Source organism: Pinus tabuliformis, chromosome 6 (assembly GCF_031772625.1).
Source record: "Pinus tabuliformis cultivar Carrire ecotype Pingquan chromosome 6, CPIR1, whole genome shotgun sequence".
NCBI lineage: Eukaryota > Viridiplantae > Streptophyta > Pinopsida > Pinales > Pinaceae > Pinus > Pinus tabuliformis.
The window spans coordinates 1,986,390,285-1,986,462,373 of record NC_142292.1 but is presented as its reverse complement, the minus strand read 5'-3'; the positions used below and the strand labels follow the sequence as shown (position 1 = coordinate 1,986,462,373).

The following is a 72,089-nucleotide window of genomic DNA, read 5'->3' as shown; positions in this document are numbered from 1 at the left end:
AAAGATGATGATATTAGTAATATAGGGTTTAAAAAACAAGTTCTCCCATTTAAGTTTAATTATTGACTTCTAAAAGTATGAACTCTAGTTTGTATATTTAAACAAGTCTTATATAGAGTCATATAGTAATTACACTGGTTTAATTTAAATATAATTAAATTAGAATGAAAAAAAAAAAAAAAAAAACATAAGACATATAATTTTGTATTAATAAAATCACAATTAAAATAGCAAAATAATTCCTGAAATTTTTTGTCACTGTGATGAAAGCAATTAATAATAACTTGAGCTATATACGTATTATTAATATGACCCACAAACATGTGAATTTGAAAGTCTAGATTAAATCTATAAAGTGGAAATAGATAACAATAAGCCATGGCTTAATTTTTGTTTTTTTTTTTTTGTCAATGCTTAAATGTAAGATACATTTAGCATATGGTTTTAAATTTTTCTAACTTTTTCTCTTTACAAAACAATAAATAGAAATTAAAATGATTAGTAATAACTAAAAATATTGTATACATAAAATTCCTTTTAATTCAAGTATAGCTAAATTAAACATTTACCATTGCTAACTTTTTTATTTAAAAGAAAATAAATAGAAAGTAAAATGACTAGTAATAACAATAAAAAGTTAAAAATATAAACCGATAGCCCGAGCTCTGTAGCTTAGGGTTTCGGGTAAGCTCTGCAGCATCTAATTCTTTCTAAACAACAACGAAACTCCAGAAACTCAGCATCTCTAGAAACCGCACTACTGAGCAATCAGATCCACTGCTATGGATCCCCTTCCACGGGGGATGCGTCGCCTCCCCCTAGCGGCAATAGCGCGATACAGAATAGCAATGGGACTCAAAGGGATTTTGACATGGTAGAGCCCATTAGCATTGCAAAGCATACTAACTCAATAGAGCAAGGGAAACAAAACTCACCACAGGAGACAAAGGCACTGCCTCAGACTCAACAATAAGAAAATCCAACATTGAACACAGAGGTACGCAAAGCTACCTCGGCCACCTACAAACCTATTGGATCAGAGTGACCCAAGATAGAACTACCTGGTCACCGAATCAATGCCAAAATCCAATTTATGAAGGACCACACTTTCATAGGGAAATTTATTGGCTTTTGGCCGACAGAGAAAGCCCTGCAGGGACGGGTTGTGGCCAAATGGAAACCTAAAGGACATGTCACCCTATAGCTAGGACCTAAAGGCTTCTTTACACCTGTCTTCAACTACATAGAACACCGTAATAGAGTCCTCGACAACGACCCGTATTTCTTCAACTCCGCAGGCTTGTATCGTAGAGATTGGATAGAAAGATTCAATTTGAGCAGAGAAGATTTTAGTTGGGTGCCTGTTTGGATCCGCTTATATTCCCTTCCACTACAGTACTGGGATGAAGAATCACTAAAATACATTGGAAATGGTCCAGGTGATTTCATAAAGATAGTTGAAGAAACGAAACTAAGAAGGTATACTTCCTATGCTCGCATCTCTGTCTACATACATCTAGACAAGGCACTCCCAGACTTGGTAAGTCTATCTCATGATGATTTTGAATGGATTCAACTGATAGCCTATGAACATGTTTCTTTTAGATGTAGAAAATACCATGCACATGGTCATATTTTCCGTGACTGCCCCCTAAACATAAACCGCAAAACTAATACCACCTCAGAAAAAATTGATAAGGATTTACTAAAGTCAACACCCAGAAAAAGCACCACAAAAAGTCCGCTTTAGGATCCAAAAATCCCACAGCCTATTCAACCATACCCTCCACTAGCAATAGATTTGACATCTTAGCTCAATGAGCTTTGAATGACTCTGAACACTCCACCCACATCGAAGATATACTCAAGCCATCTTTGATATTCCAATCCTTAGTCACAAAAGACCTGAAGCCATCTCAGACCCTGACAAGCCTAACATCCAAGCCCGCCAAGGAATCTGAATCAAGGTACAATGGAATGGAAATTGATATCGTTCTCCAAGAACCATTTCATTCAAATGACTTAGTAGTAGGAAGCAATGAGCCCAAACATATGGAAGAGGAACTTGAAAGTATTGACATTGGGGATCTCGATATATTCAGCCTTGAGCAAGCCTGTAGAAAGAAAGAGTTTGATAAAATCCTAGATAGACAATGAGAAAGTCTAGAGGTAATCCTTTCTAGAGCACATCAGCAGCGAACTTTAGGGATCCAACTGGGCAGTCAATGGGAGGGGAAAAAGCTCCCCGAAGATACCAAGAAATGAGGAAGAAAGACAGGTCTGCAAAGAACCATCATCATTGGGGAAATGTTGGTGGATTCAAGAAGATATTCCATGTTAACAAAGTATTAGAGGCCGCTACCCAATCTTGAACTATGAAGCTCACATCTTGGAACTAAAGAGGGTTAAACAACCCTGTAAAGTATAGAATGATCAAAAACATATTACAGTACGAGAAACCTCAAATTTTCTTCATGTAAGAGGCAAAATGTAACAATAATACCCTCAACACCATTCTCTCAAAAGCCTGGCCAGGAAGTCAGTCAGTAGCAGTGGATGCTTCGGGAACTTCAGGGGGACTAGCAATAGCATGGGATACACAAGCTATTTTGCTCACTGATTTTCATGCGAATCATAATCTCATTCAAGCAAAATTTCGTATTATTGGGACCAATATTCATGGACATCTCACGAATGTCTATTTCCCTCACGATGTTGCAAACAAATTGAAATTGTTGAACACAATTGCAAGGATCAACTCAACCAGGGCCCAACCTCTTTGGATTACAGCGGGTGACTTCAATATGATCCCTAAACTTGAAGAAAAGAATGGAGGTCGAGTCAGATTAGACATGGAAAGCAGCCACTTCAAGGATTTAATACAAAATAACTAGTTCATCGATTTTCTTTTTAACACAACTAGAACAATAAAAGATGAGGCTCGCAGCAAATTGTCTCACGGCTGGATCGCTTCTTGTTATTTGAAAATTCATTTCATGTAGGAGGAGATTTTATAGCCTTAATATTGCCTCTTTCTGGGTCAGATCACTAGCCTATATCTTTGCAATGGCAAAGACCATGCAACTCGACAAGGAGACCCTTCCCATTTGAAGCATTTTGGCGTACCCACCCAGAATTCAGTAATATTGTCATCTCTGTTTGGAAAAGTTTCATACCCCCAGAAGGATACAAAATGTATCAACTTCAACAAAGGCTCAAACATATCAAAGCACATATCAAGCAATGGAATCAAACGACCTTTGGAAATTTCTTTCAAGCCCAAAGAGTTCTAGCACAAGAAATGATGGAAATTCAACAAAAAATAATTACTGAAGGAACGACAGAAACTTTGGTCGAAAAATAACAAAACCTTCAGAATCACATGAATGAAAGAAGAAACCAAGAAGAGATCCTCTGGAGGCATAAATATAAAGTGAAATGGCTAAAAGAGAGAGAGAGAGGAGCATGAAATTCTTCCACCGCACCACCATACAGAGAAGAATGCAGAACAACATCACAAAAATTTGGAATCACCAGGGAGAAAGGATGGAACAATGCGATGATATTGAAAGAGAGTTACTCAAGCATTTCAAAAACGTTAATTAGGAACCAAAAATCAGTAAACAACCAGCAATAGAATGGATTCTCTAGCATATCCTAAAATCATCATGGAAGAACGTAATCAATTACTCCTTAGACCGGTTACTCTACAGGTAGTTGAAATAGTAATGAGTCAACTCAAAGAGGAGAAAGCTCCTGGACCAGATGGATTTACTTCCAACTTCTTTCATAAATTCCAGGGTCTCATCAAAGTGGATGTTTGGCTGATTGTGGAAGAATCTAGAGCTTTGCATTGGTTGCTTCCATATCTAAATGCCACCTTTATTGCACTCATACCTAAAGAAGAGCATTCTATAATGTGGACAAATTTAGGGCAATAGATTTCTGCAATGCTATCTACAAAATCATATCCAAAGTCATAGCCTCCCATCTGAAACCGTTGCTTCCCTTGCTAATATCATCAGAACAACCGGGATACGTAGAAGGACAAAAAATCATTAACGACATCATCCTCACTAATGAGATCATTCATTCTTCAAAGCACAACAAAAAAGCAGATATGTTTCTCAAAATTGATCTCTCAAAAGCTTTTGACAAATTAAGCTGGATATACATGCAAATAATTCTTATTGCCTTTGGTTTCTCTCCTACCTAGGTTAGATGGGTAATGAATCTAGTCTCCTCTACTTTTTTTTTCATTTTAGTAAATGGCATTCCCTCTCTTCCTTTCCACCCTCAAGAGGCATTCTCCAAGGAGACCCTCTCTCTCTCTTTCTTTTTGTGTTAATGGCTAAAGGGCTAGGACGTCTAATAAAGAATGCTCTTCATACTCGGCAGATTAGAGGCATCTCTCCCCATGAATCCCCAGCCATCACAAATCAACACTTTGTGGATGAGAACATGTTTTTTGGGCACCCTTCAGTTCAGGAAGCTTTTAAATTTAAATCCCTGCTTGATGAATATTTGGGAGCATCTGGAGCCAGTATCAACACTGCAAAATCCCAAATTTTGTTTTTTCACACTCCCCCCTCCACTCAATCCTCTATATCTCGCATCCTAGGATTCTCTAAAGCCTCCCTACCCTCAAAGTATTTAGGCACCCCATTGACTGATTCAACTATTAAACATGCTTCATGGCATTTTCTCCTCGAAAAGATGGAAGCCTACCTTTCTTCCTGGACATATAGAGCCCTTAATATGGCTAGTCATATGGTGCTGGTTAAGGCTGTTTTACAATCGATGCCTCTATATCTTTTCTCTGTTTTAGCAGCACCAAAATGGGTGCTTAAAAAAAAAAAAAATTGCGACGTAATTTTCTATGGGGATCCTCAGGCCAAAATAGAAAATGGGCATTGGTTAAATGGACGACAGTTTGCCTTCCTAAAAAATATGGAGGGGTGCGTCTCCGAAAGCCTCAACATAGCAATGCTCTTATGGGAGCAAGGATGTGGTGGAAATGGCTATCAGCTCCACACACACCATGGGTAACACTATGGACTACCAAATATGCAAATAACAGACCGCCAGACGAATTAATCAGACTTCTTCCCACTGAAAAGGGCTCCCTAATCTGGAATGCAGCAAGACAACACAACAACATGATACAGAAGCATAGTTTCTAGGAAATCAGAGATGGCAGTAATGCTCGATTCTAGGTTGACTCTTGGCATCAAAGACCACGGATAAACAATTTGTTTAAACCTCCACATACAGAGGATTGGGCATCGCAACAGGAGGAAAAAGTCAATCAGCACTGGACTCCAGCCCTCAATCAGGGATATAGGCAATGGCTAAAAGCAGCACAAATAATCCGACAAGGAATAGAGAAAATCCATAATGAGCTTGACACAGAACTCATGAATAGAAAAATCTGATTCTCAGACAAGAAGGATATTCTGAGATGGGGATATACACCACGTGGGACTTTTACTACAAAGGAGGTGTACAATCTCTTGATTGGCTATCAGGATGGAAAAGACCCAATGTGGGACAAAATCTGGTCTCTGGTTATTTGGCCCAAGATCTCAACGTTTCTCTGGCTGCTATGTCAAAAAAGGATACTCACTTGGGACAATCTAAGGAAGAAAAGCTTCCATGGGCCCTCTAGATGCCCCAATTGCAACCAACAGGAAGAGACAATCCAACATCTCATGGACACATGCCACCTTGCCAATAAACTATGGGAAAAAATTGAATTCAGATGTCAAAAAAGGGGTAGAGTAACAGAGGATATTACAAACACCATTCGAAACTGGATAATCGATCCTTACAAGAGCAGGTTGCTAAACTCTCTATGGAAAATTATTCCAGGCCTACTCGTTTGGACTTTATGGAAAGAAAGAAACAGGCGCATTTTTAAGAATCAATGCACTCCTCTAGATACCATATGGAATAATTTTTGCAACAACCTTCAGGAAACCTTGGCTCTTCAAAATTGGCATGAAGAGGACTTACCTACCCTACCTCAGGAGAAGAACATATGGGAGAATTGGCATCTTTGTATTTCCCAAACTCATGAGCACTCTAGCAACCTCTCTCAAAATTCCAAAGCTCCAAGTAAATGGCAATCTCCTTCCCAAGGAATGATACAATTAAATTTTGATGGAGCCTCCAAAGGCAACCCAGGCAAGGCAGGCTATGGAGGAATCTTCAGGGATCATGAAGGCAAACCTCTCTTGATTTTCTATGGATCAATAGGATGGGACACAAACAACTCAGTGGAATTAGAAGGATTATGGTAGGGATTGTGCTTAGCTCAGCAACATGGTTTATTTCCTATAATAATTGAAGGAGACTCACAAATCCTTATCACCATAGCCAATCAAATTCTCCGAGGAACACCTACCCACAAAGTAGCCAGCTTCTGGAGATTAGAAACTCGTTTAGAGCTCATGGAAAAATGGCTCTTAACCAATAGAGAAATCACATTCCTACATATCAGAAGGGAAGGCAATCAAGTGGCGGATCTCCTGGCAAATCTAGGGGTAGATAGTGAATGAGTTCTAAATGCTAGCTTGCTTGACATTTTAAATGAAAACTCTCATTTATAGGAATGCATCGATTTGGTGCAGAAAGATGCAGAACTCCAGGATGCAGGTAATTAATTGCGCTAGTACAGTGCAACAAATTTGGGCTGGTAAGTGGCGCGATGACATGGCAACCCACACTTCCACCCAGAAGCCCACCACCATAATTAATGGCATTTTAATGTTGTGTGAAAGCTGAAAAAATTTAATGTTTTGGGAAGGCTGAGGAAACCTCACTCTGATCCATAAGATGGCGATTTTGGACCACCTTCACCATGTTCTTCCTCCTTTGGACTAGCTGCTACAGAGCTGAGCTCGGTACGACAACGAGGAGAAGGCGCGAGATGCTCTGCTGTATTGAAATGGTTGAAGGTGCCCACTTCTCGCATAATCTGTTTTGATGCTTCAGAATTGTTTCTTTGGCCTAGAATTCTGCTTTTGATCATCGAATTCCCCATTCTCCTACTTGCACTGACCATTCTATCCCTCATCCTGTTGCTCCTAGCACTAGTTGAACCAATTCCAACCGAGAAAATATGCCTTGTTTGAGGCACAGGATGCGACGTAGAAGGGGAAGTAGTAGAGGTAGAGCTACTCGCCCACCCTCACAGTCCCTCTTTGACTCTACTCCTTCGAACTCCTCCTCCCCCTTCACAACTGCTCACTTTACGAGTCTGTATCCCGCCACTCGTAGTGGTAGGGGTGTGCTCAGATGGCCAACGCTAGGCATGCTGCAGATGCCCATCAAGCTCTTTATGCCTCTGTCTCGATGATGCAACCCTACCATTCTACCCAGTTCTAGTTTTGTTGCATGTTGGAGCGCTAATGCATTATTGCTACCATTTTTGTTGCCTTCAGAGAGGAGCCACAGAGCTCTGTCTTCACGGCTCGCATCATTCAGGAAAGGACCGACATTTTGGACTGGTTTCCCCTTTCAAGGCAGTCATTTTTAGTTACTATTTGTTAAAACATGGTAAAATCTGAGATAGGATCTGCACAGGTCAGTGCCTCCATGTACTATATTTTGTTTCATTAATAGATTTAGTCATATTTAAAAAAAAAGATTAAAATATAATACTTTTAATTAAAATTGTTTTTGTTTGGAAATATTGTATATATAAAATGCCGCTTAATTTAAATATAGCTAAATTAAACATTTAACATTGCAATTTGATAAGTGGATGATAGAGTTTTGAACATTAATTAGATAATATAAAATAAAACATATATGTTTTTTATATTTATACGTTTAAATTTAATTTAAAACAATTAAATTTAAAAATAATGATTTCAATTGTTAGATTTGGAAAAAAAATATTAAAAAATTATCATAAAGTACTTTAATCATAATATATGTAATACATCTTCACTAAATACTATCATTAACACTAAATCTACTCATAACCTGAATAAATTCATATAAATATAAAACACGTTTAATTTCAACATTAAAAATGATGAATTATCTTAAACTCATAAATAAAAATATGTTATAGCTTATAAAAAAATATTATAAAATTTAAATTTTAATATTAATAAACATAAAATCACATATTATGAAATTATCATAACTTGAACAAATTCATACAAATATGAAACATTCTTAATTTCAACATTAAAAATAATGAATTATCTTTAACTCATAAATATGTTATAGCTTATCAAAAAAATATTATAAAATTAAAATTTTAATATTAATAAACATAAAATCATTTATTATAAAATTAGTATATATTGATTTATAAATCTGTAACATTAAAATATGATGATGACGATGGTTAACGTCCATTGAGACTAAACTTTGGTTTATTGGACCTAAAGAAACGAATTATTTAGTTTGATTTAAGATTTTATTCCTATGCTCAAAAAGCTTGGGGAGAAGCCTCCCGAGCTCACTATAATTTTGGCAATGTAAAAGGCTAGGAAGGTCGGTATTGCAACAAAGATTTTGAAATTGAGATCTAATGTGGTTGTACGTGGGACACTCTAAGAGGAAGTGATTTTCATCCTCGATGTTCGTATTCTCAGAGAGATGGTGTTTTAGGAATTGCCCAATGACCTGTTTCACTATGGAGCTCATGAGAGTTCATTCTAATATTGGCTATATTAATTTTCTTCTTTGAACTAAGTTAAAACAAAGAGATACTTTTGATCTTCTATGGTGGGGTTGATGACCTCATAATATCTTAATTTTCTTTTAGATGTTAGATCTTTCTCACACCACATTTTTTCTTTGAACTTAGAAGTAACAATATTTTTAATGTTATTAATGTTTTACAATGCAACATTATCATCGATCTCCCACTAGTTAACCATGCCCTGGTTTCTTTATACCAACCTCATTTGAGCCTTAGGTGGTTTTCATTGGAATTTAAAGCTAGCTTAGGAAGTCTATAGTCTCCTATGTTATTGAGTTTGTGCTTGTACAACAGAAGCCTAGTCATAGCTAGGCTCTCGATAGGGGAAATACCCACTTCTATAAGGGGAATAGGATAAGGTGTCTTGGTTTTAATTTTGAGGTTATACGTTATAAAACACTTTTAGATTTTCTCAATCTTTCTCTAGGATTCTCTAGAGATGCTACAACCCCAAACCTCACATCCATATAAGATAACCGGAGTGACTAAAGTTTCAAAGAGGAACTTCTTTCTATACCACATTACGAGGTTTGTCGTTTTACAATTATTTTCAAAACCAAAATAAGCTTTCCATCCCCCATTAATCATTTTCTCAATGCTATAGTTCCAGTTGAGCTTGTGATGAATATCAATTCCTAGGTACTTGTAGGAAGACACTTACTCCAAGTTAAACTATCATACATAAAATTAGCATAAGTGTCCTTTTTGGATTTGATAATCATAACTTTTGTTTTGTCAATAATAATAATAAATGTGAAATCAAAAAAAAAAAACTAACGAGTTAGTAACATAGCAAACAGGTGAGCACCAAATATACTTTACTTCATCTATGACTTGTTTCTTGAGAATATCATCCCATCGTCTATAATAGAAAGAACAAACGTCATCTCTGAATTGTGTCATCTTGGAAATAAAAAATCTACATTCAAGATTAGATTGTGTAAAGTAAAGGGTTCCAATCATTTGGATTGTATTTGTGAAATATGCATAGTGATATTTGTAACTTAAAATGGATTACTATTTAATTATATATTCTAAATTCAATATTAGAATGGAATTTTAAATTATTATATTCATTTTTTTTTTAAATATGTCAATGCTATTAATTAATTGTAATTTCAATATGTACTGATGATAACCGATGGCGTACCATTCATTAAAAAAATTTCATATAAGGTAAGGTATTTATTTTTATTTTAAAAATGAATCTCATGATGAGGGACTACATTACAATAATTCTTTGTTTATGAATAAAATTAAAATTTTAATATTAATAAACATAAAATCATTTGACATGATATTGATATATATTGTATTCTATATGTAGAATAAAAATAAAATTTTAAAATTAATAAACATGAAATCATTTGATATGAAATTGGTATATATTGCATTTTATATGACTATGTAAAATGTAAAATATTCTCTTTTAAAATCTATTTACAAAATATAATTAATTTGACCTCTCAAAAAGGGATGACAAAATATAGCATTTAAAAAAGGAATATGGTATTCAAGAAATTTTTAGTAAATGCATATTTTCGAATGCTCTCTTCAATTTAGGAGCCACCGCCAATACTTCTGATAAGTATGAAGATTAACAATAATTTCAATTGTCAGAGAGAGAAGCCACTGTAAGGAGCTTGCGATAAGTATGAATATTATATTAAGATTAGCAATAATTTGAGTTGTAACAGAGAAAACAGTAAGGAGCTTGTAGGAGGAATTGCTCGGATAAAAGTTTTCGCAGAAGTTTTCAAGATACAACTACTTTGGAGAACCAACTTAAACTAAATATGAGTGTGCGTAAGGTATGTTCCTTTCTTGGGTGATGTTTTTCTAAATCTCTTTGTAATGTTGTAGTGTTCAAGGTCTTGCCAGTAGTGAGCAATGTCATAACTAATTAACATTTTTATGATATTGATTTTTTTAAGTTTTGATTAAAAAATTATGGAGGGAATAAAAAGCCTTGTTCATAGGAGTTTTCAAGATACGTCCAATTAGATAAATATAAAATAAAATATATATGTTTTTAATATTTTATATGTTTAAATTTAATTTAAAATGATTAAATTTAAAAATAATAATTTAAATTGTTAAATTTGAAAAAAAAAAAAATATTAAAAAATATCATAAATTATAATACATCTTCACTAAAATACTATCATTAATCTTTCTAAATCTACTCATAACTTGAATGGATTTATATGAATATGAAATACACTTAATTTGAACTTAAGAAAAGTCTTTTGGTAGAAATCACATAAAAGAATTTTTTTGGTGAAGAGGAAGATCATGGCAAAGGCTTAAATAGAAAGCAATGTAAAAACCATAAATTTTTTCTTATATGATTTCTACCCAAACACTTTTCTTAATTCATTATAGATCACAATAACCTATCAAAAAAATATTATTAAATTATAATATTAATAAATATAAATATAAAATTATTTCATATGAAATTGATATATATTAATCCATAAACCCATAATTTTAAACAAATAATAATGATAATAATAATTCTAATTATATCAAATTGATATATATTGATCCATAAATTCACAACGTTAAACATAATAATAATAATAATAATTATTATTATTATTATAATTGTATCATTTTGATATATATTGATTTATAAAGTTTAAAGGAATAATAATTATTATTATTATTCTAAAATCATTACAATCATTATTATAATTATAATATAAATAATATTATAATTATAATTAGGCCGATAGGCCTTCCTATGCATCAACAATTGTCAACACTTTTACCCTGCTCCGTTGGATCAGGTGAGACACTTTCAACCGTTGATTTGAAGTGTCACTGCTTTTTCCAAATATTAGTTGAGTTGCTTTACTGCGTTTTCCCATTCTTTTATGTCACTCTTAAGATATTTTTACTGCTTTTTCCCTGCTAGTGGTTGTTATTGTTGTTCTTCCCCGGCTTTTGGCAAGCACTGTTCTTCTTCCCTGGTTTTTGGCAAGCACGAATTAGTATTAAGCATCTCACATAGCCCATTTTCACTTTCATCTCATCATTTTCTTCAATACTCTGCATTGCATTCGCTTGCCTTGTTTCCTCCCAAAGTTCACAATCACCTTATTACAGATCTCGTGATTCTCCCTGACACGGATGCTCGCTCCCCTCATATCGCCTGATGGTCATCCCGAAGAAGCCAAAAAGAAGCAATAATTGTTTCCTGTGCTGCTCTTGCCTCATCATGTCATTCCTCGTCCTGGTTTGTGGCATTTCCAGTCTAGTATCATGGATAATTTACAATCCCAAGCTACCTAGAATGGTAATCGATCTCGTGATCAACGAGCCCTTCTCCCACTTGATGTTCGAGACATTGCCTCCACCCTAGGTATTCCGCCCTAGGTATCCCACCTTGCAGAAGCCGCTCTCAGATGCTTTAAGGACGAGATGTTCCATTTCTTTACCAACGAATGCATTTACTGGCAGCAGGAGAAAAAAACAGTCAACGATGGTGCTCAATCTTCGAATCAGATCTAGGACCATTCCCCAGGCAACATTTTTTGTCATGAGAATAGAGCCAAGGACAAGAGATCAACTGATGCAAAATTTTCAAAGGTATTCGAATTTAATATATTCTTCAATGAATAGACGATTTTTCCATCCAAGCACTGGGACTCAGCACAGATCGATGTAGTAGTAGAGAAAATCCTGCGTGAAATGTCCCTAATTCGGTGTATTTTCAATATGCTTTTTGGTCACCAGTTTTGTTCTGCATCTCCCAGAGTGACATGCTGAATGATAATGATAAGATCCCAGAGTACTTGGAAGGGAAGGTCAGAACGTGAGGCACGTGATCTTCAAGCATCGGAGAAATGTCAGTTAGTGTGAGTATGGGGAAAAGATTCGGCGTTCGATCGTGTGCGCCTGATGAGGGTTATTTGAAGAAAAGATACAGCAATTATATCTCCTTTTGAAAATATATTGTAGGTGTTCACATACTTTGAGTGTAAAATTCTGATATCAACCATGTGGGAAAAATGATGGAGGGGCTCCCACTGTGTGTGACAGCTATTATTCCTGCCCTCAGAGCAACACCTGCTGCTGCATGTATGACTTCGGAGGCTACTGCTATGCCTGGGGCTGCTGCCCTCTTGATTCGGCCACCTGCTGTCTTGTCATCAATTCTATCCCTTTTCATTTATACATGTACAGCGCTTGGCTATGTTAGCCATTGTTATTGTTTGTTCTGAAGCTTATAGTCTATGAACAAAACAACTTTATGATTACGGAAGCTATTATAGATCTTAACTCCAGGAGTTAAAGGTAATGTTCCATATTTTTCAATTGTTATTGTTATTTCAGGTCAGTAAGATTATTCCCAACTTGGGTGCAAAAGGTTCAGGTGTAACCCCCCATTGTTCTGTGTACTATTTGGAAATTAGTATCTATTACTCTTCATGTACAGAATTTGTTCATTTATATTTTCTCTGTCTTCTTGTTAATCTATGAACAAAACTTGCTTGCATATATTAGTTTGGGATTGTTGTCGGCAACAGGTCACACACCTGTGCCCAAACTAGTTACCAATATAACTACGTCGGTCTGATAAATAAGTTAGACAATTATCTCACGCGAAATCTCTTATACGATTTACAGGCCTGCTAAAATTGTCGGCCATGAAACAAAGATTGGGATGTTAAAATTATAGTTGCCAAATTAATGGAATTTGTGTGGAGACAAAAAGTGAGTGTCATATTTAAAATTCCAAAACGGAGCACAAACCTAGGATTGGGAAGGTTCTCTATATCAGAGCATGAGCAGTCGAAGCTAATGAATTTAAAAGCGAATGAATTTACCGAAAAGAAGGATAATGACCCTGGTTTATTTCATGGGTATTTTTTTGTCTATTCTTCAGTATGCCTCAATTTGGTGCTCGTTTGAGTGTTTTTAGAGATATTTCGTTTCTTTTCTTACTTGGGCATAACGTCTCCTAATTTGCAGTAGTTGAAATATTTAATCTGCTGTAAATATCACAGAGATTAGCTTTGTCCTTCTGTTATTAATGCTGCCCCAAGACCCCCAAAACTTTATCAAATAAAACGCCATTGCCTAATTTTTTTTCCATGTGACTTTAACAATTAATTATTTCCCATGGAATTTACCACCTGAAATGTTGTAAATTCCATTGGCTAAGCTTATCTTTCCACGATTAATGCTTTTGCCATGCGATTTTACCAATTGATTAATTTTCCATGGAATCTACCTCCAGGGTGTGTTCACTAGCGCCTGCGGAACCCAGCTAGACCACAGCGTGACTCTGGTGGGCTATGGGTCAGAGTCGGGCACAAACTACTGGATTGTTAAGAATTCTTGGGGAAAGAGCTGGGGAGAGGAGGGATTCATCAGACTACAGAGGAACCTTGAAGAAGCTTCAACAGGTATTTGTGGTATAGCAATGGAGGCATCTTACCCTGTAAAGAAGGGTGCCAACCCTCCAAACCCTGGGCCTTCTCCCCCAAGCCCAATAAAGCCTCCCACTGTGTGTGACAGCTATTATTCATTGGACAATTATATTTATTGCAAGTCCAATTCTCGCCTTGATATTGAACCCACAAGGGTGCTAGTCATGAAATTGGCATGTTAAGTCAGGGGTCGAGCAACATTCTGGTTGGGGTCAAATGAGGGTTTGATTTCTTCCATCTCCAAACTTCAAGAAAATGATTTAAAATTTTTACTGGATGAGCATAATTAAATGAAAACATTTGTTTTATATAGGTTTGAAGACAAAGAAGTTCAGAAGGATATGACTGGTACATACAAGATTGTGAACAAAGATGGGAAATCTTATATTCAAGTTCAGGTACGAGATGGAGAGACAAAGGTATTTAGCCCTTAGGAAATTAGTGCTATGATTTTGACTAACATGAAGGAGACTACATAAGCATTCCTTGTAAAGACTATAAAGGATGCTCTGGTGAATGTCCCTGGTATGCTTTCTTTTCAACCATTTTTTTTATGAGGTTGTGGGTAAGTGATGAGCCCCAAAAATGGATAATTATATGGGCTCATTCTACCTCCTAATTTGACTTAATCCACCATTCTCATTACTTTATTGCATGTTTTTTATTATATTTATGCTAATAGAGTGAATTGGGTTAGTCATTATGCCAACAAGTCTAATGTGTGCTTTGTGTAGTCTTTTTGGTCAATTTGGAGACAAAATTGAAGGTTTTAATGAGCACCTGGCAGCCAAATTCGTGGGAGAACAAGGGAGAGGATTTGTAGGAAGGTGTCCCCTTCATTTATGGACCCTTACCTTGAATTCTACACCATCAGCTCGGAGTTCAAGGGCCACCAAATCAATTAGCACGAGGGCAGCTAAGCAAGTCAAGTAGGACTGCTGTTAACTACAAGTTTTGGGCATTCGAGTCCCTAAAGTTTAGGAGGATTGTTTGGGTCCTCAATTTTTATAAATAAGAAGGCTTAGGGCCTCATTTCAATTAGCCAATAGTTAGTCATTTTTTATTCATTTTGTATTCATTTTGTAGTTCAATTTTTAGGCAGTAGATTAGCTTTGCTTTCAACACATTTTCAAGTTCTCCTTGTGGACAGTTTTTGGAATGTAACGTTTCTTTTGATCAATAAAGATGAATCTAGCTTTGCACCAGCTCTAAATCTCTCTTATGAGGTTGTAGCTCTTGGGATTGGGCCCATTTCAAGTGCCCAGTACCTCCTTCGTTTACTTTCATGTGTCTTTGTTGCATTCTTAGAATAAAATCTGCTATTTAGATTTAAATCTTGTTTTGTTATTTAGGTTGTTTTTGATGAGTAAAATAAATTTTCATGTTCAGATCTAGTTGGTAGGATAATAATAGAAAAAATCTCCAAGAAAAGGGTCAAAAACACTCTCTGTTTCGCCTCATCCTTATTGGATCAGGGGCTGGAATTGAAGAAATAGTGTTGCCCCAACAAAAACACTAGTTTGCTTGACCATGCAATCCTTAGTGTAATGTTTCATTTGCAGAAGTTAGTTATGGGTTTAGATCTCTGAAATGTCTCTTTGCATGATTGATTTACATGGTTTTCTTTCCAAATAAAGTTGGTGTTCATTCGTTTTATTGACTGTTAGATTAGATTAGATAGGACTTTGATTATTTGTAAGACGTTATTGATTCGGTTAAATGTACATTGTGCAGGGCATCTCTACCACTCTCTCATCTACCTAAGCTTCATCAGAGCCATCTGATCCATCTCCTAGATAGGTTCCTCGTCTCACATCTGTCCTCTTTCCCACGTAACCCTACCTTTTTGTGCAATCATTGTTTCAGCCTTCTTTGAGCCAATTTAGCCATCTACACCTCCTCACCACCCTATCCACCGGTCCCTGGACCACTTCAGACCCCTATCCTACCTCCATATCCATCCATGCATCTTCCCTCACTCACCCATCCTCCAAAATCCAATTTTTAAACATCCTGTAGAAATTTCTGAACATCCTGTAGAAATTCCTGAAACATCTTGTAGAACCCCTGCAGACTTCCTGTAGAAGCTCACGAATGAGGTTTCTTGATAGCCAAACTCTGTGAAACTCTCTTGAAGGGTGTTAGGAATCCTTAGACCGTCTCTAAACCTTCCCAACCTTTTCCAAGCATTTCTCCACCTTGATCCACCCCTGCACAATAAAAAGCTAGTTAAAAGCACATGCATGATAATTCTAACAACTTATTCAAAAATACAAAAAGATGTTTTCTTCAAATAGTGATAACTTGGACACATGAATTTTACCTTCATATAAGTAATGGCATCTCTTTCAGTAGTTTGCATTCTCTCCTTTGCATCAGTAGGACTAGCTGGTAGAATTAGGGTTTGCTAGGGTTTGTATTTCTTTTTGGCTTTTAGTTTCTTTCCGCAAATAGATTAGCTTTCTTCGAGTTAGCTTTCATCCATCAGTTCAAAAGCTTCTTCTAAGAGCTCATAGATGTTGGCTTAAGCTCCTAGCGGACTTGTGCCAGTTGACCAAGTGACAGTTGCGGCAAGAGCTAGTACTTGTGCATACAGCACCGTCGCTTCCAAGTTTGTTACTAACTATCGGGTTGATAAAATTAAAGAAGGGAGTTCCACGTGTTGCAACATTATTGTTGCAATATTGAGGCCTACCATATTTTTGGCGTCATTGTCGGGGAAGCATCAGAGTATTGGTGATTGCTGCTTTTCTTCTATTTTCTACCACAACCTTCTGCTAAGTAGTTTATTTCATTTCCATTATGCAATTTCGTTTCTACAAAAGTAGATTAGCATTTCCCGCTTTCATAGATTAGCATTTCAATTCCGCAATTTAATTTCTGCAAGCGTAGATTAGCATTTCAATTCCGCAATCATAAACTAGCATTTCATTCCTGCAATTTCATTTGAGCAAAATAGATTAGTCCTTTCCTACTTTCATTTCAATTCCACATTTTCATTTCAGCAAGATAGTTAGTTGCAGTTCAATCTATTGTAGTTTTGCAGGTACAAGCAGAAAAAAACAAAATCAACCAAAAATATTTCCTTTCATGCCTTCTAGGAGTAGAGTTAAGTTAGAAAAATGTTTGCACAAGGCCCCCACTACTTCACACAGCCAACCTTCTCTCTTCTTCGATGCTGTGATTAAAGAACCCTTAGGTGGACAACAAGACATATTTGAAGAGCCTCAATGGCAGAAGAAGAAGAAAACATTCCTCTGGAGCAAATGGCTACAAGCAGAAATGTTGGGAGCAGTACCTTATCCAGAGACGAATTTGGAAATCAGATGGAAGATTTCAAGAGCGAGGTAAGGCAGTTTCTTGCCATGCAACTGGATACCTTGTGGATCCAAAAGAAGCAAGAAGAAGCCAAGAGGGCTTTGGCCATTTTTTGTCCTAGGTGCACTAGAAAGAATCCTAGGAACGAATGTCCATTGTACTCCATAGAAGTGCGTTTTGTTTGTGAAAGAGACCATCCTACAAATCAGTGCCCTTCCTTGCCCATAATCAAGGCTGCCTTTCAAAGGGCTAAAGGAGCCACTCAACCACTCTATTATATGAACCAAAGCAGGCCACATGGACCTAGATCTTACCAGCAGGAACTAAAAGGGACATTCGAGACCTATTATGACCCCTATCAAGCCACTTTCATGCCTTCTCAGGGCCCCCCTGCTCATCCTTCCTAGTTCACACCTCCTCCTTGTTCCTTCACAGATCCATATTATGCCCTACCAGTTGCTCATTCATTTCACTCTTATGCTCAGCCACAGCCTCAGTGGAATGCACCTCATCAGGGGTGGAGGCCCCAATACAACACTCCTCCCACTTCTTTTCCTCCACCACCTGCTCATCAACAACCATTGCCTCCTTCTCCACCAAGGCAACCCCAAATGCCTACCCAAACACAACCCCATCCACATCCATCTCAAATATACACCCCCACTCAACTAACCATACCACCATTTCCAAACCTGTCCATTGGAGTAGCTCAACACAATTGCAATGCTAGGACACAACATGTCGAAATGACTTCTCTTGAGCTCGATGATCTTCACCATAGCTCACGAAGAGTATTGCAAAACAGAGATTATATTGACAACATTGAAGGAGCTAAGGCAAAAGAAGATTCAAAAGAAAGGATCAAAGAACCATGGGCTGCTCTTGATGAAGAGAAGAGATCAGAATCAGAGATCAAGAAAGCTCCCTCATGGTTACCATCAAATCTCTCGTGTATTCAAGAGAAACATCAGCAAAAAGAGGAAGATGAGAAAGTCATGATAGAAGGTGACATGAAGAATGACCCAGATCAGCAAAAGGACCAAGGATATCAGAGCTATATTGAGATATGGTTTCAGACGGTCACTAAGTTGCAGCAGTACTATCTTCCTCAGCTACGTTTGATCCCTTCAAAGTCAGATCATTTGGTCTCTGAAATCCGGATACATGTCAAAGCATGCATTTCGAGCCTTCACGTCATCTTGTCTCTAATCTCGATGTGCACATGGCTCCATTGGAAGTATTCTTATACTTGAAAATGATTTTGTTTTTCAAGTAGGGTAGGGTAGGAAAAAAGAAAAAAAGAGAAAAAATGAAAATAAGAAGAAAATAAAAATCTAACGTGAAAACCTCCTCGGAGGCGCCTTAGATTGGCTCATTGATTGAAAACCTCCATGAGGCGGTCAATGGGTTGGAAAGAAGAGAAAATAAAAAGGGAATAAGATCCCTGGGTGAAAACCTTCCTTGGAGGCGCCCAGGGCAGGCAATTAGGGTGAAAACCTCCATGAGGCGCCCTAGTTGTTTTCAAAAAAAAGAGAAAAATAAAAATAAAAATAAACCTAATTTCCATTAGATAATTGCAAGTTGTAAGAAGGACATTGCAAGTCAGGAGGATCACTCAAAGCAAAGACAAAGGAAGTTTTGTGCCTTCTACAGGAAGTTCTGTATTTCTACAGGAAACATCCTGTAGAACCTTTGGACGAACCAAATTCAATTTTAAAAGGGAATCTGATGGTGGGAATCTATTGGTTAGGCCTGCAAGCACCTCTGTGTCCATCCCTCACCTTTCTCCATCAATTTTTCCACCTAATTGTGCTTCTTTTATGAAAACTTTGTTTTCTACAGAAACTTCCTGTAGAAATTACAAGAAGTTAAAAATGGATTGAAAAAAAAGTAGTTTGGTGAACATAGTAGCTTCCTCAAGGGTTTAGAAGTCCTCCTGCAATTTTCAAACTCCTCCTCCATCATCTCCGTGCCTGCATCACAACCCAAGCTCAGTTTTTCTTACCATGCAAAAAATTGCAGAATGCTTTGAAGAAAAAATACATAGAACAGAATTTGTTTTTGCCCTAACTTGAAAACCATGCATCCATTTGAAAAACATTTTTCAGGGAATTGTATAGGGATGATGGCAACATGCCCGAGCAGTTTCAGCCCATTCCGATGCACGGTTTCCAAAAAATACGCCTCCATCACCGTCAACCATTTTTACATTTTCTCCATATCCGTGCATCCATTTCAAAACCTGTTTCATGGGGACATGAATATGGGTGGTAGTAACATACTCAAGCAGTTTCAGCAAATTCCAATGCACGATTTCTGAGAAATTGATCTCTAAAATCTTCATCCATTTTCCATTTTTCTCAAAATCTGTGCATCCATTGATCTCAATTTTTCTATGGGATTTGCATCATGATGATAGGAACATGCTCATCAAGTTTCAGATCAATCCAATCTATCGTTCGGGAGTAATGGCGAAAACACGTTTTGGTCCTGTGAAAATTCAGCAGCAGCAGCTTGAGTGTACAGATCTGAATGTGGAAACGAACTCCTACAGCTTAGATCCGGTTAGAGGATACCTGCACAAGCAAAATAATCACACATCAAACAACAAAGAGCTTATAGCACAAAGGATCCATCATGCAACCACCGAAACAGATGCATGCAGCAGCAAAAAACACCTCACAACAACCATTTGACTTCAGGTACGTGACTAAAACTCATTCCTCTGATTGCATGAATGTAATTCGAAAACAACATGAGCAATGAGATGGTTGGGATTAAAAAAATCGATGGGCAGCTAACCGGCCACCCTCATCCAGTTCAACAACACTCGGTGGGTGAATAAGACACGTGCGCTCAACCATCTCAGGAGGAAATCAGAAAACAAGTAGTGATGACCAGTTAAACCTCAACGTGATTGATGGATGAGATTACAGGCAGAGAAAAAATAGTTAAGCACTACAGGGGACCAACAGTCTGCATGGGGCCAACGTGCAGTTGGCCAGCTCACCCTCCATCAACGGAAATCTCCATAAAACAGGCGATCGAACTCTCACCGCTGTTGTTTCCAATTTATCATCGTCCTTGCAGCTGTAACTTCACTCCCCCACCACAAATCATGCCACAGTTAAATGATGCTCGGCTGACTCTCACCACCCACTGATTAATTTGCACTTGCAACATTCTTAGCTGAAGGATGCGTCCTCTACTCCCACAATCGGTTAACCTATCATCCTCCACTGATTTTTTCGGCCTGTTCAAAATTCTCCCACATACCAAGATCATTCAGAGGTTCTAAGACATCCTACAGAAGCTGGCCAACATTCTACATAAAGACGTTCTACAGGAAAGTACAACAAAGCCTTCCAGAGTAGAGAAGCCCAAGTTTTTCTTCATCCAGTTTGGAGATTGAAGAGAGGTAGGCTGGAAAATACCATTCCCATGCATGATATTTCCAAAGGTGGTGAATTAAAACTGTTTTGAATAAGAATGTATGAAACAAGTCTGCCTGTGAATCCAGAATAGTAGTTTTCCTGTGTGTTACATGAAATGTTTCAGTTGGTTCTGTGTCAAATTCTCTTCCACGGTCGTGTTAAGAAATTCCTCTGCTATAAACGATAAACCACTGTGAGGGTTAACCTATGCATGAAGAATGTGAATTTTATGTGATTGTATTTTATGCTGAGGACGAAGCTCTGCACTCTGTCTGTGGGAGCCTGATTCCCTTTTGACAGTCAGGTTTGGGCAGCAAAAGCATTATAACCAGGGAATTGGTGAAAAGTTGAAATAAAAACACCTGAGAAATCCTGTCCTCAGGATCAAAAGAGGAAAGAATAAAAAAGTAGTCCCTTTCTTCTCGGAGCATTGAAACAGGGCACTCTCACCAAACCAAACCAACCACCTTACATCCTTTTTGGAGCAAGGTCAGCCTTCAAATTAGGAAATATATTACCTATGCAGGGTGATTCAGTATTATATATGGTTATCGCTTCCATTTGATAATTGCACTCAGGCACAAGATGGATTTAACCACAGCACAATTCAAAGAGAAGGCACCCCCAGCCCAGCAAGCCAAATAAGGGAAAACTGATTCTACAGGAAGCCAGAAAACGGCCACTACAGGACTTTCTACAGGAAGTTTGGGGAAAGGGAAACAGAAGGAGAAATTGGTCGAGATTTTAGCTAGGGAGGGAGCAGTTGTGTTGGCCACCCTAGGAACATCCCCCAAGCAGAAGGAGAAGTGAAAGAGGGAGCCTTCCATGTATTTTAAGGTGAGAAGGAGCACACGGATCAAAGTGGGCAGACCCAAACCACAAACAAGGGAGAAAATTGTCATTAAGGACACAAAAGCTAAACAAAAGGAGGAGCCTCCTTCAAGGATGTCCATCACCTATGAATGAGGAAGCCAAAAACCTTCACTTGAAGAGAGAGAATTCAGATAATGGAGTCAAAGACAGCTCTACAGGATGCTGAGACAGTTCTACAGGAAGTTGAGAATTCTCTAGGAAAAGAAGCACATGCAGTGGGAAGGAGCAAAGAGAAAAGCATCGTTTCATGACTGAGAAGAGGACATCACTTCAAAATCTTGGCATGACAGGGAGGCCACAAAGGCCATCAAAGATGAGGAGATAGATTGGTTTCTCAGAGGATGAGCAACACTTTCGGTATGGGGGTGATGATGAGACCCAAAAATGGATAATTATATGGTCTCATTCAACCTCCTAATTTGACTTAATCCACCATCCTCATATTGCATGTTTTTGATTATATTTATGCTAATAGAGTGAATTGGGTTAGTCATTATGCCAACAAGTCTAATGTGTTGTTTGTATAGTTTTTTGGTCAATTTGGAGACAAAAATGAAGGTTTTAATGAGCACTTGGCAGCCAAATTCGTGGGAGAACAAGGGAGAGGATTTGTAGGAAGGTGTCCCCTTCATTTATGGGCCCTTACCTCGAATTCTCCACCATCAGCTCAGAGTTCAAGCGCCACCAAATCAATTAGCACAAGGGAAGCCAAGCAAGTCAAGTAGGACTATTGTTAACTACAGGTTTTGGGCAGCCGAGTCCCTAAAGTTTAGGAGGACTGTTGGGGCCCTAAATTTGTATAAATAAGAAGGCTTAGGGCCTCATTTTGGTTAGCCGGTAGTTAGTCATTTTGTATTCATTTTGTAGTCATTTTGTAGTTCGATTTTTAGGCAGTAGATTAGCTTTGCCTTAAGCACATTTTCAAGTTCTCCTTGTGGAAAATTTTTGGAATGTAATATTTATTTTGATCAATAAAGATGAATCCAGCTTTGCGCCAGCTCTAAATCTCTCTTAGGAGGATGTAGCTCTTGGGGTTGGGCCCATATCAAGTGCCCAGTACCTCCTTCGTTTACTTTGATGTGTCTTTGCTGCATTCTTAGAATAACATTTGCTATTTAGATTTAAATCTTGTTTTGTTATTTAGGTTGTTTTTGATGAGTAAAATAACTTTTCATGTTGAGATCTAGTTGGTAGGATAATAATAGAAATAATCTCCAAGAAAAGGGTCAACAACACTCTCTGTTTCACCTCATCCTTATTGGATCAGAGGTTGGAATTGAAGAAACAATGTTGCCCCAACAAAAACACTAGTTTGCTTGACCATGCAATCCTTAGTGTACTGTTTCATTTGCAGAAGTTAGTTATGGGTTTAAATCTCTGAAATGTTTCTTTGCATGATTGATGTACATGGTTTTCTTTCCAAATAAAGCTACTATTCATTCGTTTTATTGACAGTTAGATTAGATTAGCTAGGACTTTGATTATTTGTAAGACGTTGTTGATTCGGTTAAATGTACATTGTGTAGGGCATCCCTATTACTCTCTCATCCGCCTAATATTCATCAGAGCCATCTGATCCATCTCCTATCTAGGTTCCTTGTCTCACATCTGTCCTCTTGCCCACGTAACCCTACCTTTTTGTGAAATCATTGTTTCAGCCTTCTTTGAGCCAATTTAGCCATGTACACCTCCTCACCACCCTATCCACCGGTCCCTGGACCACTTCAGACCCCTATCCTACCTCCATATCTATCCATGCATCTTCCCTCACTCACCCATCCTCCAAAATCCAATTTTTAAACATCATGTAGAAATTTCTGAACATCGTGTAGAAATTCCTGAAACATCCTGTAGAACCCCTGCAGACTTCCTGTAGAAGCTCACGAATGAGGTTTCTTGATATCCAAACTCTGTGAAACTCTCTGGAAGGGTGTTAGGGACTCCTTAAACCTTCTCTGAACCTTCCCAACCTTTTCCAAGCATTTCTCCTCCTTGATCCACCCCTGCACAGTAAAAAGCCAGTTAAAAGCACATGCATGATAATTCTAACAACTTATTCAAAAATACGAAAAGATGTTTTCTTCAAATAGTGATAACTTGGACACATGAATTTTACCTTCATATAAGTAATGGCATCTCTTTCAGTAGTTTGGATTCTCTCCTTTGCATTAGTAGGACTAGTTCGTAGAATTAGGGTTTGCTAGGGTTTTTATTTCTTTTTGGCTTTTGAGTTTATTTCTGCAAATAGATTAGCTTCCTTCGAGTTAGCTTTCATCCATCAATTAAAAAGCTTCTTCTAAGAGCTCATAGATTTTGGCTTAATCTCCTAGCAGACTTGTGCCAGTTGACCAAGTGACAGCTGCGGCAAGAGCTAGTACTTGTGCATACAACATCGTTGCTTCCAAGTTTGTTACGAACTACCGGGTTGATAAAATTAAAGAAGGGAGTTCCAGGATTTGCAGCATTATTGCTGCAATACTGGGGCCCACCAGTAACCAATTGTTGACTTCATTGTGACTGTTAACTTGTGGGCTTGCGCAGCATATTTTACTAATGCACAACGCCAAGCAATGAAGGATGTTGGTGTTATCGGTTGCTTGAATGTAGCTCGTATTATGAACAAACCCACAATTGCAGCAATAGCTTATGGCTTGGACAAGAAGGGTGGAGAGAAAAATATTGTTGTTTTTGATCTTGGCGGTGGCACGTTTGATGTCAGTGTTTTGACTATTGGCAACAGAGTTTTTGAGGTTTTGGCTACAAACGGTGATACCCATCTTGGAGGTAATCTGTCTGAACTCTGTCTGGTAGTTTTACATTACAAATTTGAATATGTGCATAGTGGTTATCATTGTCTTCTTTGGTTGGCTTTCAAGCTTTGAACTTACTGTGATGTACGCTAATATGCAGGTGAGGACTTTGACCAAAGGATAATGGAATATTTCATCAAATTGATCAAGAAAGAGCACGGAAAGGATATTAGTAAGGATAGAAGGACTGAAATAAGACATTCAATGTGTTCCTTGTAATATAGATATAAACAAAACATCTAAAAAAGAGTAATTGCACAATGATCCAGTCCAAGAAAACAAAGTTTTCCACGAACCAATTCAGTCTTCTAGAAAAATTCAATAATTCCAATTTAATAATCTTATCGGCCTCTCTTTGTACCTTTTGGGATAATTGCTAGTTATATTTAGGCCGATAGGCTTTCCTATGCATCAACAATCATCAACACTTTTATCCTGCACCGTTCAATCGGGGAGACACTTTCAACCGTTGATTTGAAGTGTCACTGCGTTTTCCAAATATAAGTTGAGTTGCCTTCTTTTCACTTTCCGTGGCATGGCAAGATATTTTTACTGCTTTTTCCCATTATTTTATGTCACTCTTGAAGATATTTTACTGCTTTTTCCCATTCTTTATCACTCTTTCCCTCGGAGTTCATCGTTTCTTTGGCCTGCCACTTGTTATTGCTATGGCCTTCCAGTTGTTATTGCTATGCATGTCAATACCTCCATTTGGCCTGCGCTCTCGTCTTTGTCAAATTCATGGAACGTTGCCTCATCACCCCAATTCCTCACCCCAATCCCGTATACGCCCAAATCTTCCAGTTCAAGAACAAACGTGGAATCGAACTCGGGACTAGCTGCGACGTTGCCGGAATGGGCCTGGCCCTACTTGGCCTCGACGTGATCTTGACCCTCAAACACCCCCGTTCTGCCCACCCTCAAACGCAACGTGAGGAAAAACACAGCAGCGACCTCCCTTGTCTCGGCCGGAAAACCAGGATCCGGTGTTGGAAGAGTGAAGATTTCTCAAATCTATTGGAACAACAAGAAGCAGATTCAGGGACTGAAACCTCCATTTGATTTCATTGTTGTCACATATGTTGTTTATTTGGAGAATACTGTGGAGCCTTTGATTTCCACCATGAATGCCCTTTCTGGAGCGAATACTGTAATTCTTTTAGGTTATCAGATACGATCTACAGAAGCCCATCAGCTTTTCTGACAGATTTGTCCTAATTATTTCACTGTGGAGAAAGTACCCATGAGGATTTGCATCCCGAGTATGCGTATGAAGAAACTGATGTGTATATTCTCAAGAAAAAAATGACAAAAGTGTGGGTAAAAGAAGGTTTTAATATTTAATTTCACTGATATTTTTCCCATTTTTCCAATTTGCTGATGACTGAGCCTTTCTTTTCCATGCCAACACTGATTTAAAAACAAATAGCCTTCAAGTTCAAAATAGGATAACCATCAGTATCTTGGATGTCATGGATCAGATGGTTGTTGCTTAGACTAGTAGATTTTGGATATGGCCATGCACAACGTATTCTATCTTGCATCCAGATTGAAAGATCTGAAAAAGATGTGTATGGTTTGTAAATTTCACTATTTAATGATACAAAGACGTGCTTTTCATTTTGAGATGCCATGAATGACGTGAAACTGAAAATGAGACATAATCTGGTATCCACAAGTACAAGGCTACTGGTTTTCCAACCAGTGTTACAATTCACATCTTAGGTTGCAGTTTTGATCTTCATAAGGTATACAAACTAGTCCTAGTCTCCTTAAATTCTGAAGGATTTTTCTAATCTCAGTACCAATGCATGCAAATACTTGTGTGTTTTTGTGCTGGTAGTTCCCTTTAGTGTCCAGAAGCGGGTATTTCAAAAGGGAGCTCATGGATGCCAAAGAGATTTATTTGAACCCTCCTCGTGGGGCTAGGATTTTTAAGCTAATAGCAGCTTATTGCTATGGCTCTACCATCCTCATGGGAGCATCCACCGTTGCTGCCATACGATGTGATTCAGAGTTCTTTGAAATGACGGAGGAGCAATACAAAGGGAATCTCTACAGAAGAAGTCAACTGTATTCTAGGACGTTATACTAGAAAACTAGGACGATACCATTGAAGCTCTCTGGAGCTGTGAGGAGCTTCATCCCATAGCCCGGGAGCTAGAAATCGTTAGCGCTTGTGTTGAGGTGCTAGCACTGTTGGCCTGCTCCAAAACCATGAATGAGAAGCAGGGGTCCACATCGATTCCTTTGACACGCATGGAGCTTCGATTTGATGGGGGTCGTCACATGGAGAATTATGAGAAAGACTGGCTGATCGAAGACCTGTTAACACTCCCAATCGATTACTTTCGCCAGATAATGAACTCCATCAGGAGGCAGGGGAATTATGAGGGATTCATCGGCCGAGCTCTGGTTCTGTACGTTGATAGGTGGGTTTATAAGGTGATTAAACCCCACAATCACATGAAGGGTAAGGACTCTGAAATGAAAAATGTACTAGAATCTATCATTAGGCTGCTTCCCGTGGAGAAAGAAGACACAGTGCCAGTTAGCTTTCTGTTTGGGCTACTTCGCTGTGCCTTTTCATGGAATGTGGGAAAAGGGTGCAGGTTCAGGCTCGAAATCAGAATTACAGGCCAGCTCGATCAGGCTAGGCTTGCATATTTTTTACTACCATTGATGAAGAAGAATGACAATGGTGATGATAGGGAGATAGTTTATGATGGCTATAGAAGCAATTCTGACACCCCATGTGAAGAAGAAATTTATGTTGTGGATACTTCGCCCGAGGTGGACAACATGCAACATATAGTTTCTCTGTTTATGTCTCTGCAGACAGATGTGGGGGATGATTCTGATTACAATACTCTTTACAGTGAAAGGAACGCCAGTTCTTGTAGTTCCTCGAGCAACAACCCTATTGTATGCAATGTTTCCAAAATTTGGGACGAATATCTTATGGAAATTGCAGCCTGTCCATGGATTTCCCCAAATAAATTCTTGGATTTAGTGGAAACTCTGCCATCCTTCAGTAAGGCCTGCTGATGATCAGCTCTACAAAGCAATTCACACATACCTCAAGGTTTGCCTAATTAAAGTTTTAGCTATTGCTCTTCTTTTAGTAAATATACATACTACATAGTTGATATTTTCGTATTATGTTAAACAATGGTAATGCAAATTGACATCACTGACTGTAGTAGTGTAGTAGAAGTGTGTGTTTTTGTGCCCTCTCCCTCGACACTTCGCATGTCCATCATTTTTCTGTCTCAATACAAGCCTGCACCTTCTTGCAGGCTGCTAGTCTGCTTCATGGTCATTCCAATGAGCCAACTAGAGGTATTAAAACCCCTGCAGAGAAATTAAGCTGGGATTATGCCACTAAGAAGGTTTTAAGATCTACACAGATGAAGAACTTGATGATAGAATATGTTGTACATGGCCATATCCAAAATCTACTGCTCTAAGCAACTATTCCACAGCATATTCAGAAGAAGGCCAGAAAAAGGGTCAGTATCATCTCCTTAATTAGTCATCGTTTTTATTTTCTTGATTTTTCAGATGGCAATGATTGGTTTGTGCAGTCAAGACTATGGAACACTGGGGTTTATATTTGCTATTTCTTTGCTTTTGAATGGGGATAATGCTTTGGCATTGCAGGGATGGGTTTTTTTTTTGTGGTTCTGTTATAGCTCATGAATGGATGTGTTTATGGATTGAAATTTAAGGAAAATATGGGTTTACTATAGCATATCAATGGGATGCATCCAAGCATTGAAATTTCAAAAGTTGGGTTTATTGTGCATATGAAATGGCATGTGTTCATGCTTTTCAAATTTTACTCACAGAAAATAAAAGATGGATTTGCTTTTGAAATTTTACTCAGAGAAAAGAAAACATGGATTTGGTATTACATATGAATGAGATGTATTCTTCGTACATGCTTGGACATCTATAGAGGTTTCTTGATTTTGGGTAATTAACTTATTAGGTAATTAACTTACTCTAAAATTAAATAAGACATTCAATGTGTTCTTGAAAAGTAATTGCACAATGATCTAGCCCAAGCAAACAATGTTTTCCACAAACCAATTAACTTTTTTAGAAAAATTCAACAATTCCAATTTAATAATCCTATCGGTCTCTCTTTGTACCTTTTTGGACAATTGCTAGTTATTATTATTAGGTCGATAGGTCTTTCTATGTATCAACAATCATCAACACTTTTTTACCCTGCTCTGTTAGATCAGGTGAAACACTTTCAACTATTGATTTGAAGTGTGACTGCTTTTTCCAAATATCAGTTGAGTTGCCTTTTTTTTTCACCTCCGACTTCTGCTGCGCGCTCTATGGCATGGCAAGATATTTTTATTGCTATGGAAAAATATTTTTAATGCTTTTTCCCATTATTTTATGTTTGAAGATATGTTTTCTGCTTTCTCCTAATTCTTTTACCATTATCTTGTATTCATCTCCATCCTCGCTGATATTTAATGAAAAATCATTAGGGATCCCAATTCCTCTCTCGGCTTTAATGAAATCTTGGTCGGTGGCTGGTTTTATGCAGCTTCAGTCCGTGCCACCATAATTTATATAATATGTCATTGATGGAGCCTGTGCAAATTCTTTGGGGAATGCAAAGGCAGGTTTCGATCAGCTCGATTCAAAGATTTCCCCGAGCGATGCAGAGTAGAGCAAATTGTATCGGCAGAGTTTAGAAAAAATGCAAAGTACGTAGGTAAAAAGGATTTCACCCACATCGAGTATTTGCTTTGTAGAGGCAACAAGCATTTTGAGCTCTTGAAGACCGGTTATGTCATTGATGGCGCCTGCGCAAAGGCTCTCAAGAATGCAAAGGCAGGTTTTGAGTTTATACAGAGGATTCTTGCGAGCAGCCCGATCCAAAGATTTCCCCAAGCGATGTAGAGTAGAGCAAATTGTATCGGCAGAGTTCAGAAAAAATGCAAAGCACGTAGGTAAAAAGGATTTCACCCACATCGAGTATTTGCTCTATAGAGGCAAAAGGCATTTTGAGCTCTTGAAGACCGCTACTGTAGGTTTACCGATTGTTGAGGTCAGATGATTTTTGTTTTATATTTTCTCGGTGATTGCATTTGATTTGCTATAAACTGCAGCTGGTCTAGGGTTTTCAGGGTTTTGAATTTGGGGTTCCTTAGAGAAAAATTTGTATTGGTATGGTGGGTACCGAGAGGCAGATCAGGGTTCTCGCTAAAATCCGATTCTGAATGAAGGACTAACCGTAACCTCAGGTCTTTATGTATGCCTATATATCCTAAAGTACCTGGCCCTGTTATGCAAAAACTCTGATCAGATTGCCACTGGGGGAAATCTTATTCATCGCTGATACCTCCTCTTGAGCTGCACACCCAGCTGCCAATACGATGTTAAGGAGCAAACATGGTATTGTGTCTGTATTATTACAAGTGTATGAGTACAAAATATGTATATTGTCTTTATTTCTATCATTATGCATCGGTATTTGCGTTTCAGGTCTCATTTCTGGTATGAGAAATATTGCTTTCATATTGTTTTCATAAAGTATAAGAAATATGTATAAGGTATTAATACATAGTGTTTTCATCTCTGCCCTTATCATTGATCGGGACTGAAGGCTCTCAGGGAAATGCATAGCTATTTTCCAATGTCCAGACATTTCTACTAAGGATCTCTAATTCCATTGTTTTCACCATGGTCCTCTGTCATAGCTATGTCGTACTTGTGAGGTCCTGTACTTAACCAAGGCACAGCTCCAAGAATTACAGCTTGGACTCTGAATATTTCTGATCTTATTCTGTAACAGGCGGTGGATGTATGCAATTTGCAAGATTCACTGTTCTGCACACAAAGATCACAACAGTGTTAACGCATTGAACAACCATGATTTCTTACCTTATTTTGTAACAGGCCCTGGATGTATGCAACTCGGAAGATTCACTGTCTTGCACAGAATGATCACAACAGTAGTTAACGCATTGAATCGCCATGATTTAATTGGTGTGATTGTTAAAGGTTTTACATATTCCAGTATATTTAGCATGGAGGAAATATGCCTGGACTATCTGGTTGATAGTGGGTTGGTTATGAGTTAAGGAAAGGACTTTCTTTCTGGCTGTGATGCTTCGCGATTGCTTTCTCCATATTGCAATAGATTATTCGTGTGTATCATTTAATGCAAGAAAATGTCTCTTGATTTGACTCTGATGTACCCTCCATGTGACACATCAATTGGTGAGATGTCAAATAGTCAAATTGGCATGCACACATACTTTCTTCATCTTTCAATTGCCACTGCTTTACATTCGTTGTATGGGTCAAGAATGATTATTGCTGACACCTGCAGTGGGGTCCTTAATGGAACTGTTGTTAAATAAAAAATTACTTGGTTAATGGAACTGGTGTTAAATAAAAAATTACTGGGTTATGGAACAATATTTTTGGAAGTGACATTTTGGTGAGCCTTCCCTCGATTACAAAGTGAATATACTTAATGAATACAATATTCTTGTAGTGGTGTTAAATAAAAAATTATTGGGTTATGGAACAATATTTTTGGAAGTGACATTTTGGTGAGCCTTCCCTCGATTACAAAGTGAATATACTCAATGAATACAATATTCATGTAGTGAATATAGTCTTTTAATTGTTATTGGCAGTGAATAGTTAAGGGAAGCTAATTCATCATTGTTATTTGATTAAAAAATCATGTTATTTGAAATTAAACCACACCACCGAGGTGGTACATAAGAGAGCATAGTTTTATTCTTACTAAATGCTTCTAGATCTTGGTCCATTAAAGTGTTTTTTGAAGTTCCAGAATAACAAACTCTTAGCCAAAAAAATCACGTTACTTGAAATTAAACCACACCACCTAGGTGGTACATAAGAGAGCAGAGTTTCATTCTTACTAAATGCTTCTAGATCTTGGTCCATTAAAATGTTTCCTGAAGTTCCAGAATAACAAACTCTTAACCAAACAAAAATTGTTTTTAACACATATTTCTAAACCAACCAATAATGTTCTCACAACATAATAAAATTATTTTTATAATTTATTTTTAGATTAAAAATTTTAAAAATTTTGATTTAATATATTTTAAAAATTTAATAAATATAAATGGTATTTCTTTACCATATTCTTTTAACTCCACTTTAAAACATGAATATATCTTAACAAATTATCAAAAAATTTAGATAATTGATTTAATCTTAACCACCACTGGATATTTGATTTGATTAATCACCAAACATTGGAAAGTGGAAAGTTTAGTACGGATGACTCTTATCCTTTACCCAATTAGTTATGTTAAGCTGCATTGGTTCTATTGATATTCAATTTGATCCATCACTTATTTTTTTATTTTATTTTGATTAGTTGACATGTTTTTTTTTTCTAGCTCGGACTAGTCTAGTAATCTTTTCACCGATGAGTTTTAATGCTCTAGGATATTAAAAACAAATCTCCACTACTTCTATTTTATTGATTTAACGATACTAATTTTTACTGGTTAAGACATGGAAGAAAAGATTATATTATTTGTAATATTTTGTATAACTCCACTACGTTGAGAGTGCCAAAGTTTCCTTTTCTGATCGGTCTTTTGAAACCAATTGGATGAAGGGAGACATTTTTGCATATTGCTTTTTTGCTGCTTTGGGTGCAGAGGGAGACATTCTGCAGATTGTTTTGTTTATGGGGAAATGGTTGTTTGGTCTAGATATACCTTTACAACATTATGGGGAAATGATTGTTTTGATCTAGATATACCTTTACAACATTGTGCTTTGTGAATTGAATGTTGCTGGAAGGTAAGTTTCGTGGAGGGACGGCTCGATAATCGATGAAGAAGAAGAGAGTTATGTAGGCAGATCAAGGAATCAATTTCAGGCAAGGAGGAAGAGGAGTTAAAAAGTTTCCCTTCGGGTTTTGTTTCCAGTTTTCTGGGCTCTTTCTCCAGATTTGAGCTACTTTGTTTCGAGTATTTTGTGATCACATTCAGGGGTAGATGCCTATTTTTTATTTTAAATATATATGTATAGATATATATATATATATATATATATATATATATATATATATATTCATTTATACTTAGTAATTTGTTTTGAATATATACATATATATTTCCATTTACATTTAGTAAACAAAAGGAAAGGATAAAGTTAAATATACTAGCAATTGTCCCAAAAGGTATAAAGAGAGGCAGATAGGATTATTAAATTAGAATTATTGAATTTCTATGGAAGAGATGTTGGTTCAAGCCTAACATATGAGCAATTTGAATTGGCTAACGGCCTTCTAATTGTTTCTATTATTGTAAAATTATATTGATAATTCATTGGTTTTACTTTCAAAAGCTTGAAGGAATTTGAAGATCAGGTATAGAATTGCTTTGTGGGATTTGATCCCAAATGCTCAGTTGATTGCTTTAACTTGCCTGGAATAGCAACCTTGAGTGCTTTGATAATTGTATGTCTGTTGGGCGCTGGTGATCGTATCGTTTCCCCCTGCATTTTGATTATTATTCAGAGCGTTGAAGAACGTTCCACTAGAGTCAACAATGGATATGTTCTTAGTCTTATCCTACAATATTACCTTGATTTCAATTATTCATTTTAGGTGTTTTATGGAACATCTTTAAGATAATAATTGTAATCCTCGCCTCTCGACATCTAATCTATTTGGAGACTTGCTCTTTTGAATAATGAAACAGAATTTCCAAACTTGCACAAGCCCAAATTTTGGTCTTATATTGGGTTCATGAAAGACATTAGACTAAGTGAGCTTTTACTAAAGCCCAGATTTTATGTCAAGCAACAAAATGCAGCAAGCATAACTCCTAAAGCTTCAACAATTAACAACACACAATGCATCCTCTTGCACATGATCTATATCGCCAACTATCACCCATCCCTTGCAATTAATCAATGCAACATGTGTTATTAGCCTCACCTTGCTTTCTTCCACTTCGGAGGTTTTCACTATGCACAACATGTCCTCCCGTCTCGTGGTTGAAAAATGTCTAGAGAAAAAATAAACTAAAAATACCACATATCCATGCTTGTGGTTTCTCAGGTGGTGTACCTGCTGACCTTTTTATGAAGCTGATTCTAAAGTTTATACACCAATAATACCTTCATTACCGCTCTTACTAAAGTGCAAATCAGTCTCATGGAACAAAGACAACTGAATGGCGGGTTAAAGCGCTATTCAAACAAAGCGTATCCAACAACAATCCAAATTGTGGGTATGATAAAAGCAGTCTAGGATCGAATAAAAGCATTATAAGCTAAAAGATGATCAAAATTCATAAGCAGCCAGTGAGGAGTTCCCAAGCCACAGTCTGTCTATTAACTTAGTAAGCATAGAGTTACATTTCATTTGTGAGTTCGAAATAAAAAAGAAAAAAGAAAAAACGAGAAAGCATTTATCAATTTGCAAATTTCTTTACAGCTAGTTCATGAATGACATTGGTAAGCAACAGTGAGAGCGTGAGTGTCTAATTAGATTCCCACAAACGAATTAAGTCTTATAGAAAAATTCAACAATTCCAATTTAATAATCCTACTTCATGAATGACATTGGTAAGCTACAGTCAAACCGTAAGTGTCTAATTAGATTCCCACAAACGAATTAACTCTTCTAGAAAAATTCAACAATTCCAACTTAATAATCCTATCGGCCTCTCTTTGTACCTTTAGAGACAATTGCTAGTTATATTTATATGTTTAGCGGGTTCGTAGACAATGTTCACCCCAGTGGATAGGACACCTCTATTTTCGTACTCCTCCATCTCATTGTAAAGTGCCAACACCTCTAGTTTCATACTCCTCCATCTAATTATAAAGTGCCAACTGCCCAATTATAAAACGCCACCTGGATTGTGTCTGAACCCACTCATTACATATTTGCGCCCCCATAAATTCACAGATTCGCACCTTCATTTTCCTCGACCTTGCTCCAATAAAAAATATGACACGTGAACTCATATCACTTGGCCTTTCCTCTCTTTGATGACTTCGCCTTTCAATTGTTGCGTTTCGATCTCTGGTTTCTCCCCTTTAGGTTTTGGGGTTTGGATCTGTGGTTTTTGGAGGATTTCAAAGCAGTCAAGTCGACTATGATGTCGCCACCTATGAGGGAAATCATGTTGGGAATTTTCTTTTTAATTCCAAAACAAATAAACAGAGGAAAGATGCTCTGTTTTAACCCAGGAAATTAAAAATTTGTTTGCTGAAGGCAGAGTTTGGCACATGCACAGAGAAACTTGTATTTATTAAAAAAAAAAATGTTGTTAGAAAATAAGATCTTCCTCTAACAAAGGGATTTCACCAGGAACTCTTCAGAGGTAGTAAAAAAAAATCACTCTATCTCTCACAAAATAAAATCAACACTGCTGTGTAATTTTTCTTTCTCATTCGCGCTGCTGCGTTTTTACATTTTACATATTCTCCACAATTAAAAAAAATTGTGATTCCACGTTGTCCTGTACCCACCTTCTTTGCACTGTTGTGCGTATTGGGTTGTCATTACATTACATACTTAGAACAACAACAAAATGACATTACATATTGTTTTTACTTATGCCCTAAGACAAAACTCCCGTGAAATAAAAAACTATAAAATTAAAATTTTTACCAAAACTTACCAACCGTAATAAATTTCATTTATTACTTTACTGACAAAGCCGGTGGTTAATGAAAAATTCACTTCACGTCACACAATAGATAACATGACTGTACATCAACCGTTGAATTATGCAATTTGTGATTTGTGATTTGATTGCATCGCGCAATCACATTTGGTGCAAAACAGGGTGGAGGCTTGACACATATGGGTGCGATCTGCGATATGGCGATCGAATCGCATCACAACATTGCATCGGAAGAATTCAAGAGAACAGATGGAGGCAGCGGTCATGGATGCGATTTGCGATCTGCAATTAGATCACATCGCAAGGGAAAAACAGACGGTTTTCTGAAATAAACACTTTACTTGAAAGTATCATTTCCACACTCCCCTTTAATTTCAACTGCTGGGTTATCATTCATACCCAGACATTTCCTCAAAAACTCAAAACTTTTATGTCCCAATGGCTTGGTCAGAACGTCTGCAACCTGCGCCTGAGTTCTGCGGTGTTGTAAAACAATTTCTCCATTGTTTACCAATTCCCTGATGTAATGAAACTTTGTGTCAATGCGTTTCATTCTCTTATGAAACACAACATTCTTGGATAATTCAATAGCTAAGCTATTGTCACAAAAAATCACAATTCCTTTTACTTGCTTTTGGCATAAACTCCTTAACATCCTTCTCATCTAAATTGCTTGACATGCTGCTGCTATAGCTGCCACATATTCTTCCTCTGCTGTAGACAATGCTACAATAGGCTGCTTTTTAGAAGCCCATGAAATGGCTCCTGAGCCCATGTGAAAAACATAACCAGATGTGCTTTTCTGATCATCTACGCTTCCAGCCCAATCACTGTCAGTGTATCCAATTAAAGCTGAACATTCTAAAGTAGTATATACAATGCCAAACCTTTTAGTACCTTTAACATACCTCAGAATCCTTTTTTATGCCTGCCAATGTGCTCCTTTTGGCCTCTCCATGAATCTGGAAATTAAACTAACATCATACATTATATCTGGCCTAGTTGCAGTCAAATACATGAGGCTGCCAACTATGCTCTTGTACAAACTAGTGTCAAAATCCTTGTTGTTGTCCTCTTTGTTGAGTTTTAATCCCATCACTGTGGGAGTGATTGTTGCTTTGCTCTCATGCATATTAAATCTTTCCAACATTTCATTAACATATTTTGCTTGTCAGATAAAAATCCCATTTCCATTTTGTTCTACTTCTATTCCTAATAAGTATCTCAGCAAACCCATGTCAGACATTTCAAATTCTTCTTTCATGATTGTTTTGAAATTTTCAATAAGATAATCATCATTACCTGTGAAAATAACATCATCAACATATAACACAACAATTAGTAATTTACCATCCTTTTCTTTGATGTAGAAAGTGGGTTCTCCCTGACACTTTTCAAATCCATTTTTCAGTAGATAGGAATCTATCCTACTGTACCATGCTCTTGTTGCTTGCTTCAGTCCATAAAGAGCTTTCTTCGATCTGCACACTTTGTGCTCTTGGCCTTTATTTTCATAGCGTAGAGGTTTTTCAATGTAAATCGCTTCCATTAACACTCCATTTAGGAATGCTGACTTCACGTCCATTTGGTAAAATTTGCATTTGTTTTGTGCTGCTATGGACAACATTGCTCTCACAGTTTCCATTCTAGCAACCGGTGCAAAAGTTTCTGTATAGTCTCTCCCATACTACTGCTTATATCCTTTGACAACCAGTCTTGCCTTGTGTCTTTCTATTTCTCCTTCAGCATTACTCTTGGTCTTGTAGACCCATTCAACTCCAATGAATTATTTTCCTTTTGGTAGTTCAACTAAATCCCATGTCTTGTTTCTTTCTATGTTATTGATATCCTCATCCATAGCTTCTATCCATTTCCTATTTTTAATTGCTTCTTCGAAATGAACATGGTCATCAACACGACAATATAAACCAAACAAAGAGTTCATACCTTCATTTGCTGCCTCTTATTCATAAAATTCACTTAAATTTATGAACTTTTTACCTCTTTCATTTGGTGTACAAGTGCTTGAAGAAGAACTTGAATTTCCTCCTTGTGATGTGCATGGAGAAGCACTTTCATTTATCCTCAAGGGTGTCCCTTGCTATCCTTGTGTTGGTGTTGCTGTTTGGGCATGTATTTCAGCCATCTCGTCATCATCTTCATCATGTGACAAAGGGTTTTTAACATTCACTGTTTTCTTTATGCTTCCATCCCAAGCTTCCTCCTCAATGAACTGAACATCTCTACTCACAATAAGCTTCTTGGTGGATTGGTTATACAACCTGTAAGCTTTGGATTCCTCATTGTATCCAATGAAAATACATTTCTCCCCTTTGCTGTCCAACTTCTTCCTTAGCTGATCTGGAATGTGTGCATAAGCCACACATCCAAAAACTTTCATGTGGGTGACTCCTTGCTTTGTCCCACTCCATGCTTCTTCCGGCACTCTGTTCATGACTGCTTTTGTAGGGCATCTATTCAAAATGTACGCTGCACAATGTAAAGCTTCAGCCCAATAATCATTTGGCAAATGCTTTGCCTTTAGCATACTCCTCACCATATCCATGATTGTCCTATTCTTCCTTTCGGCAACTCCATTTTGTTGGGGAGGGTACCTAGTGGTAAACTGATTATGAATTCCATTTTCTCTACAAAAACGTAGAAATTATTTGTAGATATACTCACCTCCTCTATCAGTTCTTAGAACTTTGATATGCAGCCCGCTTTGGTTTTCTACAAGTGCCTTGAAATTGCTAAATCTTTCAAACACTTCACTTTTGTTCTTAAGGAAATAAACCCTAGTTTTTCTAGTAAAATCATCAATAAATGTTAGTATATAGTGGTTGCCTGCAAGTGATGGTGTTTGCATCGGTCCACATAAATCTGAGTGGACACTATCTAAGGGTACTTTTTCCCTTTTTCCCAGATGGAAAAATTTCTCTATGTTGTTTCCCCAAGATGCAATATTCACAAAGGCTATCTGGTTTCTCTATGAATGGCAATCCTCTTACCATTTCTTTTCTATTCAACAAGTTACGACCTCCAAAGTTGAGATGTCCAAATCTCAAGTGCCACAACCAATTTTCATCTTTTGGTTCACTTTGGAAAGCCTCTTGAGTCACTGCTGCTATTACTTCTTTATTTTTTAAATCTGCCTTCATTCTGATAGGGAACATCCCGTTCCTTGTCATCTTTACTTCAGCAATACATTGTTTGCTGGGTTTTTTATCCATGATGGTGCATACATCATTCACAAAGAAAACATTGTACCCCTTTTGAACAAATTGTCCTATACTTAAGAGGTTACATTTCATTCCATGAACATAATAAACATCTGCTATGGTTTTCTTTTCACCTTTCTTTGTTAAAATATTTACTTCTCCTTTTCCCATAACAAAAACTTTATTATCAGTCCCTACTGTGACTTGTGACTTCAAATTTTGATCTAGCATAGAAAACAAGGCTATGTTTCCTGTCATATGGTTGCTGCAACCGGAGTCTAGAAACCATACATCTTCACTCTTTTCTTCAGCCATATTTCAAGCTAAAACAAATTATTTTGGCTGATATTTTCTCTAGTGAAATTTGCACTAGTTCTATTATTCATATCATGTTGCTTCTTCCTACATTCATTTGCATAATGCCCATATTTTTAAAATAGTGACATTGGACATTGGATTTATCATACCTTTGTCCTTGAGCATGATGGTATCCACTTTGTTGGCTTCTGCCTTGGCCTTGGTTCTGATATGGATTGCTGCCTCTTCCTTGAGAATTTTCTGGACTGTTTCTTCCACCTCTGTTTTGGCCTCTGCCTCTTCCTCTCTTGTTTCCTCTACCTTGACCTCTTCCTCTTCCAAAGCACATCTGGGTCTTAAAGACATGCTCTAGAGATGAGTTTTCATTTCTACTCAATCTCTGCTCATGCATTATCAGTGATGAATGTAGTTCATCAACTGAGAAATTTGTAAGATCCTTTGTCTCTTCTATGGTGGTGACAATCACATCAAACCTTGAGGGTAAGATCCTCAATAGTTTCTCCATAGTCCTCCTTTCTTCAAGAATCTCTCCATGAGACCTTATCTGTGTGACCAGACCAATCACATGTTTTAACAATGAGTCAATAATATGTGACTCCTTCATGCAAAGATTCTCCAAATCTCTCCTCAGCAACTATAGTTTTGTTGTCTTCACCTTCTCCATGCCTTGATAGGCTGTCTTGAGTGTTTTCCATGCTTCTTTGGATCTCTTAGCTGCTGCTATCCTTGGAAACACACTCTTATGGACTGCTTGGTACAAAAGGTAGAGGGATTTTGAATCCTTCTTCTTATTGCTCTTCAACAGATCCTTCTCTGCCTAAGTTAAATTATTAAACTCATTTTCATCTGCTGGTTCTTCAAAACCATCCTCAAAAATTCTCATAAATCTTGGGAAGTAAGCAAAGCTTTCATAGTTATGGCCCAATAGTCATAGTTTTTCCCATAAAATAGTGGGAGTTGGGTATTACAGATACCCATGCTAGTGCTGACTCCAGCCATTCTTGCACTCTTAACTATGCTTCAAAATACTTGACTGTGTATTAATATAACTGACTCTTCTCAGCAGTAACACACAAACTAACTTGAGAAATACCTTGGATTTTTTCATGACTGAGTCTTCACTCTACTGGAGAAGCTGCTACAACAAGAAATCCCTCCTTCAGCTTCTTTGACACCTTCAAAGAGCCTGGACAAGCTCTAATACCACTGTTGGGAATTTTCTGTTTAATTCCAAAACAAATATACAGAGGAAAGATGCTTTGTTTTAACCTAGAAAATTAAAAATTTGTTTGCTAAAGACAAAGTTTCACACATGCACAGAGAAACTTGTATTCATTAAAAAAAACAACTACTGTTACAAAATAAGATCTTCCTCTAACAGAGGGATTTCACCAGGAACTCTTCAGAGGCAGTAAAAAAAATTCACTCTGTCTCTCACAAAATAAAATCAACAGTGCTGTGTAATTTTTCTTTCTCATTCACGCTGCTGCGTTTTTACATTTTACATATTCTCCATAATAATAAAAAATTGTGATTCCACGCTGCCCTATTCCCACTTTCTTCACATTGTTGTGCGTATTGGGTTTTCATTACATTACATACTCAGAACAACAACAAAATGACATTACATATTGTTTTTACTTATGCCCTAAGACAAAACTCCCGTGAAATAAAAAACTATAAAATTAAAATCTTTACCAAAACTTACCAACCGTAATAAATTTCATTTATTATTTTACTGACAAATTTGGCGGTTAATGAAAAATTCACTTCACGTCACGTAATAGATAACATGCCTATACATCAACCGTTGAATTATGCGATTTGCGATTTGATTGCATCGCGCAATCACATTCGGTGCAAAACAGGGTGGAGGCTTGACACATATGGGTGCGATCTGCGATATGGCGATCGAATCGCATCGCAAAATTGCATCGGAAGAATTCAAGAGAACAGACAGAGGCAGCGGGCATGGATGCAATTTGTGATCTACGATTAGATCAAAACGCAAGGGAAAAACAGGCGGTTTTCTGAAATGAACACTGCAATTGAAAGTATCATTTCAACAAATCAGGGAAAACAATTGAATGGTAGTTGTCAGTAAAGATTTCGATTCATGTTGCTATGAAAATTAATGTATCCTCTATCGATTGAAGCAGAATGTTGGGGAATGGGTATGGAGGATGCTTGAAACTAAAATAGGGCTTGGTATGAGCTACTGTAATTGTAATACAAAGTTTCCTTGGAACCAGACCTACATAATGAACTTCAACCCCTCTGCCTAAATATGCAAAGAAAATGTGTTGGAATATGATACTTCAGTAAATAAAAGTGAATATGTGTATATAAAATTACAAACAGATTAAGTTGGTTCTTTTACCATATCGATGGGGTAAAACTTCAAGCGTTTCTAAACAAACTTTCCTAATTCCCATGGATGGAATACATTCCATTTCAATTCTTAAAATAGCTAAGTTGTCTGAATTCATTGATAGTTTCTTCAATGTTTCTTCTTTGATCATGTCTCACATGGGTGTTGGTGTCATCACTTACTCTGTTCTCTTAAATTAGAGGTATATTGGCCTTTTTGGCCAACCAATCAGCTGCATCACATAGTAGCTACAAAAATATAACGTCATTCAAAAGTCTAGAAATGTAATATTGATGTCATTAATTACAAAAACAACCATACTATTATGAAGGGTTGGAAGGCCAGTGCACTTATTCAAACCAATGGCCTGATCGCTAACAGAGAAGGCAGAGTTATACAAAAGGCCATCCCTTTCCAAAATAAATCCACCTTTATCTCTCAATCCAGAGTTCTTCTAAACTCCCCTCTTTCCATATAGTTTTAGCTGCAACAAGAACATTGCCAGAGGTAAATTCTTATCTATCATTACCATAAGAAACATAAAAAATTTACCATCATCCCCAAATTGCGATATCAAAGTATATTTCTTAATATATACTTATGTCATCAATGAATCTACAGTGTCCTCATCTGTGGTTCGTTCAGTCAAAGTAACTTCATGCCTCGCAAGGAGATTAGCCGTTATCTCATAACTCTGAATGGGCTGCGCCTTCTGATTATTAATATTATTGTTTAACCATGATTCCCTATGAATAGGGATTCCTTTTTCTTTGTCGGTAAGGTAATACTTTAGACAAAACCAGATACACTACGAGGGAACACAATATCCATTATATCACCATTAAAATTATAACAAGGTTAAAATAAAGAGATCAATTTACTTTACCTGTGCTACTTTAGTAGAGGTTCCCTTCGCTTGTTCCTTTTCTAACACTACAACATAATCTACACCTAAAAAACATATATAAATAATGTGAAATCATCAAAACCTTCAAATATATATATTCAAATTAAGTTCACCCTACTGCTAAACCTCAGTAACACAGATTGAGTTATCTAATCATCTAACCATTTGTGATAGTAGTGACAACCATTCCTCCATTCTTCTCAATTTGTTCCCTCCATAGACGTTGCAACATAGATCAATACTATTACTAATCTGAATTGAAATCATAGATACTAGTCCTAAAACTGAACAGAAAACAATGGAACCAAAATGTATAATATGAAATAATTTTTACTTAAATGTTTCACGTTTTATATCAAAAAATATTAATGGGATTTAGGGGCAACCAGAGGACGTGACATTCGACCTGACAAGGAAATGGTCATGCAAAGAAGGGCTTGTCTTCGGGAAGTGATTCTTTGATAGGGAGTTGGTTCGAATATTGCTGCTTCCTTGATAATTGAAGCATCGATAAAACATAAAACTCTTCTTCAATTGTAAATCATCCCATTATTAAATCATCTCATAGAGAAATTCATTATTAAATGTACTGGGAATATTAACCCATAGTCCATTCCTCCTACGTGCAGTTCGAATGGTGTAGCTTCACTTACCCCACTTAGAAATAAAACCCATGGGACATCTATAATTAAACCCTGAAAGTTCAAGGTTTCCACCACACATAGGTCAAGCCTTAAGCGGTCCATACATCATCATATTAGTATTGGTTTTAACACCAAAATAAAAGCCTCGAATGTCAGTACTACATTACATTGAATTCTGGCATGAACTTGTATATAAAAAAAAACAACACCCACATACAGACTTACCATCTTTGGGCAACGACTTCATCAAAGCCAGAATCATTCTAAGTTAAAAATAATGGAGAAATGGTTATATGGTTCTAACGCATCTCCTTAGTTTAGGATTAGTTCCTATAGTTTAGGAGGTTGTTCACAACTACCTAATTTTCAGTGATGTATTTAATATTGTAATATTCATTTGATGGATGGAGAGTGAACGAGAGAGAGAGTCTCCTCTTTGTTTGAGTGCAGTCTCCCAAGTGTTGTACACACCTGTGAGCTGCAACTCATTCATTTAATTCAAAGTTTGATTTTTATCTTGGTATCAGAGCTTAGAGTAAATATAGCCTCAAATTGTTTTTTAGGGATGTATCATTATTTACATATTTGTAGTGGTAGGAGAACATGTAAATGTATCTGTGTGATCAGGTGGAATTGAAGTAACACATGGAGCAAAGGCAGATGACTGATCATATCTGAAGCCGAAGAAAGGGTTGGAGTAGTTGGCGCGGATTTTTTGCAGACAGTCGCGCCAATATAGAATAGAACAGAAGAGTGCAAGTTTTTAAAGAATAGACGCGCCCATTGGCGTGGGTTTGAGGATGATAAGTGCGCCATTGAAATTGTGACTGAGTTGGCACAGATCCGTGGTTGTTAAGCACGTCAATTTCCGTGCACATCGTGAATTTTTCTTTTCTGCAATTGGCGTGGATTTGTAGCTGTTTAGAGCGCCACAGAGCCAACCTCTTTCTCTCTAGAAATCTACAATTTTTCGTTGCAGATCAGAGTTGCCTGGTGGTGGCACGTGGAGGTTTCCTCTCGGTGGCAGAAGATTTGATTTGCCCGGCGGTCACGAATTGAGGTTCCTTGATTCGCTCAGAGGTAGCAGATCGGACCTGCCCGATGGTGGCGAATTGGGGTTCCATGATCTGCTCGGTGGTAGCAGATCGGACTTGCCCGGTGGTGGCGAATTAGAGCTCTGTGATCTGCTCCATGGAATCAGATTAGTCTTTTGCCCGGTGGTGGTGCAGTGCAACTCCTTGATCTGTTCGGTGGAAGCAGATCACCTTTGCCCGGTGGTGGCATGTTGGAGCATGTTTGTTGACATGTTCAGTGGTAGCAGATTGGTTTTGCCCGGTGGTGGCACAGTGAAGTCGCTGATCTATTTAGTGGCAGCAGATCGGACTTGCCCAGTGGTGGCACAGTGAAGTTCCTGATCTGTTCGGTGGTAGCAGATCGGACATGCCCGGTGGTGGCCGATTGGAGTGTTCAGTTGGGCGAAATTGAACAACAGTATAGAATCATACCTCCATGAGTCTCGAAAACTCGATGGAACGAATTTCTCCAACTGGAAATTCAAAATGAAAACTTTGCTGGAGAGAGTAAATGCATGGTCGATCATTGAGGGAAATGAGCAGAGATCTGGAACAGTGACCCAAGAGCAAGATTGGGATAAAAGAGAAACGAAAGAAAAAGTTATACTGAAGATGTCTGTTATGGACAATATTATCCCACATATCAAAGATTCCAAGTCGGCCGCTGATATATGGACAATGATCAAGAACCTGTATGAGATTCAGAATACAAATCATGTTCTGGCACTTAAGGAAAAGTTGTTTGCATTGAATATGGACGAGAATGAGTCCATTGTTGGATTCTTGGCCAGAGTCAAGGATCTGAGTGACAAACTCGGAGCTATTGGAGAAAAGGTGTCCAACTCAGATCTAGTCACACTCACATTGAACAGAATGACTTATGAATATCAGACGTTTATCTCAAGGCTGTCAGCGAGGGAGAAAGCCCCTTCATTTGATGAGCTGACAACGATTTTGCTCCAGGAGGAGAAGCAACGACAAAATCTGAAAACTCATAGAAATGACCTGGCTCTGATGGTGAAGAGACGACAGTACAGAGGAAAGCAGCACCAGCACCAACATCAGCACCAGCAACCGCAACAGCAGCAGCAGAAGGGATCCAACTCTTTTCGAAAGAGATCATTCAGAGGTATGACTGATAATTATGTTAAGAGATTTTTTTTATTGTGGGATACCTGGTCATCAGATTAAAGAATGCTATAAGAGGCAGGCGGATGAAAGAAGAGGCAAACAGAGGAAACATCAGGGCTGTTTTGCTGGAGAAGAGGAGGACCACAGCCATGATCTTCGACTATTCATAGCCGATTGTGATATTTCAGCATCAAAGGGAGATGAGGACAACATATGGTATGTCGACTCTAGCGCATCCTCACACATGATCGGTAAGAAGGACTGTTTTGAATTTCTTGAAGAATCTGCATGTGGATCAAAAATTTATCTAGGAGATGACAGTGGGTATGAGATCAAAGGATATGGAGATATTCCTGTGAAGTTACCTAGTGGTGACATTAAACATCTTTAAAATGTATTATATGTTCTAGGAATTAAGAAAAATTTGATCTCTGTCTCAATGATTACAGACCAGGACATGAAGGTGCAATTCTTTAAGAATGGTTGTGTCATTAAAGAGAGCCAGATGGAAACAGTCGCAACAGGAGTACGCGTGGGGAATTTGTAAAGATTGGATGCAAAGAGTATGCCACGACAAGCAATGGTTGCAGCTGGATCAACAACCGAAAATCTCTGGCATCAGAGATTTAGACATCTCAATTTGCAAGACCTCATCTTACTTCAGAAGAAAGGTATGGTCGAGGGACTCCCTGTTTTTCATAATGTCAAGCTGGAATGTGATGGATGTGCATTAGGGAAAATGTATAGAGAAGAGTTCCCTTTTCATGTCAACAGAAAGGAAATAGACATCCTAGAACTAGTGCATACAGATATTTGTGGACCTATGCTAAGTCCTTAGGAGGTGCATATTATTTTTTGCTATTTACATATGATTGCACTAGGTTTTCATGGGTGTATTTTTTAAGTAAAAAGAGTCAAGCGTTTCGGTACTTTAAAGAGTTCAAATCTATGATAGAGAACCAAACATGAAAGAGGATAAAGATTCTCTGCTCGGACCAAGGGGGAGAATACAGGTTAGGAGAGTTCATGAACTTCTGCAAGCAGCATGGGATTATGTAGCAATTCACAGTGCCACACACTCCATAGCAGAATGGAGTAACAGAACGCAAGAACAGAACTCTTGTGGAGTGTATGAGAAGTATGCTCAAGGTAAAGGTCTATCGAATGGTCTTTGCACAGAAGCCATTAATACTGTTGTTTATTTAAAGAATAGGACCAACTAAATGTCTAGGCTTCAAAACCCCCTTTCAAGCATTGTTTGGAGTCAAACAAGCAGTTAGTCATCTAAGAATATTTGGATCTAAAGCTTATGCTCATATACCAAACGTAGATAGAAAGAAGTTAGACCCCAAAGCATTGAAATGTATATTTGTAGGATATGGCACAGCATACAAGTTATATACTCCTGTGACTCATAAAGTTTTTGCAAGCAGAGATGTTATTTTTCATGAATAGACTGAAGATGGAAAAGAAGACTCTAACAGTGACAACCACATTCCATTGCTGATAGAGATGAACAGTGACGAAGATGAAGAGCAGGAGTAGGAGCAGAAACAGGAAGAAGTAGTAGCAGATAGTGTAATAAGTGATGATGCAAGCCCGAAAAGTGTTGAAACAGATAGAGTTGAGGTAAGTCCTCTACCTAGAAGATCAGGTAGGAAAACTAGACTACCTGAAAGATTGAAAGGCTATGCTTTAATGTCCAAAATTTTAAACATTGTAGAACCTTCAAACTATGAAGAAGCAAGTAAGTCAGATGAATGGAGGGGAGCAATGCATGAGGAAATTGAATCAATATATAGAAATCATACTTGCGATTTAGTTGAGTTACTTGAAGGAAAAACCCATATAGGATGCAAGTGGCTGTATAAACATAAGATAAATGCAGATGGGAGTGTAGAAAAATTCAAAGCTAGACTGGTAGAAAAGGGTTATTCACAGCAAGAAGGAATAGATTTCGATGACACCTTTGCCCCTGTAGCTAAACTAAATACAATTAGAATGCTAATTTCTTTAGCAACAAAACATAAATGGAAGATACAGCATCTAGATGTTAAGTTTGCATTTCTGAATGGAGAATTAAAGGAAGAAATTTATTTAGTACAGCCTCCTGGTTTTGTGAAAAAGGGGTAGGAGCATTTAGTGTGTAAATTGCATAAGGCACTTTATGGTCTGAAACAAGCACCCAAGTCATGGTATGAGAAAATAGATTCATTTTTTATACAACATGGCTTTCACAAGAGCCTCAACGACCCAAACCTGTATACCAAGATAAATAAACATAGGAAAATCATTTTGATTTCTTTGTATGTGGATGACATGATCATAACAGGAAATGCAAATAATTTGATCAAAGAAATCAAGCAGCAAATGTCATAGGTATTTGAAATGAAATACCTTGGAGATCTTCATTATTGCCTAGGTTTGGAGGTATGGAAAGATTTTGGTCAAACTTTTCTAACCCAAGGAAAGCATGCAAGAATCCTATTGGGAAGATTCAGAATGGAACAGTGCAAAACAGCAGCAACACCATTGCAGCAGAATCTCAAGTTAAGCAGTGACGATGGCACAAAACAGGTGGATGCCACTTTATATAGATAGCTAGTGGGAAGTTTGATATATCTCATGAAAACTAGACCTGATCTGGCATATTATGTTAGTGTGCTGAGCTAGTTTATGTCCAAACCACTTGAAAGTCACTGGATTGCAGCAAAATGTGTGTTGAGGTACCTTAGTGGTACTTGTAATTATGGTAGTTTATACACTGACATTTATGATGTTACTTTAGCAGGTTACTCAAATTCTGATTGGGCAGGTGACCTGGATGATCGTAGATCCATCACAGGTTACGCATTTAGTATTGGATCTGGGGTTATTTCATGGAGTAGTAAAAAGAAAAGTACTGTAGCATTATCATCATGTGAAGCTGAGTACTAGGCGTTGTGTGCAGCTACATGAGAAGCCATCTAGTTGAGGAGATTGCTTAGCGATGCAGGTGAAGGATAGAAAGAGGCAACCAGCATCAAAACTGACAACCAGAGCACAATAAAGCTTCCATGCAATCAGGTTTTCCATAAAAATACTAAACATATTGACACTCAGTTTCATTTTGTTTGAGAAAATATACAGTCAAAAGAAATATGTGTGGAGTATTGTAACACTTGTGATAATTTAGCTGATATTTTTACTAAGCCTCTAGGGCGAGTAAAGTTTAATTTATTTAGAGGGATGTTAGGAGTGCAGAATAACCCTTTCTCCATTAAGGGGGGGAGTTAAAAATAATGGAGAAATTCTTATATGGTTGTAACGCATCTCCTTAGTTTAGGATTAGTTCCTAGAGTTTAGGAGGTTGTTCATAACTACCTAATTTTCAGTGATGTATTTAATATTGTAATATTCATTTGATGGATGGAGAGTGAACGAGAGAGAGAGTCTCCTCTTTGTCTGAGTGCAGTCTCCCAGGTGTTGTACACACATGTGAGCTGCAACTCCTTCATTTAATTCAAAGTTTGTTTTTTATCTTTCTACCTGTTTTCCCTTAATATTAGTCTAATTTTATCTACATGAACACACTCCTTGACATACTTGATACTGAAATAAGCTCAACAGGTTCTAGATAAGCCCTACTATTTTGACCATTCTCGCCAAACTCGACTGCTTCGTATTTTAATATGTTTCACAGAATGTTCATAATTAGTGTCAATGGGCCTATTATCGACCATTTGTTTATTGTTCTCGGCATTTTAATCTGCTTCTGAGGCTTCCTGAATGTCGGCATTATGGCACAGGTTTGGAGCTATGGCACAGGTGTTGTCCTTGATGGCAACTCTCTTTGGTAATAGATCTCAGTTCGGGCTTTCAGAATGAAGGAAAAGACATATACACACGTTCATCTAGGCGAAGTTGCATATACATGAGGGTTAGACATTTCAAAGGCGCGTGTGCGTATACACGCACTTTCATGCAAGGAAAAGCGCGTATATGTTGGAGAACTTACCTTTGGTCTGTGCTAGTTAGTCCTTGGTACTTGGACCTATGATTTTGGACCATGATACCTCGTCAGACGTGTTGATCCCAGGTATTTGGTCCTTGGTATTGGATTATTATGGTTTTGGACCGTGGTATTGTGGAAGGCCTAAAACTATAAAAGGGGAAGGACATCATGTGGCTAAGGATCATCTAATTTATTGAATATCTGATATTGTCCTAGATTTGGAATATTGGTGATTGGGTTTTGGTGCAGGTCTAGATCTGAATGAAGGAGGAACCTGAGCGCAAGAAGGATAAGGTCTATTGATGGATCAAAATCTCAAGGCTTGAACATTGATATTTCTGTATGATTTTGATCTGTTATATGTGGCGCACTCTTGATCTATAAATCTGATAATTTGGGTTAACTAATGACTGAATGTTTAAACGAATGAATTATCCTTTATAGATCTGTACGCAGGTTCAGTGAAGTGCAGGTGCGTATACATGCTTTTCTGTGAATGAAAGAAGCGTATATGCAGGTTGGTTGTGGTACAGAAGCGTATACGCGGAGGTTGCTGAATAGTGAAGTAGCGTACATATCTTGATTTATGTTCTAGTTGCTTCTGTTTTATTGCTGCAGTGTTCTGGGTTCATAATTGGTGTTTGATTACAGTTACTATGTTCTGGGTACAATGGTCAGAGAAGTGTTTGTTTGATTGGTGAAAAGGAGTTTGGTTGATGTAGAAATACTTGATGTTTGATTGATGCTATCTGTGGATCCAGTTTGAAAATTAATGAAACGAGGTCCCTAAAAGCAAAGAGAAGGTTGCAGCCTTTTGCAGGTAGAAGCATGCGTACTAGTATCTCAAGCTAGTACAAGAACTAAGGGGGTTGGAGCTCCCTTGCAGGAAAGCTGGAGAACAAGAGAGAGTTGTAGCTCTCTGCAGGTTGCAGCCTGCGTACTGGTAAAGACTGCACAAGTACAAAACATTTTAAAGAGAAGTTTGTAATTAAAAAGAAGATAGAGATGAATTGCAGCAGGGGGTTTTCACCCACATTGGGTTTCCTCCTTATATCTTGTGTTCTTATGTGTGACTGTCTTCTGCTCTGTTTCACTGTTTATGGTACTATTTATTTACTTCTGATTCACAAATTAACAATCAACATCAGAAAGATAAAGTAAATTAAGAGTTTGCATTATATACGCGGGTTAAATTAACAGAAGTAGCATATATCATTTGATTTTGAAAAAGGAATATTTGACTTGATAATACTGATTCACCCCCCCTCTCAGTATTATTTCCAACAATTGGTATCAGAGCAGGTCCTTCAGAAGAAGCTTGATTGCTTGAAGGAAGATCGGTCATCATGAGAAACTACGAGAGGGAAGCATCAATCAGGCCACCAATTTTTGATGGGACAAACTTCGTTTATTGGAAGGTAAGAGTTACTGCCTATCTTCAATCTCTTGGTACATAAGTCTGGGATATCATAGATATAGGGTATACTTTTCCATCAACAACTCCTACAGATCCGGCTGAGAAGAAGAAATATGAAACAAATACAGAGGCGGTCAATACTCTATTAGGATGCCTATCTCAATCAGAATTTGTCAAGGTAATGCAGTTTAAATCCGAAAAAGAGATATGGGACAAGATTGTTCTGAGCTATGAAGGAGATGATCAAGTAAAACGAGAAAAACTTCAAACCCTCAAGATTCAGTATGAAAATCTCAGGATGTATAATGATGAAAGTGTGGCTAACTATTTTCTTTGTGTAGATGAGATTGTTAATTGTATGAAAAATTTGGGTGAAGAAATAAAAGAGGCTGTTGTGGTTGAAAAAGTTATAAGATCTTTGTCCCCTAGGTTTGAATCTAAAGTTTCTGCAATAGAAGAAAAAGAGAATCTACAAAGCCTTAAAATGTCACAACTACATGTAATTCTAACTGCTTATGAAATGAGGAAAGGAGGTGCATCAGATAGGAGAGAAGTTGCCTTCAAGGCTTCAGGCAAAGGCGAGTACTATGAGTCAGGACACGTGTCAAAGGAAGAAGAAGAATCAAATTTTGTTAGAAATCTTCAACAGGGTACTGGATGGTTCCGAGGTAAGTTAGCTTTCAAATGCTTTGCTTGTGGAAGAGTCGATCACTATGCTGCCAAATGTCCTCACAAGGATAAGATTGATAAAGGGAAGGAACCTGTTAGATGGAACAAGAAATAGAATGCAAATAAGAAAAGCTATTACACTCATGAAGATAGTGATGGACTTTCAAACAGTGACGAAGATGAACGAGGTGATGAGTATAAACTTTTAATGGCTTTTGAAGATGATGACTACATGGATGCTATAGATGTAGAAGGTTTTTATGAAGATATGTCTAATCTCAAAATTTTCTTAGAAGAGAAAAATGTGATTATTGATTCTCTCCAATGTCAACTGGCTGAAAGGGAAAAACATCTTGAAAAATTGGAATGTGAAATTGTTGGTCTTAGAAAGGAGATTGAGGAAACAAAAATTATTAATCTTAAATTTGTTAAAGGATCTGAAACTCTGGATGAGATTATCAATGTGCAACGTTCTCCACTAATCAAGACAGGTCTGGGATATAATGGAGGAACATCTCAAGAATCCACCTCCAAAAGTTATCTTGATGCAGCAAGGAGGAGCGAGCAAAGGCCAAATAGAAATCATCAGGTAAATCAGGGACAATTTACCTCAAGAACGAACAAAGACTATCAAGAAAATCGGGGGCAAGCTATCTTAAGGACAAATAGAAGCTACAATCAACCACAGGTAAAATCTTCCCAATTTGCCTCAAGAATGGATGTTAGTAGAAACTACAATTGGTTGGATGATAGATTTGATAATCGCAGGAGTTTCTTCAATGGCCGTTGTTTCTCTTGCCATAACTTTGGTCACAAGGCAGCCCAATGTCGCTTATAAGACAATCATGACTATAGAAGCTCAAAAACAAAGGAATATGAGTGGGATCACGAAAAGGACTTATAACAACTTTTCAACCCTTGAAAATGAAGTTGAATGTTCTATTAGTAATAACTTTGGTCATGAAGATTCTGAATGCAGGAGCAGGTTTTGGAAGACAACTCAGAAGGAACAAACCTCAAGTGCCAGAACATGGAGAATGAAGGAACCACAACCAGAAAGATGTGGGATAGCCTTTTATGCAGATGGACAGGAAAATCTATGGTATATCGACAACGGATGTTCGAAGCATATGACAGGTGATAAAGAAAAAATTGAATTATATACTGCTTTAGAAAAGGGTAAGAAAGTTTCTTTTGGAAATGATACCCCTGCAGCCATAAAAGGAAAAGGCACTGCTCATTTGAAAGAAAAAGGTCAAAGATGGAAATGTTTTTTATGTTGATGGCTTGAAGCATAATCTACTGAGTGTTAGTCAGATGTGCGGTCAAGGAACTGAGGTAATATTTCAATCAAATGGATGTAGTGTTTTTGATCTTGATACAGGAAAAACAGTGATCAAAGGCAGAAGAACTCCAAATAATCTATACATATTTGAAGAAGGACAACAACAATGCTATTTGAGCAAGGATGATGAATACTGGTTATGGCACCAGAGGTTGGGGCATCTAAGCTTTTCACAAATAAGGAAAGCATGCAAATACCAGGCAATTCGTGGTCTTCCATATATCAAAATTCCAGACAACACCATATGCAAATCATGTCAGTTTAGTAAGCAAACCAGAACTAACATTCCTAAGAAGGAAGGATTAGCTAGCAGGCCTCTTGAGCTAGTCCATACAGATGTATGTGGTCCATTTAGGACAAGGTCACCTCAAGGAGAAGAATACCTTATATTATTCATTGACGACTTCTCCAGGTTTTTTTGGTTAGGACTTATGAAGCACAAAGACGTGAAGCATTCGAAAAATTCAAATCCTTCAAAGCCTTGGCTGAAAATGAATCAGATTACAAAATTAAGTGCCTCAGGTCCGACAGAGGTGGGGAGTTTACCTCAAATGAATTTTTCGATTTCTGTGAAGAACATGGAATAAGAAGGGAATTCTCTACAGCTAGGACTCCTCAGCAAAATGGAGTGGTGGAAAGGATGAACAGAACAGTCCAACAAATGGCTCATGCTATGCTTGATGAGTCTGGAACTCCCGCAACCTTCTGGGTGAAGCTGCATATACTGCGGTTGTTATTCTCAACAAAACAAATGTCTGAGTGAACAACACTCAAACTCTTCATGAGCTCTGGTATCGTGAGACTCCTTCGTTAAGCATTTCAAAGTTTTTGGGAGCAAATGCTATTTTAAGAATACTGATGAGCAGCTTGGCAAACTTGAACCTAGAGTAGATGAAGGCATTCTCCTTGGTTATTCTCCCCACAGCAAAGCATATAAGTGTTACAATAAAAGACTTGGAAGAATTGTTGGCATCATTGATGTAGTGGTTGATGAAAAAGGATACATCCCTAGGCAAGTAAATCATGAAAATATCGATGAGGATGAAGACTACTCTCCAAATGAGACAGATGATGAAGAAGAACTTCAAGAGGCACCAGAGGGATAGACAAGGATAGAAGAGAAGACTCCATCCAGGTACATTTAGAAGAATCATTCAGAATTTCAGATTTTGGGGTAGAAAGAAGCAGGTGTACAAACTAGAAGAAAAATTGCAGAAGCCTCAAGCTATTTGGCATTGCTCTCCTCCACTAAACCACAAAATGTAAAAGAGGCATGCAAAGATGAATGTTGGGTCAAGGCAATGGATGAATAACTTGAGCAGGTCGAAAAGAATGACACTTGGGAGTTGGTTCCTAGACCAAAAGATAAAAATGTCATAAGAACAAAATGGATCTTCAAGAACAAGTTGAATGAAAATGGGGAAGTTATTAGAAACAAGGCCAGGCTTGTTTGTAAAGGGTATGCTCAACAAGAAGGAATAGACTTTGAAGAAACGTTTTCTCCCGTGGCTAGACTTGAAGCCATTCGAATGTTCCTTGCTCTCTCAAGCTTTCAGAAGTTCAAAGTATTTCAAATGGACGTGAAGTCAGCCTTTCTGAATGGAGACTTAGAAGAAGAAGTATACACCGAGCAACCAGATGGTTTCATCCTTGGGAATGATCCAAATCTTGTATGCAGACTTAAAAAGGCTCTCTACAGTCTTAAACAAGCTCCAAGGGCTTGGTACTATCGTTTGGATAAATACCTTCATCAACAAGGTTTTTCAAAAGGATCAGCAGATAGCAATCTCTATATAGAAATTGAAAATAACAAATTGCTAATACTTGTTGTGTATGTAGATGATATTATCTTTGGAAGAAATGAAGAAGATATGAGTCAAAGCTTTGCCTTGGTCATGCAGAAAGAATTTGAAATGTCCTTGCTTGGAGAACTGGCATACTTTCTTGGATTCCAAATCCAACAAAATGAAGGCAGAATCTTCTTGTCTCAAACCAAGTACCTCAAGCAGATTCTGAAGAAGTATGGCATGGAAGATTTGAAACCAGTATGTACCCCCATGGTTACAGGATGTAGCCTCAGTGCAAATGATGAATCAGTAGCAGTGCATCAACCAACCTACCGATCTATGATTGGAAGTCTACTTTATTTAACAGGTACCTGACCAGACATCATGCATGCAGTGGGAATAGTTGGAAGATTTTAGGAAAATCCAAAGGAAACTCATCTTTAGGCGGTCAAGAGAATCTTCAAGTACCTTCAAGGAACTCAAAACTATGGCTTATGGTATCCTAGAGGTACAGATCTCACACTTCATGCTTACACAGATGCAGATTGGGCCCGAAGCATGGATGACAGGAAGAGCACAAGTGGTGGTGCATTCTTTATGGGTTCCAGATTAGTATCTTGGTTCAGCAAGAAACAGAGTTTGATTGCATTATCTACAGCTGAAGCAGAATATGTGGCTACTACATTTTGTCGCACTCAACTTCTTTGGATGATGCAAACCTTGCAGGATTTTCAAATCACTTGTACTCCACCTGTCTCTATCTTATGTGATAATACGAGTGGAATAAGCATTTCAAAGAATCATGTCATGCATTCAAAGACCAAGCACATACCTATCAAATATCACTTTCTTCGGGAACAAGTGCTTGAGAAAAAAGTCAAGTTGGAGTATGTTCCTTCTAAGGAGCAAGTTGCTGATATACTCACCAAACCACTGCCCAGGGAAACTTTTGAATATCTCAGACAGAAGCTGGGAGTAGTTGATGCTTCATCCTGCTGTTGAAGCTTGTCTGTTTCAGAGAAAAGATGGTGTACGCGAGTTGGATGAGGGGCATCCGCGTACATACACCGATTTATGCAGGTGCAGTCACGTATATGGAGTTTTGAAGAAAATTAGCAAGGATAGACTCTGGTTGAAGACATTCTGATATGGGTTTGACAGAGACCATCTCGCACAGGTTCAGGGGGAGCAGATAATCTTCTAATAATGCATTGTTGGCATTACCTTAGAAGATATTGGTTCAAGTACTCAAGCTGTTGTTGGTTTTAGGTGGAACAGAGGCAGTGGGTGAACAGAAGGAAATCTTGGTTGCTGATCTGAATAATGATGGATAGATGTTGCTCCCTGTGACTTTCATAAGTCTTGCTCTAGATAATTCGTCTCTATGTCATGTATCTCTTTTTTTGGTATCTCTTTTATGGTGTCAAGGTCATGTAACGACCTATTTTGGTTTCCCCACTATTCCTGGCATGAACATGTAATGAACTTGGTTGTCATATGTAAATTTCTGATGTATCCCCACTTTGTTGGGTGGATGATCCCCACTTGGTTGGGTGATGGATGTATGTATTGAGTCTTTTGGTGATAGGAAGGTCTTTCATAATGTATATGTCTTGGTTCTTCTAGAAGAACAACTTTTGCAGATCTTTCCTACAGACAGGGGGAGCATGGTCACCACAGCAGGGAAGAACTTTCATCATGTACTCAGGGGGAGCACAACCCTTTGCCCTTGATGACAAAGGGGGAGATTGACTTTGAGGATATTGGGTTGCCATCAAGTCCAAAGGCGGAGATTGTTGGCATTATGGCATAGGTTTGGAGCTATGGCATAGGTGTTGTCCTTGATGGCAACTCTCTTTGGTAACAGATCTCAGTTCAGGCTTTCAGAATGAAGGAAAAGACATATACACAGATTCATCTAGGTGAAGTCGCGTATACACGCGGGTTAGACGTTTGAAAGGCGCATGTGCATATACACACACTTTCATGCAAGGAAAAGCGCGTATATGTTGGAGAACTTACCTTTGGTCCGTGGTAGTTAGTCCTTGGTACTTGAACCTATGATCTTGGACCATGATACCTCGTCAGACGTGTTGATCCCAGGTATTGGGTCATGGGTATTGGCCTATTATGGTTTTGGACCGTGGTATTGTGGAAGGCCTAAAACTATAAAAGGGGAAGGAGATCATGTGGCAAAGGATCATCTGATTTATTGAATATCTAATATTGTGCTAGATATGGAATACTGGTGATTAGGTTTTGGTGCAGATCTAGATCTGAATGAAGGAGGAACCTGAGTGTAAGAAGGATAAGGTCTATTGAGGGATCAAAATCTCAAGGCTTGAATATTGATATTTATGTATGATTTTGATCTGTTATATGTGGCGCACTCTTGATCTATAAATCTGGTAATCTGGGTTAACTAATGACTGAATGTTTAAAAGAATGAATTATCCTTTATATATCTGTATGCAGGTTCAGTTAAGTGCAGGTGCATATACACGCTTTTTCAATGAATGAAAGAAGAATATACGTAGGTTGGTTGTGGTACAGAAGCGTATACACGCAGGTTGCTGAATAGTGAAGTAGCGTACATATCTTGGTTTATGTTCTAGTTGCTTCTGTTTTATTGCTGCAGTGTTCTGGGTTCAGAATTGGTGTTTTATTACAATTACTATGTTCTCGGTACAACAGTCAGAAAAGTGTTTGTTTAATTCAGTTTTTTGATTGGTGAAAAAGAGTTTGGTTGATGCAAAAATACTTGATGTTTGATTGATGCTATTTGTGGATCCAGTCTAAAAATTAATGAAACGAGGTCCCTGAAAGCAAAGAGAAGGTTGTAGCCTTCTGTAGGTAGAAGCCTGCGTACTAGTATCTCAAGCTAGTACAAGAACTAAGGGGGTTGGAGCTCCCTTCCAGGAAATATGGAGAATGAGAGAGAGTTGTAGCTCTCTGCAAGTTGCAGCCTGCATACTGGTAAAGACTGCACCAGTACAAAACATTGTAAAGAGAAGTTTCTAATTAAAAAGAAGATAGAGATGAATTGCAGCAGGGGGTTTTCACCCACATTGGGTTTCCTCCTTATGTGTGACTGTCTTCTGCTCTGTTTCACTGTTTATGGGATTGTTTATTTACTTCTGATTCACAGATTAACAATCAACATCAGAAAGATAAAGTAAATTAAATGTTTGCATTATATACACGGGTTTCTTTCTGCATAATTGAGTATATATGTGGGTTTAATTAACAGAAGTAGCGTATATCATTTGATTTTGAAAAAGGAATATTTGACTTGATAATGCTGATTCAGCCCCCCTCTTAGTATTATTTCCAACACTAAACTCTTTCAAGACTCTCCAAAATCCAAACTATAATGTGCTACAACAAATTCAAAAATTAATGTTTACCCATATACAAAAACCTTCATTCCCTTCCAATATCCATAAACAAATGGGTTCTCGGGTTCAGCGTTCACTATGAACTCATTACCATGCCGTCTGAACTGCATTTTGAACAAAGAAAAAAGACACCAAGAATGTTTCTTTCAATGGTAAGGTTTCAGAAGCAATGCCAACTCACCTGCATTTTGAACATACGAAAAAAGACAAAAAGAATGTTTCTTCCAACGGTAAGGTTTCAAAAGAAATTGCCACATCCATCTGGTTTTTATTTTAAAGGCTGCAGCTTACGACACCTTCATGGTGAGTACCAAGCGGTCAATGATGTGGCTGTCGCAGTTGACAACAACTTCGTGGCGGGTTTTGAGGATTCAAGGGCATGGCTTTAGACAAGTGTCTATCAACGTGTTGAGGGAACCTTTGACACATTTTCACTTCAGATTTTCGAAGTTTAGGAAGGGGGAGGTCATCCTCAAACCATTATGAAACAGAATGCAAAGCATCCTCACCACCATGTATAGCCAATCCAATCACCCTAAGAGCACTCTCATTTTTTCTATTTTTTTGGCTTATTGCATGGAATCAATATAGTATAATTGGCCAGAAAAAATAATGTGAACAAAATAATAGTAACTCACACATTTTTATATTAGCCCCTCCTTAGTAAAGTAAGGCAAATGTCTTGGACCGCTGAACTTATCTCGATTGCAGGTTGCTCAATGGAGTAAGGAAAATTTCTTGGACAGCCGACCTTATCTCTATTGTAGGTTTCTCAAAACCATTGACATGGTTAACTGGCCCTGCGTTTCAGTTATGGTTTTTCCTCTCACTATCGTACACCAAAAAACACTATTGACTTTGCACATTAGACGACATGGATACATGGAAGATTCAACACCGATGACTATTAACATAAGCATTGATGAGCATCCTACAGATGACCATCACATAGATATCCATGGAGCATCCCACCCTGCATCATCCCTAAAGACACGGTCTCTTTGATTCGAAATTCGAAAATCCCACCTATTCGAAATTTGGAAGTCATTCATAATCCCTTCACATGAAAATTTTATTGTGATTGTTGAGGGCCAAGATGGGAAAAGGCAGCAGACGAAGGAGACAAAATAATATCACCTCATCATCCTGCTTTTAGCTTTGCAATGGAAACGATGAAAAGAACATATTTCGATGCACAAATTATTTTAACGCCTGTTTCTTATACAAGGTAGTGGAAATGGAATCACAGATTCATATTCTTTAAGAGGCTTTTCTTACAGAAGGTAGCAGAAATGGAATAACAGATTCATATTCTTTAAGAGCCCTCAACAAAGAGTCCAAGATAGATAATCATCAATTCATACAAGAAGTTAAAATTGGGGAACAATGGAGTGACCATTTGATGGAAATTGGTAAGGAATTACAACAACAGGTGGCAAAGAGAGATGAGGAATACAATGCTGAGATTTATAAAGCTGGGCAAAAAGAACAGGGCAGTGTTTTCTGATAAACAAACTCTGGAAACTAGTGTTTTGTAGTTGACAAATAAAATTAAGGTAATGTCTGGCTAATTTGAGGCGACATGTAAAGCTCGGGAACTGGAAAGGATGTGTTGACAATTGGGACTCGGGAGCAATTATCTCCAAATTGGTTTGACTCCAAATTGGTTTTTTGTAATTCAAGTTTCTAATTTGTCTCTGCCACTGTCTGTACAGATAGACTCCTGAAAATTTGTTGTACAGATAGACAAAATCACTCCTGTGATTGTATCAGCTTTCCTTATACTAGTCCTAAACTATAGGATCTAAATTGTATACAACGATTATTTATGCGGAACGAATATCAGTAAAAAAATATTGAAGTCTTTCACACAAACGACTTGTTTTTGACTGAGTGGACTTTTCTTACCGATTGCAGCAACACGAAAAGAGACTGAGTAGATCGCTGAAATTAGATTAATTGCAGAGAAAGCATGGAAGATGGATAAAGGATAACCTTTTGTCTTTATTAGCCGAACATATAAGAATTTCTGCATTGAACCACTGGGTTTTATTTGAAAAGATTGCAGCAACACGAAAAGAGACTGAGGAGATCGCTGAAATTAGATTAATTGCAGAGAAAGCATGGAAGATGGATAAAGGATAACCTTTTGTCTTTATTAGCAGAACATATAAGAATTTCTGCATTGAACCACTGGGTTTTATTTGAAAAGATTGAGTTGGAGGTTTTATTTGAAAAGATTGAGTTGGAATATCAATTGAATGAATCCAAGGAGAGGAGGGGAATTATTTGAAAATTTTGAAGATGACAAACATTTGTGGGATTCCAAAAAGAAAAAATTTCAAGGCAATTCTGAAGTGCTGCGAACGAAGAATAATTCGAAGGGTAGTGAAGGTGGATTGCTACAAAGAAAGGAAAAATTACTGTCAAGAATGTCCTCTTTGAAATAAATGAGGGAATCTATTTCAAAAGGTGATATAAATAGCTAATAAGAATTGGATAGCGTGTATTTCTGTGTTTATATGGCTATGAATTAAACGATTCTAAAATTTCGTTCCAAATTTGGATTCAAGCAAACCCAAATGTCAGTTTTTCTACTTACAAAAATAATGCCTTCTTCTATGAATATGCCCCAAGTTTTTTTTCCTCTAAATTGTTTTTTAATAGGTCAAAATAAGCATGAAATTCATGAATGTCTTTTCTAAGTAGGCACTTAAACAAAGAAATTCACCACTCAAGCCCTAGTGAATGTAAACACTGAAAAATAGGTTTATGTGATGTTTATGTTTCTGCTGGTTCTTTTTTTATGTTATTATAATTTGTAAATGGTTTATTTCTGTCTTATTTATTTATTTTTTTACAACTATTATTACTTTTATTTCTTTTTTTTATGTTTATTTCTGTTTATTTTTATTTTATTTTTCTTACAACTATTATTACTGTTATCCCAGTTTATTTTTATTTCTATTTTATTTTTTCAATGGTTATTCCCAAGCCACTCCTTGTTGGAGGGGGCATGTCAATGTGTGAATAAATGTTGGAAGATTATATCGTTCATAGGCTCAAGTTGGAATATTATATGTTAGAAGATTTGAAAATTAGTATTTTAATGTTTATCTCTATGTCAATTTTTTAACCAAAAATAGTAAATTAGACTAAGGAGCTTCTGTTTTTTGAATCTCCAAACACAAAAACATTTACAAAGTAAAAAATTGTGTTTTTAAAGATTTATACTCATGTAGGAAATTAAATACTATAACTATAATGACATGCAACTATGCAAAAGAGCAAGTGAATAAATATAATAATTCTCATTACTCTTCAATTAATTAACAAAAAAATATTTTCCAATTTAGAGGTAGTTTTCAAGTTTATAAAACTAACTCTTTGTGTGTTTAAAATATTAAGGTTAACACATTTCTACAATTATGGTATTTTCTATAGTTTATGCTCTTAGTTACCCTACTGAATTTTACATATTTTACGCTCAACCATTGATTAATTATAATGACAAATAAAAAATTATAATATGTAATTTTATTTTAATGTGTTAATTTTTTTTCAATTTAATTTAAATTAATATTTTCACATATTTTATATATTATATTATTAATTTTAATTAAATAAAATAGGTGATCTCTCTCTCTCTCTCTCTCTCTATATATATATATATATATATATAACTTATTATATTTTACCATTTTATAAACACATAATTTATAACTTATAGGAACCATTATTCATATATATTTTTGAACAACTGGTATACTTATTCTTTTTTTTTTGCTTAAGCAAGAGACGTTCCTTCTATTTCATTAATCCAAAAGTAAAGTTACATAATGTACAATAAACCATCTGTTTTCAAGGACTCCGGAAAATAGGTTTTCCTACCAAAGACACTACCCCCCCCCCCCTACACCAGAAGTCACCAAACCCTTCAATTACATAATCTGTTGGGCTAAAATCTCCCCCAACTACTTGAAAAACTTTGGAATCTCCCACACCACCTTGATCGGAAAACCTGCAATAGTCACCATCGTCCTTGCATTTCGCGCAAACAATGGTGTAGGGAAAAATGCCCCGACAAGACAGGTGGAGATGACTGACTTGGCCCCACAAAACAACACGAACATTCCTGACCGTAGATCCGGACAGTGGGATCCAACGGCCAGGAGCCATATCGCACAACCAAAGATGACCAAACAATAGTGTGCGATGGAGGGCGTTTTCCAATTCCACCCCCCTGGCACGTGTTGGAAGCTGAATGGAATTGCTTTCAAATCATCAAAGCCGTTTTCCGCTCAAGAGTCATGCGATTGTCGGAAAACCACCTGGGGCATAGTTTTCCTTCCTGAAAGCAGAATGAGGGGATTTTCTGGCTGCTGATAAAAACCAACCTCCCATTCCGCGCATTCTTTCTTCGGAACTTGAACCAGAGACTATGGCTATCTGAGATTTGACCCACCATGTTACCGTCGGAAAAACTAAGGACGCCGGTCAACTTACACCGGGGAGAATTGAGGCCAAACTTTGCTTGGCCTCCTCCAAAGTACATAATGAAAGACTGTGATTGGTCTTGCAAGGAAAATTGCTTTTGTGCCTGGCACTCTGGTATGATGTTGAAATACTTCTCTGTCCTCTACCACTTGCTCATCATAGAGAGCTTTTAATCTGCTCTGAGGCATCTCCTGCAACTTCATCGAAATCCCGCATTTTGAATTGTTCACACCTTGGTTGGCCAGGATGTCCACAAGCTTATTGGCTTTTTTCCAAACATGGTTGAAACTAATAGTTCGAGGTCCATGTAGATGTCTATGAATTCTTTGAAAAACCTGGATAAGTCTCCAATGATTTGAGGCTTTCTCCGACCTAGTTCCACAACTGATTCTTTTCACAGAGTTTATGGTTATCTCTGAGTCCGCTTCTATAATGACATTTGAGCCATGGTCCTACATCAGAAACTCTAGGCATTTCTCCAGAGCCATTAATTCAGCCATATTGTTGGCGGCTCTTCCTAAATGGTAGTGGAAGATAAAGATAATGCCTCCTTCTTCATCTCTTAACACCCCTCCAAAACTAGTTGTTCCTGGGTTTCCATTTGAAGAACCATCAATGTTGAATTTCAGATAGCCTTTTGGTGGAGGATGCTAGAAATCCTTCTCTGTATCCATTGTTATTTCCTTCCCGTTCAGGCCTTGGGGAATGATCCCTTGCATTCCTAGTTTCCTAAGCATTCTCAACTCAGCTTTTGAGGGGGGATTCTCGGGGTGATTGCGAACTGTGGTGCTAACTGTTTCCTTAAGATGTTTCAAGATCAGTTCAAACAAGAAATGAGGGATAGCCTTTTCATCCTTGAAAATTATTTTATTTCTTTATTTCCAAACATTCTAGATAATGAAGCTTGGTGTAAAGGCCCAGGCCAAATTAAGGAACTCATTCTCTGTAAAGTTTCTTATCCACTTTTTTAGGGTATTTATGATACTTCCTCTATCCCTATCTGTCTGTTGAAAAATGGTAGGGAAAGAATCCCGCAACCAGGTGGTGTAAGTGTAGCTGTTGAGAATGTGCTCCATTGTCTCCTGTTGAGCTTCACAAAGTTGGCATCTAGAAGACCCCATTACACCCCTTTTCATAATGTTGTCCCAGGTTAAGATTTTCTTATGATGTACCAACCACATGAAAAGCTTGATCTTCATCCACCCTTGGTGCCTCCAAAGGTGCTGCCAGGTCTTATCCGAAACACTGGAATCTAGCTCAAGGAGAATACCTTTTGCTTCCTTAAGATTAAAGGTGCCTTCTTTATTGATGCCCCATCTCAACTGATCCTGCCCTGCTGTTACCAAGATCATCCTTTGTTTTAACAACCTCATAAGTGCATTAGCTTTTACTTTTGTGGGGCTGTCAACTCTGTAATCAATGTTTCTCCAGCTTCTCCACTTTCCCAAGTTATGAGAAAGATCCCAGAAATCCTTTACTTTTTTTAATCCTTGGGAATTTTTTTCCTTCTTGAGGCATAAAAAGTCCTCTTTTAATAGTGTTGGTTCTTGTTGCCATTTTTCCTCCCAGAAGAGTGCTAGATCTCTTGCCTTGATTTCCCAGAAACTCTCTTTTTGTATTAGGCTTCTATTTTCCCAGAATTTATTCCAGATGCATGAGCCCTTTATGTTTCCAAACATTCTTATGAGATCACTAGTGTGCCAGGAGCTGGCATACGTTTCTTTCCAGATCCTTGCCTAATGAGCTTTTGGCTCTTGAGCCCATCGCCACCAAAGCTTGGCTCCTAGAACTTTACTAAGAATCTCATGATCAACTAAGCCTAGAGCTCTGTGGCTCATGGGTTTACAAATTTTATCCCAATAAATAAGGGCCCATTTCTTCCTTGTTTCCTCCTTGCCCCAAAGGAAGTCTCTTTGAATATTCCTGAATTTCTGTAAGACACCTTTGGGAGTTGGGAGGGCTAATAACATGAATACAGGGGTTGATTGAAGAACAACCTTTGTCAGCACCAACCTGCTAGCCAGGTTTAAAGATCTGATGGTCCATTTTTTAACTTTGTCCTTCATTTTATTGAGCACCGGTTCCCAGATACTCTTGTGCATTGGTCTGGCCGTGAGAGGAACTCCCAAATACTTTGAGGGGAGGGAATCCCTTTAAAAGTAAAGAATTCTGAAGATATTTCTATGAATAGCAATGTTAGTGTTTAAGAAGAAAATTTTTTATTTAGAGAGATTGACTTCCATACATGTCGCCATGGAAAATTCATTCAGGATTTGTTTGTAGGCTGAAGCTTCTTTGACTGTGGGGATTCCCTGTAGCATGGTATCATCCACATATTTTTGGTGAGTCGGTGCCTGACTATCTCAGTTAATAGAAGGCCCTTAATCTTGCACATGACTTTGGCATGCTTAACGGACCGACCAAGTCCTTCCATCATGAGGATGAGGAGAAAGGGAGAGAACATTTCTCCCTACCTGAGGCCTCTTGAAGGAATAAAGATCTCTGAGGGAAAGCCATTCACCAAAATTGAAAAGCTAGAAGAAGTCATCAGAGCCATAACCCATCTGACCTAGTTGTGATCGAAACCAAAAGCAGTAAGAACCTTCTTGATGTAAATCCAATTCACCTTGTCATATGCTTTGGCAATATCTAGTTGAATGATCATTTCAACTTTCCTTTTGCTAGTTAGCGTGTGAACCACCTCGTGGGCTTGAATACTGTTATCTAGAATTTTCCTGCCTTCCACATAACCTGATTGTTCCTTTGAAACTAAAGAAGGAAGTAGAGGTTTGAGTCTGTTATCCACCTTGGATATTATCTTGTATACCACATTACATAAAGCTATGGGTCTTTACTTATTATTAGTTTGAGCTGAGTCCTGCTTGGGGATCATGGAAATGGAGGAGGTGTTGAGGGCTTTCAGAATAGTTTTGTTTCTCCTGGAATCCTCCACTACATTCAAAATATCCTGTTTGACTATATTCCAGCATGCTTTAAAAAAATCCACATTGAAACCATCCTGGCCTAGAGCTTTGCCATTTTTCATATATTTGAGAACCTTGTTGACCTCCTCTTCAGTTACTGGTCTATTTAGGTTAAAATTGTCCTCTCTAGACACAAGCTTAGGGATATGTCTTGTAATTTCCCTGATGCATTACTCTCTGTCTGAATTGTTTTCTTGAGAGATGCCTCATAAATGCTAGATAAAAATAACTTTGATATTCTTATGAGATATCTGATGCTCTCGATCCTCATTCTTTATTGTAGAGATTCGATTGTGTGCTCTCTTGGCCATAGTGGATCTATGGAAAAATCTTGTATTACGCTCTCCTTCTTTGAGCCATTGAACTCTAGACTTTTGCCTCCAAAATATTTCCTCTTGTTTGCATAAATTCTCCCACTCTTGATGGTGTTTATCAGCTTGTTCACTTTTGGCTTTGTCAAAGCCATCCATGTTCAGTGCCTGGTTGAGTTCCTAACTTTTGATTTCCACTGATTTTTTGTCCACAAAAATGTTACCAAAAGCATTCTTGTTCCATTATTTGAGCCTGAGCTTAATGTGATTTAGTCTTTTATGGAGGAAGAACATTTTTTATCCCTAGAACTACAAATCTTCTAACCACCATTTTTCGATGTCGCTGATGAAATCTGGGTGGGAGAGCCATATATTCTCAAATCTGAAGGGTCTATTCCTGGGAGAATCAATACTCTTGATTTCTATTTGAATCGGCCAGTGATATGAGCCTCCAAAGGGAAGAATTGTTGTTTTTATTTCTTTATTATAAGCATAAGCTCCTCTGATATCATAAATCTGTTTAACTTGGAGGTTACATGTGCCTCACCTCCTCTTTTGTTGTTCCAAGTAAAAAGTCCATTGTTCGTTTTTGAGTCAACTGGTTTCATATTATCTGTGAAAGATTGGAATGCTAAGGAGTCTTTACTTAGCGCTCTGGTGCCTCCCTTTTTTCCAAAAGGGATTTGATCATGTTAAAATCCCCTCCCATGACCCAAGGAATTCCTACATGTTTGTTCTTGAGATCCACAGGGGTGTCTAGAAATCTGAGTTTATCATCTATTCTTTGAGGGCCATAAACATTTGTGACCAGGAAGGTATCAGAAACCCCCAGTAGCTGAATAACTACCGATAGATAATTTCTTGATGCCTTTACATCTATAATGCTAATTTTTTGGGGGTTCCAAAGAGTGAGAATGCCCCCCATTGTGTTTTCTACTTTAACTTCTAGAAATTAAAATCTATTGAGCCATTTGCTATGGATTTGTTCTAATTTATGAATGGAACATTTCATTTCCTTGATGAAGATTATATCTGGCATTGCTTGTTTCATGCTATTACTAAGCATTCTTTGTTTTCGTTTACTACCTAGGCCTCTGATATTCCAAGATGTGAACTTCATTATTAAAGATTTGTAAAGGAGTAGCTAGTTAGGTCTTTCATCTTACCTGAATCGATCATTAGCTTTCCACATTCCATCAGGAGCTCAGTCTGCTTCTTCTTGTCCCTCTTCTTTCCTGGATTTCTATTAACCAATCCTAGAGTTGATTTCATTGTTTTCACCCCTCTGTACTCTTGCTTGTCAATGGTTTTTCCTTTATCCAACCCCCTTTCCTGAGTTTTCCATAAAAAAAACTACTGTATTTTTTTGCATTCTTCTTGAGGAAATGAATCTATCCCTCCCGTGGTTCCTTGCATCAAGAACCCTTCTAGATCTAGGTGTTCCATGTCAAGAATTTCTTGTAGTTCATGGTCCTCCAGTTCTATTTCACTCTGGGTCATTTCCTGATCCATCTCCAGTTCTGCTTCACTCGTCATAGTCTCTTCCTAGTTACCAATATCTTGTGTTTGGTTGTCGTCTTCTTATTTTTCCTTTTCATTAGGACCTTCCTCCATATATTGGTATTCTTTTGTAATTTCTTCATTCTCTTCTAGTACTTGAAACTTATTCTGACTGACCCTTTGCCTCTCACTATGTTGTTGCTTTGGTCCCTTTTTACCTCCTTTTCCTCTACTTACCACTTTCTAAAAGCTTTATGGGTCCTTCATTGTGTTAGGTTTGCTCTTGTTGTCTACTTTACTAAGAGGGCAGTCTCTGAACAAGTGTCCATGTTCATTGCATCTACGGAATTTGAATGAGATGTGCTCATAGTCCACTCTTTGCACCCATTCCTCATCAAAAACTTCCAAGATAACTTCATCCGGAAGAGCACCTGATAGATCCATTTCCACACATATCCTTGCAAATGAAGTATATTTACCCCTTCTTATGGCTTCCAAAGCTTTGACAAAATGACCTAGTTTATTGCCTATGGCCGCTAGCGATTTAGTTTGCCAGTAATCAAGAGGTAGAGAATAGAGCCTTACCCAGACTGGTAATAATTTCACTAGTCAGTGTGTGCACTTCCCCATTGCCTCCATTGTTGTTGAGAATGAGGTTGTGTCTAATCTTGTTGGACCAATACTCCATATCGTGATATCAAACAACATTTTAACTCGTTCAACTCTTATTTTTCCAATTTGGGCCATTGCTATTAAGAATCCTCCCAAAAGAGGGCGAAATTGTTATCCCTAATTTCCCAAAAATCAATGAGATTGAATCAGGTGTTTATTCTTATAGGCTAAATTCCAAATATGAGATCCCTTAATCTGTAAGCCTCCTTTAAGATAAAAGATCTTTTATTCCAATGCTCCTATTGGAGGATATATTTCCTAGATTGGATTTTAATTATTTTGTTTTCTAGTTAATTTGTGATGGCTTCCTATGTTTATAAGCTTATGTTCATGGGTCAGTGTGTGCACCTCCCCCATTCCCTCCATTGTTGTTGAGATTGAGGTTGTGTCTAATGATGTTGGACAAATACTCCATATCGTGATATCAAACAATGTTTTAACTAGATCAACCCTCTTTTTTCCAATTTGGGCCATTGCTATTAGGAATCCTCCCAAAACATGGCTAAATTTCTATCCCTAATTTCCCAAAAATTTGAGATTGAATCAGGTGTTTATTCTTATAGGCTGAATTCCAAATATGAGATCCCTTAATTCCACCCCCCATCCAAATTAGAAAATTTTCATATATTCTCGGACTTACCCACACTAGTAGAAAATGAGAAATTGATGACTAGGTGACTAAAACTGTTAGTCACCATAGCTTTTCCAAGTGAAATACTACAAAAAATGAGCAATTTTAAGTGACCAAACTAAAAACGACTAACTTAAATCACTAATTTAGTCGTGGGTTAAAATATGTGACTAGCTAATAAGTAATACAACTAAAAATGACTAATTTAGTCTAAAAACAAAAATACAACTACCTAACAAGTACTACAATAATATGAATCAGTTTTTCATTTTAGTCATCTTAATTGTGTCAAGCAATCTAAACTTACAAGTGATAGGGGATTGAAAGGCTCTTAAAGATTGGTTGAAAGGTTGTCGTTCCTTAAACAATTCTTCATCCTCACATGGTGTATAGGTGAGCCAAATTTTCATTATTTATCTCTAATAATTTTTAATTTTAAAAATATTTCTAATAAAAAAAAGATTTAATGTATTTAAAAAAATCTATTCATTGAATCTAATCGGATCTAGTTCCAATTTGAAACTAATTTGAAGAGAAATTTTATTTTTTAAGACTATAATATCAAATAAAAACTACTTTAATTTCATATTAACCGACCTATATCCATCTTAACCCCGAATCTATCAAGTGCCGAGAGGGATCAAATCTCTCGAGGTGCAATTTGTTTTTTATAGTGCAAAACTTGAGGAATTTTTTGCACCTCGAGAGATTGGATCCCTCTCAAAACTTGATAATTATAGGGTTAATATGGATCTAGGGTGGTTATATAATACTATATAGTATCTATATTTGTGTTTGTGTCTCTTTCTTATTCCCTCTCTCTATCTCACCCCCCAAATATACACACACTCTCTCTCCCTCTCTTCCCCTTATCTATCTCTCTCTCTTCCCCTTCTCTCTATTCCCTCTCACTCTCCTCTTTCCCTCACTCTCTCTCCATGACTCCCTTGTCACCCCTTCTCTCTCTCCACCTTTCTCCCTCTATGTTTTTCTTGTTCCCTCCCTCTCCTGCCCCCTCCAATTCCATCTATCTCTCCTCATCCCTATCTTCCTTCCTCTTTGTCCCTTATCTCCCACCTCCTTCTATCTCTCCCTCCCAAATCACTCTTCCTCTCTCTCTGTCTCTCTCTTCCATCCAACTCTATCAGTATCTCTCCCCCTCCCCATCCTTCTCCATCTCTATGTATCCATCTCTCTCCCTTCCCCTTCTCTCCCTATCTCTATCATCTCCTCTCTCCCTCACTCTCTCTCCATATCTCCCTTCTCACTCCTCTCTCTCTCCGCCTTTATCTTTCTATGTCTTTGTTATTTCCTCCCTCTATCTCCCACTCCAACTCCATCTCTCTCTCTCTCTCTCTCTCTCTCTCTCTCTCTCTCTCTCTCTCTCTCTCTTCCTTCCTCTCTCTCCCTCTCTGCCACCTTACTCTCTCTCTCCTCATCACTCTCTCTTTCTCTCTCTCTCTCTACCCTCCAACATTTTCACTATCTCCGTCCCTCTCTCTACCCCTTCCCCTACTCTTTCTTAAATTTGATTAAATTGTATTGTGCTTAAGAAATTACCTAAATTAAAAAAACTTAATTGGTTGTAAAATATTAAACCTATATTTTGGATCAATCATGTCAAAGAAAATAAAATAATGAAAATATTTAAAAAATCATGCACTATATTTAATTTATCCCTTAGATCCTTAGCTAAGATGTATCTATGCCAGTTTATATATATATAAAGAACCATCATAGATCCATGTTAGATTAATTTGATTAAAACCTTAATCTAGTTTCTATGGGAATATTTTTAGTAGTCTTGAGGATAGAGGGTTTAGATATATCTAAAATTGTAACATTTTCCCTTTTAGATTCAATTAAAAAATGTTGTAAAATTAAATTAAAATAAAATATTTTTAATCTGAAATAAGTTATGGTTTTTTGGCATGTGGTACTGATAAGCCATGGTATTGGCCCATGGTATTGTAACAAAGCTGATTTATAAGTTAATATCCATGGTAATGTGAGGGTGAATATCCATGGTTAACAATCTTGCCATATTGTTATAAAATATTTTGGTTGTGAAATAATTTATGTTTTTTGGGCATGTGGTATTGACAGTCCATGGTATTGACCCATGGTATTGTAACAAAGGCTATTTTTTACAAGTTAATAATATCAACCATAATGTGGTTGTGAATATCCATGGTTAAGAATTTTGTCATATTGTTATAAAATAATGTGGTTGTGAGGTAAGAATCTTGTCATATTGTTATAAAATATTTTGGTTGTGAAATAAGTTATGGTTTTTGGACTTGTAGTATTGATAAGCCATGGTATTGTAACAAAGCCTATTCACTAGTTAATATCAAAGTCAAAATATAACAAATCGAATTTTATTATTTTTATTAATTTAACTTTTTATTATTAATTGAGGCCATACTTAAATGTTTACACTCATCCCAATATCATTTTAAACTTCTTCTTCTTATTTTTAATTTAGCGTCTTACGCAAAAATAAAAAATTCTTATTAAAAATAGATCATTTATCCCAATTGAAATTTATATAGTTTATTTTATATTATAAGTATTTCTTTAATTTGTTCCATTATAAATATTTCTTTTCTTTTTAATTTCTAGTATGGTATCGGCCCATGACTTTTTAATAAAGCTTATTCTCAATTTAATAAAAAATCAAAATATAACAAATTGAATTTTATTATTTTTTATTAATTTAACTTTTTATTATTTAATGAGGCCATATTTAAATGTTTACACTCATCCCAATATCATTTTTAACTTCATCTTCTTCTTTTTAATTTAGCGTCTTATGAAAAAATAAAAAATTCTTATTAAAAATAAATCATTTAACCCAATTGCAATTTATATATTTTATTTTATATTATAAATATTTCTTTTCTTTTTCCATTTCCAGTTTAGCACTGGGTTCAAATAAAATATAAACAGATTACAACATCACATTGTAGCACTCCATTTTTTTCTGCCTTGTTGATATCTGCGTGGAGATGCGAGAAGAAGGAAGACCATCAACATGATCTATGGATTTCATGGGATTCAAACCCCAGCTGGAGTTTTCATGGGAAAAACCTTAGGAGGAGTTTTCATGGGAAACACCTTATGAGAGAATCAACGATTAGATAGAGGAAGGGCAAGGTCATTGGGCGTCGAGATTTTGGCCATTTGTATATCAGTATCAATTTGGACTCTTGAGAGTTATTCATTTTTACTAAAGATGAATTTTGTTCTTCTGGTAAACAATTTCGAGGGTTTATATGATCCAAACATAAATTTCATCTAGAGTTGAGGGTTTAATGATTATGATAATGCAGATCTTGATTACGTCCAACAATTCATTAAAAGACAATGCACAAGTAAGAATTTTTCATGTCCTTATTGTACAAAGGGTTTAATGATTATGATAATGTAGATCTTGATTGCGGCTGACAATTCATCAAAAGGCAATGGACAAGTAGGAATTTTTCATGTCCTTATTGTACAGATCAGTTCACTCGTCCCTAACTTTTCTAGGGTCAGAATGCATGAAATTTTATTTTTTACCTTTCAACTTTCTTTTAGTGGTTGATCATTTGTGTAATGGACTTTACTATGCCCAAATTATTGTACAGATCAGTTTGCTCCTCTCTAACTTTTCTAGGGTCAGAATGCATGGAATTTTATCTTTTCTTTTCACCTTTTTTTTAGTGGTTGATTGTTTGTGTAATGAAATCTACCATGCCAAAATTCAAAGGGATTGAGTATTGCAAGTAAATTTTCTGGTAGGACACAAATATTAGACCTTCCTCAAACTTTACTACATGAAATTAAAATTCTTGTAATCATGAACATAAAATCTCTTATTTTTCATCCTTAGATTTTGATCTCAATGCCTACAATTTTCAACCATGCTACTATATTTTAAGTAGAATATACTTA

At 37.3% G+C, this 72,089-nt stretch overlaps 1 pseudogene; it reads left to right on the top strand.

The window, feature by feature from the left end:
* Positions 1-26,117: 26,117 nt before the first annotated feature.
* LOC149267181 (BTB/POZ domain-containing protein SETH6-like) lies at positions 26,118-44,254 on the top strand (annotated as a pseudogene).
* The last annotated feature ends 27,835 nt before the right edge of the window (positions 44,255-72,089 follow it).